This window comes from Oxyura jamaicensis, chromosome 10 (assembly GCF_011077185.1).
Source record: "Oxyura jamaicensis isolate SHBP4307 breed ruddy duck chromosome 10, BPBGC_Ojam_1.0, whole genome shotgun sequence".
Classification (NCBI taxonomy): domain Eukaryota; kingdom Metazoa; phylum Chordata; class Aves; order Anseriformes; family Anatidae; genus Oxyura; species Oxyura jamaicensis.
Window position 1 is genome coordinate 10877002 of NC_048902.1, and position 61107 is coordinate 10938108.

At 47.0% G+C, this 61107-nt stretch overlaps 3 protein-coding genes across 3 annotated transcripts in view; all 3 read right to left on the bottom strand.

Annotated features, from left to right (window-relative positions):
• The window catches only part of NMB (neuromedin B), a 4358-nt gene extending 4273 nt beyond the window's left edge, over positions 1-85 (bottom strand). Inside the window, exon 1 of the mRNA XM_035336228.1 lies at positions 1-85. This exon is cut by the window's left edge and continues 91 nt beyond it. Coding sequence (XP_035192119.1) covers positions 1-45 — 45 coding nt within the window. The 5' untranslated portion in view covers positions 46-85.
• An 11230-nt stretch (positions 86-11315) lies between these two features.
• SEC11A (SEC11 homolog A, signal peptidase complex subunit) lies at positions 11316-20136 on the bottom strand. The gene is made up of 6 exons (XM_035336150.1): positions 20003-20136; positions 19807-19916; positions 17277-17426; positions 13584-13703; positions 11947-12004; positions 11316-11787 (listed from the first exon to the last, which is right to left on the bottom strand). The coding sequence occupies exons 1-6, from the start codon at positions 20051-20053 to the stop codon at positions 11737-11739; spliced, it is 540 nt and encodes a 179-aa protein (XP_035192041.1). The 5' UTR covers positions 20054-20136; the 3' UTR covers positions 11316-11736.
• Positions 20137-20283: 147 nt separating this feature from the next.
• Positions 20284-60537, bottom strand: ZNF592 (zinc finger protein 592). Its single transcript, XM_035335875.1, has 9 exons — positions 60405-60537; positions 54126-56464; positions 38940-39118; positions 34436-34612; positions 33472-33631; positions 28839-29117; positions 27334-27446; positions 23463-23598; positions 20284-22189 (listed from the first exon to the last, which is right to left on the bottom strand). The coding sequence occupies exons 2-9, from the start codon at positions 56454-56456 to the stop codon at positions 21659-21661; spliced, it is 3906 nt and encodes a 1301-aa protein (XP_035191766.1). The 5' UTR covers positions 56457-56464; positions 60405-60537; the 3' UTR covers positions 20284-21658.
• Between the last annotated feature and the right edge of the window lie 570 nt (positions 60538-61107).

Below are 61107 nucleotides of genomic sequence, written 5' to 3' on the forward strand. Positions count from 1 at the left end.
CGCGGCGCCACACAGCAGCAGCAGGAGGCAGCGCAGCACCGCCATTGCCGCCTCGGCGGGACCCGCTCCCGCCTGGCGCCGCCGCTGCCGGCGCCCCGGTTTATATACCACGGGGGGCGGGGCCTCGCTGCGCCACGCCCCCAGCGCGTGGGCTTCCCGCCCTTCCCGCCACGCGCCCCCCACCCCCCAACCGTTGGGCTCCTCGCGCTTCCCGCCCGTGGCGCCGCGCGCGCGCCCCCTCAGCCGCCCGCTTCCCGACCTCGGCGTCCCCTCAGCGGGGCGGCCCCCGCAGAGCCCGCTGCGGGCCCGTTAACCGCAGCCCTGCGACTGACCGCCTGCCCCTGCGCACCCCTCTGGCGCCCACCCAACCCGAACCCCAACACAAACGCGGTGGGAGGTGGTGCTTTGCCATCTGCCCGCAAACGTGCTCCAGCAGGGCTTGCTCTGGGATTTTCTTCATTGTCTTAGCGGCCTCGCAAGGACGTCACTACCGTTATCCCTACATGTCTGCGCGTTTCCAAACCTGTCCCTGCTTCCACCCCATGCATATAGCCTGCTGACACGAGCTCAGTCACAAGCTCCCAGCTTGGCCGAGACATCCCCCAGTACATTTTGACCTGGGTATTGGGATGGCCTTGGAAGATTGTCCTTAAACCTACCAGCCCTCCTGAGCTCCCTTTTGGTCTGGGGCTTCCTGTGGGAAGCAGATCTGTTTCCCCAAGCAAAGGGTGGCTGCTTGCCTTTTTAAGTCCCTTCAGGATCTTGAAGACCTTACCCCTATAGCCACAGCTGCCGTAGATTATCACATTCCCCCCAAATTTGTCTTTTTTGCATTAATAGGATAGAGCCATGCATACCCAGCTGCAGCATGGATGAGATTGTGCACACCCTGCCGTGCCAGGAGCAGGAGTAAGGGCCTGAAGCAGTGGCTGCTGAGTACAGTGAAATCCACAAAAAACTTGATCAGAGAGGACCCTGGGACACAGATTGTACTGAGTTTCTTCTGCAGCCCACAGGGATTTTAAGGATCCTCCAGGTTCCTCAATCATACCAAGGTGTTCTCAGTGAATAGCAAGGTGCAAGGGAAACCTGTAAGCCCAAAGATAAGTTACAGTGCCCAGAAAACTCACCTGGTGTACTAGGCTCTGAATTATTCCCCTTTCATGCAGTACACACAGACCAGTGCCAGGGAGCAAAAGGTCTGAAGGGATGGGGCTGAGCAGGACAAGGCCCAGTCCCAGCAGGAGGGCAGCAATGCAGGCAGGCACCAGGTTCAGACGAGCTCTGATCATCAGGCAGGTTCACAGCGAAGAGGCAAGTCTCAGGTCAGCCTGCAGGTTAGGATGAGATCTGGTGAGGGTAAGCGTGGCCTGGCACAGCCCAGCAGTCACCACCAGTTCCAAAGCAATGAGGCGGGTCTCAGATCAAGCCAAGTCCAGAGATCAAGCCAAGTCTGAGATCAAGTCCACTGCCAGGCACCACTGAGCTGGAGAGCAGCACCCCCACTACATAGCTTAGGGAGAGAATGAAGACCCAGGGCTGAGCTTAAATCAGTTCCTGGGGCCGTGAGCCCAGGTGGGACCCATTAACATCTACCAGTGACCCCAGGGCCCTGACAGATGCTGCCAAATTTACAGCTCCACGACTTTGCAAGGAGGTGCTGGCTTGTGGGGGAGGAGATGCCTGAGATGACCCAGTTCTCCTGGGAGGTGGCACCGGGAAGGCTGATTAGCAATGCCCGTCTCTGGTTTTACTGCTGCTAAAGAGAAAAGGTCTTGGGGAGATTCATTCCTCTGCCACAGCAGGGGGTAGAGACAAAATTGCAAATGTAGCTTTAATGTTACAAGAAGAAAATGATAATAATAAAAAACCTCATATGAAATACTCCTGCACAAGGCATGCATACTTCTCAATTATGTGTGCGTGTCACTGGATGCCAGCTGGCTGGTCAGAAGGTGCAGACTTCCCCAGAGGCGGCTTTCCTGTCACTGTGGGCTCCCGTTCTGTCAGGGAGGTGTGCTGTGCCGATGGGCCAGCAGGCCAGCTAGGAGACATGCCCTTCTCGTGGGTCCCGTCGGGGAGGCAGCCGCCTCCGCCAGCCCCATGCCTGTGTGTGCGGGAGGCCCGGGGCTGCAGCAGGGAATCTCGTGCCTCCTTCTCCACGCACTCCTTCCCTGACTCTCTGCAGCCGGAGTTCTCCACTGGATGTTCTCCTCCACCAGGTGAGCTGAGGGAAGAGCCAACAAGCCCTCAGGCTGCTTTCCTGATGTAGCCAGCTGGCTGTGACCACAGCTTTGGCTCTGATGTCCCACGTCACTCCCCACAAGCCCTGTGGGAAGCTTTCACTAGCATTTGAGCTGCCTGGGGTGATGTGATCCCCGGGATCCCACCCTGGTCTGATTTTAACTAGATACAGTACCAGAACTGACACAGAACTTTCCTCTGTTTTAACTGGCAGCTGCAGGCTGCACACGTTATCTCAGTCAGGGTGCAAGAGGAGGAACAGGTATTTCTGATCCAAGGTTGTTCTGTACAACCCCGTCCAGCACTGCCTCCTTCAGAAGGCAGCAGGAGAAGGAAGGCAGGGCGGTTGCTGCTGCAGCCGGTGCTCCGGCTGCACACACAGGCTTCTTACCCCTTTCTTCTTGCAGCCTGTGTTCCTCCTCCGATACCCTGCGCTGCCACTAAAACATAGCTCAAAGCATGTCGTTTCAGTTTTAAAGTCACCCATGGATGCAAGTGCTGGAGATTTGCGGTGTTATCTGGGAAGCAGAGCTCCGCTCCTCTGCGAATGCTTTGGTGCTGCTGGCTCCATGCACGTGCAAATGATTCTTCTACTGCTTTCCCCCAGATACCGAGGCTTTACTGGGGCAGCTGGGGTGTGCTCAGCCCAGCGGTCTTGCGGAGGTGCTGCACCACAACGGTGCGTGGAAAATTCCCCCTGTGGCAGGGTCCAAACCCTGCAGGACTGGGTCTGGCACTTGTGTTAGCCGCTGTGTCACTGCACGCGAGCAGCAGCGGGTTAGAGTGAGACGACTCCTCCGTACCTGTAGGATTATGGAGGATGAAGCCGGGGATGAAGTGATGCCAATTACAGAGAGGGCAGAGAAACGAGTTGTGGGCAATTACAGCACCTACTGAAGCGTGACGGGGTTAAGTCCTGCTCCTGCAGGGCAGCGCAGTGCTCCTGGGAGATTAACTGGGAGGGGAAGGCAGCCTGAGGGACGGGGACTGTCACCTTCCAAGCAGCAGGAATCAGCACAGCATTTCAAACAGGGTGAAGGCTTTTGTTCTGATCTGAGTTTAACTAGGTACACAACCAAACTGACACAGGTCTTTCCTCTTTTTCAGCTGGCATCTGCAGGTGTTATCTCAGCCAGGGTGTGAGAGGAGGAATGGATATTTCTGATCCCCACTCTACCGATGAGGGACTGCAAGGCACAACATTTCAAGGCAGGCTTGGGAAAGGCTGGGAAAAGGAAAGTGGGGAGCTTTCCTGTCAGAGCATCGTAACAAATGCTCAGAAACTGAAGGTACACTGCGTTAACTGCCGAGTACTGAGGCTTGGCCGGATGGGGTGTGGGGAGGTTTGAGTGACACGGGCCCATAACCCTGCTTTCAAGCTGGGGCTCAGGGGCTTGATGCAGGCTGGACGTGGGAGCACGATTCATGGCAGCTAGTGGGGTTTTATGGAAAACAGTTTGTGAAAGTGACCCGAGCTCACTGCTTGCTCCACTGGTGCTAAAGGAAGCTGTGCAGGCAGGGTTTGACAATACCGACTGCAGCCTCTGCAGTGGTCTTGTTAAAATCGAGCGTGGGGCTGGGGTGAGCTGGTCACACTGCAGCGAAGTTACTCCCTTCCTGAGCAGGGAAGAGGGCTGCTTCCTCCATTGTCACCATGAGACCCAAACAAATGCAGCTTGAGAGGTGGCTGCAACAAAAATGACCTTGTTTACAAATGGAGACCAGGTTTCCTCAGGGTTTTTTAATCCGCATCTTCTCTGCAAAGAGGTGATGTTGTTCCTAGTTTGGGAAAAATAACTGGCACCTACACTTGAGGGCACCTGCCTGGGGAGGCATGGCGACCCAGACTCCTGTCCCCAGCCACCAGCCTGGGGTGGTTTGTGATACATTTTCTGCCTCTGCCCTCCTTCAGCTTTGGCGTGCAGAGCTGGGCTCCCCAGTGGCTGCACACCCCTCTGCAGCGCAGCAGGGCAGCCACTGCTTGGTGGCATGGAGGCTGGAGCCTGCTGATGGGACAGCCTTCGTCTGGGCGCTGCTGGGACCTCCAGCACCTGGGACAGGAATTGTCACTCCAGTGCTCCTCCGTGGCTTGCTCTCTGCAACTCAGCAGTTCACCTTACCAACTGCTACCAGCCGCCAAAGAAATCTTCCCAGCTAATATATTAAAAAAAGGCAGTACAAATTCTATTTTAGAAATTGATTTTGCCAGCAAAGGTCACCACACTGGCTTCCGCAGGTGGTTGCCTGTCAGCCACCAGCTTCCTGCAAGTGCCTTGCAATGGAGCCGGGGAAGGACAGAGGTGACTCAGCATACACTGGACTTCTGATAGATGGCTTTGTCCGTGAGGCAGTGTGTCAGCAGAGAACTCACCATCCCCTTTCCCAGCAGGATTAACCCCTGGGGCTGGGCTAGAGCAGCCTGCAGGCACCTCTCTGCAGCCCTACATGGATCCACACCCTCCAGGAGCTGTTCCATCTCACCCAAAGTAGCCTGAAGGCTCTAAAGATCCTTCAGCTTGCACCGTTGGCTCCCCCGGATGCCTCCAGTTGGAGGAAACAAAGATGGTCTGTTTTGCTCTCTATTTTTCCCTAATGATTCTCACTTGTGATTTATTTTCTCAATGGCTACTGACCACTGAAATGACATTTTCATAGCACAGTCTGTTACAACCCCAGCGTTCCAGATGGTAACACTTAACTCAGAACCCGTTGTTTTATAAATAGAGTTTAAATTGTTTTTTCCCCCTGTGCACCATTTTGTATGTATGTACATTTGAATTTCATCTTTTTTATTGCCCAGTCTCTTTGCACAGTTGGCCTTCATCCATACAACCCTGAAAAATTTTGTATCAGCACCAAACTTCAGCATTTGCCTTCTTTTGCAGATCATTTTTGAATATGCTGAGCGCAGTCCCTGCACAGCTCCCTGGTGTTTTCTGCTACAGAAACAGATTGTTTCCTCCTACCTTTTGTTCCTTAACTTTTAGCAAACGATTTCTCCCTCTAAAGACCTCCCCTCCTATTCCAGGTCTGCTTCCTTTCTTTAGGAGCCTTTGCTGATGAACCTTGCCAAACACCTTTGAGAAATGCAGGTGGATGCAGTGGGCTCACTTGCCCACAGACCTCCTGAATCCTTCAATGAGCTCCAAGCTTACTCTGAAAAGAAGTCCTACTTCCTTTCAGCCCACAGATCTGGTTTATAGCCTGCAGATCCCCATGTCCCCAGCCATCTCTCTGTCCCCTGGTGCCATGGTGGGTTTTACAGGACAGGCATTTGCCACAGCTAATAGCTTGACACTTTCAGGTTTGTGTCCCGTCTGAGCCCACAAGCAGCTCCGTCCAGGCCTGGGTCTTTGTTGTTATTCTCTCAATCACTGATTTCTTCTGCAGGTTCTTCTACTGCTGGTGTCCAGAAGCTGATGGCAGCACAGTACACCCAGGGTGTCCCCTTCCTTATCAAAGAGCAACGTTTGTCCGTGTAGGACTGATGTGAGTACTAACAGACCTGTGAAACAGACACTAGTAAAAAATCCTCCAGATGCACCACAGACAAAGCAAGTTTTCACCAGTGAAAGCATAGCTACCTTCCCATAGCTATGCAAAACAAACATATCCAAAAACTGCACAGCTAAGAAGGCCTTGCTAACACTGAGCTAAGAGCGGGCAAACTTAATAGACCAATCTGGAAATGCCATGGTTCATGGGGTTTAAAGCAAGGTCCATTCTGTGTCTTCGCGATTGAATTACACTTTGATACTTTGGCATTGACTAATGCATCTCCCAGCAAGGTGGCCAGTCTGGCCTGGGAGGGACTCTGAGCTGGAGAGCTCCGGAAACGCAGCACAGATGCTCCCAGGCCCTGCAAATATCTGCTGGGCAGGCAAATACATACTCAAAAACAATGGCTCTAATAAAAAACAAAGAGCAGAGGCTTCAAATCCCCCTATATGTCTCTCTCAGAGCTCCTGGTGCCAATAAAACTCTTAGCAGCAGCTACATTCTTTCAGCTTCCTCTTCACTGCTTCTCCAAAGCCAGGTCAAATTTAAAATCGTGTCATATGCCCGAGGGTCTGTTTTGATGCATTTGTCTCTTATTTACAAAAGATTAAATCCCTCTGTTACATTCATTCTTCCACAGGCAACAACTGTTGTTTATAAAAGATAAATCTTGAAATCTCGCACATCTTGTTTTCAACTCTTTTTCAATTTTCATTTAAGCAGTAAATGAGTTGTGGTTTTCCCTGAGGTTTCCCACTCACCCCACACCCACTGGACATGGTACAAATAACGGCTTTGCAAGAAGACTTAGAAGAAAATCTTGTTTTCTTGCAGGCAAATCCAGGCCTAGCTCAGAAGTGTCCCAACCAGAATTACGTGGCAGAAGTCTGACATCCCTGTTTGAGTGAAGTGAGGCTTAGAGAAATTAAATTGAAGTTCATTTTCTCTACATTATTTTTACTTTTGTCTCTCTGGAAACTAAAGCCCTGCAAGGCTGGTTTCTATAGGAGAATGAGAGATTGGAGAGGAAAAGGGATAGCAAGATACTCAGCAGAAAGTGCTCCAGGAAGTGCTTTTAAATTATTAAAGAGAACGTGCAGAAAAGTCAAGACATGAAGAGCTTGGCACAGAGAGCAAGAGCTAGCGAGTGTGTCTGCGCAGTCCTGGATCACAGGGGGTACATTTCTAATCTGTCCCTAATTAGGCAGCTCTCTATGCAGAGATTTGGTTTCCCCCAAGGTTTAGGGAGCTCTGCTAGATCAAGCATTCACAAGACCTGCTGGAATTGAACATGTGCATGATCTGCCCTGTGAGCAGGACAGCTTCCACTCCTAACACACCATGTGCTCAGCCAGCAGGACCCACGGGCAGGCTGTGCACCGCGGTGAGGTGGGGCTGTGCATGAAGGAGCATTTGTTACAGGACCTGAGAGGCAAGTGGGGCCAAGGACACAGCACCAGCAAAGCCACACCAGGGGCTCCTCATGGCTGGGCAGGCTACCAATAGTGGTGGAGCCACCTGGCTATGGCTAAGGAGATCCAACAAAATCCACCTTGCTCCTTCCCACACGCTGACTCCAGATCTGCTGTTTTCTGGTGGATGAGCAAGTGGAGTGGCTGGGTGCCAAGGGCAGAAAGGGATGAAAGTATTGCAAGGGAGGGCAGAAGGTAAAGGAGGCAGGAAGCTATTAAATTGGTCCAAGATGCAATGTAGGTGTTGTTTCTCTTTTCCCAGCAGCTGAGACATGCGGACCAGTCATCTACTACACATCAGCCAGCACCAGGATCTGCTGACACGGATGGGAACTGAAGGCTGTGCCTGTCTGGTGCACCTGGCAGTTGGAGGACTGGAACCAGGACATTTCTCATCTGATTCAGCCACTGAGTCACCCACACCGTGTGGGTCTTCAGCTGGGGAGATGGACGCATCTGCTCTGCGTCGGCACAGGAGCTACCTCTGAGTAACGAGCTCTGCCTAAGCCACCTCTCCTCGCTTGGCACCTCTGCTTAGCCTGCCCCAGGAGCTGCATGGTGGGTTTGTGGTCACGCATTTCTCTAGCAGGAAGCTAGCTGTCTTCTAACCATACGCAAACAAGGCATTGCTTTGCAGAGTCTTCTCTGAAGAAATAAGGTTGACCTCTTCTGGTTATAAAGGCAGTAAGTAAAACCACCATGAGATCACCAGGTCTTTTTAAAGAAAGCATGCAACCAATCACTTTACAAATCCAACCTCTAGAACCGTCCTGCTAAGCAATACACAGAGGCAGATCTAGATTAAAACAGGGTAAAGCTTATCACTGCTTAACCAACAACCATGCATTCAAGCATCATAAACCTACAAAGACAGCCTTTGTCTCGAGGAGCTTCAGTTTTCAGCATGTTACCCCTTACAGCTCGCTTCCCATCCATCGTGCTTTCACTTAAGCATTCAGCCTTGATTTGAAAAAAGAGTTCACCAACAGAATTCTAGCAGTGATCAGAAACACCCCAGCACTGCTTTGTTCTGATGAGGCAGCTCCTGCCCATGAAGGAATCTGTACATTGCAGAACTGTGCCCTGAGCTGCGGATGTGAAGGAGCAGTAATTAGGCAATGACATTGTCTACCAGAAAACCTTCTCTGTTTGGCTGTAACCACAACAGAGCCTGTGGCAGTCTTAGACCTGGTGGATTTTTTCTTTTTTTTTTTTTTTTATTTGGTCTTTTTTATAAACCAGACCTTGCAACACCCACATACTTATACTTTACAAACAAATCCCAGTCCTGCTGTGACACAAAGGTCTCCATGTTTCCTAAGCCACCCTGAGATCTGTAAGTCTCAAAGGCTTTGCTGCAACCAGCCAGGCAGCTTCACCTTTAAAAGAAGAATAAAACTGAAATAAGACACAAAGACACAGCATGTCCTAGCAGCAAAACCCCTGGCTCTGCAGGAGCACAACAGCACTCACCAGACATTTCAGCATTAGCACCCAGCTGAACCAGAGATCCTGCACGCTCCGTAGCTTTTCTGCTCAGCAAAGCAGAATAAGAGATGGGGACAGAGCCAGCAGCAAGTCTTTGTCATCCTGCCCCCACGTTCCCAGTTTCCAGCCTGTGCAGGCTCATCCGGGGCACCTTCCCTTCTCACAGCGGCAGAAGCATTACACGGATGCGGGACGTGATGTGGGAGGCAGTGCGGGAGCTGGTGGGTGTTCGAGCTGTGTGTGGGTTAACTGCTTATTTATCCTCGCTCTAATTAGAGTCAACACTTCATTTCATGACCGCAGATAACACAGAACCACATTGTCAGCTACACTGAGCTAAAAATAGGCAGAACACAGGCCATAGAAGTAATTTCCCAAATGGCCCCCGACAAGCACTGAAGCTGGGGGTGCAGTGGGAAATACTCCACCCTTTACCCCAGCCACCCTGCGTGTTTGAAACTCCTCCTGCTCAATTACACCGTGTGGCACCATGCAAGAGCAAGGCTGGGAAAGGCACACCTTCCTGCGAGAGCCCGAGCGTGGCCTTGCACCCACGTTTGCAAGGAGCCTGTCCTCAGCCGCACTGACTGCTGACACCTGCTGCCAGCAGCCCGCAACGCCAGTGGGGTGACCATGCCACAAGCAGGACAGGTGTATTCTTATTTCCAAACAACTAAAATGACCGCTTCTCATCTCTCGGAGCTGGGGTTCTGCAGATGCTCTTTCAGAACTAATCCTTACATCCCCTACAATCAGAATTCCCGTGCATTTTAGCTTTTTGTGTTGTTAAATTCTCAGTGACAGTAACACAACTGCTTCTGTGTGTTCAGGTTCTTGCAAAAGGTGTGAAAGCGAGAGGACTCAGAGAACAGCACCTGCAGCACTTTCAGCAGGCTTTCACTGAGAGGTGTTGATTAGCAGACTTCAGAAAAGCTTGACTCCGTCCTTTATATGATACCAAGTTAAAACAATTTCTGCACAAAGCAATTCAAGCCAAAGGCAAAGTGGGGAACAGAGCCTCAGCTTCAACACGACCTGCAGATGCAGAAACATTGCTCCAAGTCCTCAGAAAGGTGCTCAGCAGCCCTCAAATGAAGATTTTATGTTCCCTCACTACTGCCTGGGTTTGTCTTTGTCAAAACATCCCCTCCCTCACTCCCGCATTTTGGACAAACTGTGTCCAAATTGTCTTCCCAAGGACTCCAAGTGCCAGATACAGATTTTTATTACTGACTAACATAAGTTAGAAAAAACAAAGAGCCACAACGCCCAGGGCTCAGTGCTAGTGGCTGGACCTTTTTGTAGACTCTTAGCACTGTCCTAGATATAAGATACTTCCTTGCTGCAGCCTACCCAGGGAACAAACCACGTGGTTAAGCTGTCTCTACTCATTTTGAGGTACCACAGGTCAGCACAGCTACCGAGTGTTAAACAAACAGCCCCATGGTCATGGCTAACAGCACAATCCACCTCTATAGGTGGCACAAGCCTAGCAAGGTACGTATGAAAGAATCTGAAAATAGACCATAAATGCCGTGTTGGGTTTTGTCCTTACCCTTCCTGACTGCTTTTCTCCTACACAAGCTGTGTGTGTGACAGCAGTAATCACCGTCAGTGATCCCTGTTGCTGTGCAATCCTAGAGCAGTCATGAAGAAGAGGAAATAGTGGATGCGGTGAAATGCACCTGAATTAAAACCTGCTTTGAACTCTCAGCAGGTTTTGTAAAATCGAGAAGAGAGCTGTTGATCCAGGGAGAGCATAAGTGGGGAGGAGACAGGCTCCTGCTGCCAGGGGAAGCTGTCCAGCGAGGCAACCGGTAAGTAAACTGCACAAGGGGTCAGACAGCTTGAGCTGGAGGCAGCAATTGCAGCGCGATCCCAGTGGCTGTTCTCATAAAGATCTGCCCTAACAAAGGGCAAGTAAAGTATTTCCATAAGTCAGTATAGGTAGCAGAGGTAACTTATAATGGTCACACACTGCAAGTAGCACAAATTTGCTTAGAAGCAGATAACTACCGAGCCTCTGCTTTATACCTTCTCCTCAGACTCTCGTCTGGCACCACATCTACACAAGCAGCATCACTAATGAGACTGGGAAGCTTAGGAAACAAGCACTTGCATGTGGCAATGAGTGTTTTCTTCTGTAAAACCTCTGTGCAGTTGGGGTTCAGCCAGAAAGTAGCTTCCAGATGAGCTGTAAGACATGACCAGCTGTGGAGACCCAAATCCCATTTCCAAAGTGTAAAAAAAAAAAAAAAAAAAAAGCCTATTCCATCCTACTAAATCATCCCTGCTAAACTATGGATATTTCCCATCACAATTCTTCTGTTACTTAGTGCCACGCTGGAAGCTTATACACCAAGTAATCTTTTGTCATCTTCTGCCCAAAAGACACTGCAGTCCTTAAGCAAATTATTTCAGTGTGATTTACAGGAACAGAGAAAAGTTGAATGCATCTACAGCTCAGGACTGCTTATTCTCCAAAAATACATGAGAGGAGCAGCTGCCGATCTGTAAAGAGAAGACCAGTCAATTCACTGGGCTCTAGGAGTCAGGCAAAGCCCACCCCCCTCAGAAGGAAGCTGGGCAATAATGAAGAACATGGCAGGCTCATACTGGGCGAGATGCAAAACCTTTATTCCAGTTCTGAATTGGAAAAAGTCACCTCCACGCATCACCATTTGACAGTTCAGTCAGCATGGGGAGAGGTCTTGCCCAGTGGAGGCACAGACTTAGAGGACACAGTCCTGTAGGCACTTGGAGAGGAAGCTCAGCTTCAAAGTACAAACACTGAACAGTTTGGCTTAAACTTTTAATATAAAAACTCACTAAAAATGCTAAAATGTGACAAACCATTGGAAATACTGTGACAAACATTTGCCCTTACGCAGTATAAAACAAAACAAACCCAAACTTGCAAGAAGCTTTGAAATGTATGTTTTCTTCTTCCTCCCGGCACACTGGACCATCACCTACTTAAAATGTTCCTCTACAAAATCCATGGCATCTTCGCTGCGTACGTCACTGGAAAAGGCTACTCTCGATGGACCAGCACAAATAGACCCAGTAGAAAGAGGACTGCATACTGCAAGAGAAGACAGAAGAGACAAGAGTGTGCACTCACGTCTAAAGATACAGAAAGAGCAGCAAACACACAGGGCAAACAGCACTCTGCATATAAAGTTCTCATGAGGTAATTTTAGCTGGGGTGGGAGAAGTAGGGAAAAGATGAAAGAACTCTTACCTTAAATTTTGGATAATCATTCATTAAGATGGTCACTATTCCAATATAGGGCACAAATCTACAAAGATAGAAATAAAAATTAAAAATAAAGTATTAAAGATTGCACACGGAATAGGCTCTGCCCTGTACAAAGGAAGTGCTTGCTGTACAGGCATGCTTTGTATAGCTGGCTGCTATGGTTAAACATCTTGGGACTCTTACTACCAAGCAGGGAAGCCACAGCAGCAGGCACTGAGTGGGCATGCAACCCCAGGGTGTGTTTTAGCCTCTGCCTTCTTTGGCAGGGGTGCAGAAGCAGGCTGCCTTCATTCCTGCCTGATGGGCTTCTTTACCTCTACTAACGTAACTGGTGATTTTTTCCTATCAACCCTTTAGTTCTTGGCCCTCAAGAGCTCAATGGCACCTTGGAGCAATCAGACCTAATGAGGTACTGCTGGGAAAAAGCTCATCCATTTCACCAGTGCTCCCTCGCTTGCATCTTCCAACAGGCTAGCTTTCCTGAGGGCCACTGTAAAAGGAGCAGAGGCCTGGCCAAAAGGCAGGTTCCCTTGGATCAAACAAGGCAGAGTCAATCAAGTTGCTCATTATGCATGGTGTGCTGCAAGGCAATTCAACCGAGTTCAGCAGTCACCCCCTGCAGCTTGTCACTGGTCCTATTTCCCCAGCTCCTTTCAGCACAGTAAATCCACATCCAGGTGCCAGCAGGCTCCTAACACCAACCACTGGAAATAAAACATAGGTGTAATAGCAGCTTTTTTCTGAAGAGGGAGGGAGGGGTAATCAGTATCAGGTTTGCAAAGAATCAATTTAAAATAAATGAACAGTGGACCTGCCTTGGGATAGATGAATTTGGCACAAAAAGTTTAGCTTGTAGAAACCTTAGTGACTGCTATAGCGAAAAGCAAGATCTAAACGGCCCCGAGCCAGCTATCTAATCCCAATTATTCTAATACTCTTGATGGTTAACTAAAGTGACATGCTTATGCATGATCTGGAATATGAAAAAAAGCTTAATGGTGACAGGAGGGTTTTTTTTGTTTTGTTTTGTTTTTGTTTTGTTTTAATTTTAGTGCAATTATCAAGAAGACCAAGTTCTGTCAATATTGTGAGCACTGGAGCTCTTTCGTCTAACTGAAGGAAGGTGGAAGAAGGACAACTCTTAGAAGAAAAGGACAAACAAGCCATGGAGATTAGAAACAGGTGGTTGTTTCCTCCTATGAGGAGGAAAGAAATACTGAGCAAGCAGGCTCTGGGCTCTCATCAACTGATGATAACCTGTACCACTTGAGAACCTTATCTTGCACACGGGATTCCACGTTAACAATTCAGATCCCGCTTCCCTGGTAAGACTTTGACTTGCAAAATAACTTTGATAAAAATTCTCATCGTGCCTTAATGCCTGAGCATGCACTGCCTTTGCACTGGTGTCCATTCAATGTCAAAATCTCAGGATGCAGCTCACAGCCTGATGCCTTTACCCAAACAAGCTCAGAACTGAATTACCTTTTAACTCTCAGTGGTACCTTGTGAAATGTCCACAAAAACCCTGCAGGGTGTGTTCAATGAGAGAGGGGGATAAACAGCTGACGTTGGGGAAGAGCAATGCAAAAAGCTGCAACTTCCTCAATCTCACTTACCCTCTTGCTCTTCCTACTACGTCCTTTTTCTCCAGCCAATGTTGCCCTCGTTTGTACAGCCCTCTGTCATCAACAGCATTATTGTCTCCCTTTGTCAAAAATTTGATGTCACCATTTTGCCTAGCAAAGATGGACAGAAAAGTCAGAGAAAAAGAATTTTCCAAGAACTGTTTTAGAACAAGCATGTTGACACTAACACAAAGATACTAAAGAAACTGTGTTTTCGATGTTTGAGCAGGATGAAAGAGTGCAGAGGAAAGAAGACTGTTTGAGGGAAAAAAATGCAAATAGAAGAATGAATTCTGGCCCCAGCCAAGCTTTCCTGCAGAGTTTAAGAACAGAGTCAGCAGGATGAGCCATTTCTAGTGAAGGTGCAGCTATTGTCTCTTTGCTTTTGACCTCTCTCATGTTGATGCTTCTCATGCTTTATATACATATGTTGGACTCTGGGCTCTGCACTACCATCCAGAATGCGATTCTGGGGTCCAAGGATGTAGCTCTACTCAGCAGCAGTCAGAAGCAAGCTGAAGCTTAGAAATTATTAAGAAAGGAGGGGGACAGAACAAAACAAACAATACCATTATGATACTGTATGAACTCATGATGCGCCTGCATCTTAAATGCTCTGTGTAGTTCTGAACCCCCTACATCCTTTTCTGAAATGGAGAGGAAAACTGGCAAAGGTTCAGAAATAGTTAACGAGGTCTGGAACCATTTCCAAAAGCAACAAACCAGGACTCTTCAGCCTGGAACAGACAGGACTGATGAGAGATATGATGGTAGTCCAATTTAAATGAGCAACTATCAAGCAGCTTTTCACTGCCTCTTCTGATACAACACCTAGAGGACATCAAACAAAGCTCAGAGGTAACAAGTTAAAACAGGTGAGAGAAGGTACAACACATAACTCATGCAGTGCAAACTAAACCATGTCTCTCTGTGGCAGAATAGTTTGGATGGCAAAAAATTACATCAGTTCAAAAAGTGACTAGGTATCCCACGTAAAGGAGTAAATGGGGCCATTAATGCAGATCTATCACTTCTTGCTTGAAACTGTAATTTGCGGAAAGCAGGGAATTTTCACTGCACGCTCTCCAGTTTTTAGTTCGTCCTTAGGTGAATTAGTTAGCTTGTCAGGAAGAGGATCCTGTGGTAGACAAACCTCTGCCCTGACCTGGAAACAGCTGCTGTTATGCTCTAGCTTTACACACCATGCTTTGCACACTTCCCCAGGCATTTCCATCCTGCTTGCTGGACACCTGGCAATGCTTGGTTCGAAGCAGCAGCTTGTGCCACCGCTCAGGGATCAGCTGGCCCCTGTCATCTCCCTGTGTCACCCAAAGGCAGATGCTGAGCGGCAGCGTTCCTGTTGCTCAATTCTGTCGGCTTCCTCACAGAAACAACAGATCAAATACAGCACGGGAAAGCAGGCAGACCTTCAGAGCTCCTACCATTTTCATCACGTCCGAATACCAATCTGTGTTACTTGACATGAGAAGCTTGGAAGGGAAAAAGAGGAGGGGAAAAAAAAGGACAGGTCTCTCTTCAAAGTATACCTGGCTCACAGTGTGGGAACAGCAAAAACCCTAGGAGTTTACAGATACTGTCTGGAAAAAGATGAAGATACCCAAATGTGCAGATAATGTAGTTTCAATTCTGAAAACTAATGGCGTAGGACTGGCTTTCCGGCACCAAAACCACTAAGTACGTAACTTCGCAGACTCTGTGCTTAGTGATAAAGAATGAACCCCATTTCACTCTGAACATGAAGAAAAGGCTAGCACGTAAAAAACATTTTTGCACTGAAACAATACTGATGTGAACTGGAACCCAAGTTGCCGCAAAATCACAGGCAACAGGGTTGTCCTGTTTTCCTTCATTTTGACACTCCCCTTAGGTTTCACAGAGACTTTTCACAGTTTTCATACTGTCCATGACTACAGAAGAAAACTGGACTCTGCCTACTCGGAGGACACTTGAATTCCAAATTCTCACCAGAAAAATATTCTTCAATTAGTGAGAGAAGCAACTGATACCTCAGAGTATGAGCTGCTTTCGATGCCTAGCTTCAGGTCACAGGTCTCGTATTTCAGTTTTACCTTTACTAACCCAAGGCCTAGTTTGGGGTTTGTCTTATTTTAAAATGAAAGGAAAAATACAGGAGAATGGCTTGACTTCACAAAATCTAGGACTGGTACTATGGTCCTGTGACACTTTAATAATAATAATAATAAAAAAAAGGCGCTGGATACCTGAAGACCTAGTGCTTAGAAGCCAGGCAAAAAAGAAAGGTGGTGATTATCTGGAGACAAACTGTCACACCGCCTGTAGATTTCTGCTCCTCCTTCCCATATGCTGAGAGCAGAGAGAGGACCCTGACTTTTCTCGCCTCTTCAATCATCAGTCCAAGCAGCAGCACTGGAGCCCAGATGAGGCTTTTGTATGTAATAGGGGAGAAGGAGAGTGGTGTTTCACTTAAAAGCATTCCCAAGACATCTCAAAAAGTGTGTTTGTAGCACCAGATACCAGATTTACCACATATAATGACCTTATTTTGATTTTTGTATTAATGGTATCAAAACCGGTACTTTGAAAACTGACTAAACCATTGTTACAAGTTTTGGGTGCAGAACAACTCGGTACAGCAAACAATCTGTTCTGTCAACTAGGGGAGATGTCACCCTCTCTTAGCCAAGATTTAAGCTGAACTATTTACATGTATGAAGCTGTTTGAGCTTGAAACTGGGTCAGACAAGTGGTCTGCACATCCCAGTAGCTGAGACTGCTACAAATACTTGAGGGAAGGGAACCTTCCCATCCCATCAACCAATTTGTCTGCAGCAACCCTCAAATGCCACCTTTACATATGATTCAGGTGATTCACTAAATCTATGAACAGATCTCTGAGCCCTGGGACAGCTCCATTCCATTCATAATGCAGCAGGCATTCACTCAGCAGAAGCAGGTGCTGGGACGCCATCCAATTGTTGCCCTCTTCTCAGAGCTTGCTTGAAGAAAGAGGGATTCAGTTCACGGCTTAGTTTTCACCCAAATCCCTCACGGGGCTGGCTCATATCCCCCTGGACTGCCCTTGAAGGCTCACAACTGCAGAGAAAGCCTTGCTTGGAAAACCAAACTGGAATGACACTGTTTCAGTCCTTCAGACGTGCACCCTGATAAACATTTCAAGGATGAAGAGTACACAGATAGTGCAGTGCACCTCGGAGCCCTGAGCATAGCAATGCAAAAATTCCTATAGGAACACCCTGCCCCTGTATGAGAGCAGGAACCTGGACCAAAAAAACAAGCTTTGAAATAGTAGCGTATGCTACACACAAAATGCCCTTCTTCCATAAAGTTCTACCTCTACAAATGAGAGTCACTTCACACATACAAACCCAGCCATACCTAGAGGAGACAACACAACAATCTGGGGTGGAAACCATGGCACGGGAGACATTAAGTGACACAGGGAGCTTGCGATACTAGAACAGAGTCCCCAGCTTGTGAACTCTGCCAGCTGACCTTCATAAGGAAACCAAAGAGGCCAGATTTGGTCTGTCTGAAACTTTGATGTCACTTCCTACAGCAGGACATCCGTCACTGAACTTTCACCGTTCGTTTAGCCAAGGAGGTGAGGAAAAATACAATTAATTAGATAACTGCAATAAAAGCCACCAATTTTTGACATACTTCTCATGAATTTTCAGGACACGATGGACTATAGGAATTTCCCTTCCTTCTATCCTGAAGACCACGATTTCTCCCACTCTGATTGGGTCTTCAATTCGGTTTGTTAGGAACAGCAGATCTCCTCTGTGAAACGCAGGCTCCATGCTTCCACTGCAAAAGAGAAGAGGCGCAATTAAGCAATATTTAAACACTCAGAATCAGGCTTTGGAGTTTATAGTCTTTCAATAAAGCTCTTGCAATGCCCTTAACTTGGACTCGTGAGGGAAAGAGCACTGCCAGCAGTCAGTGTTAAGAACATACCAAACAGGAAAAGCCTTCTGCTCTCTTCATAATAACTGGGCTGACGACAAGCAGCAGCAACTCTGCCTCTGAGCTCTCAGCTCGTACTGTTACACTGGCAGTACTACAGTGGTGGGTAGCATTTAAAATTGTATTTTTTTTTACAGGTAGATACATGATCTTTGTGAGCAAAGCGCTGAAAACATACAGGCATTTATATTCCCATCTGGAACAAACAGACGGGTGTGCTAAAAAATTGTTTTTGTGATTCATCACTTCACTTAACTGTCTCATCCCAGGCACTGCTATTCCAGTTATTTTTCTCCTGTCTTGTAAATGGCAATTGTTACAAAATACTTAACCTTCTTAATTCCAAATAAATAATGCAGCACAAAAGGAAACGATGAACTTTAAGTACCGCGTGTATTTCTGTTTTATCACAAGACAGTGCAGAAGCTGCTCTTCAGAAGATAAGATCGCATCGCCGAAGAAGGGATGTGACCTAACGGCCCCCATCTCACTCACTGGGAGGTGCAGGGCGGAACGTCTCCCCTGAACTTCACAGATCCATCAGGAGTGCCACTTCCTTTAATTTGTACGAGTCTTGCTAAATGGCACGCCGCAATTAACGCTGATGTAGAAGTGCACCAAAAGGCCAAGGCAGCTACAGAACGTGACCTGTGCAATATGCACGCAGCGCCTGACAGTGCCAGCACCCAACGGCTGCCTGAGAACTTCAGCAACGGGAATTTGTCCCAGTAAGCAGCAGGACACGAATAACAGTGGCCGTACCCACAGCTTTTGTGAGGCAACGTGCAACATCCGAAACACGTCCACTGATGGTGATATCCCTTATTTTCAGCCACACGTATATGAGGGCATGGCTACAGCTCCCCTTTTCCTGGCACTGCTACAGCTCACTAGAAAGCCAGGGAAAAAAATAAGCAGCCGTGAAAGGACAGTTAGTGGATTCTTGTGAGGATGCAACATAACACTAATAACGCTCACTGGGTATTTTAGCAGCAAGCCCGTTCTCATTCAAAGATAAACTCCTCCTCACTGTAAGAGTTTATTTCCTGGCATCTCAAAGATTTCAACCTCTTTTTACATTAATCCAGACTCATAACATACTTCAACTATTCATGTAGCAGCAACAAGAGAGGCAGGCAGGAGGTGACTGCGCTGCGATGTCCTGCTGCTACGGCCTGTACCAGTGGGACTGTCAGCCATCAGCCTCGCTGAGAGGTGAGCTCTGCCACAAACTCCGCTTTCATACAGCGGTGATGCCCCAGGCAGCGGCTCTGTCACTGGTGCCAGGCCCCTGCTCCAAGGCCTTCCTTCCCCATGTCTGCCTTCACCCACACTGCTGAGTGTTTTTCCCCAAGATTTGGCAGAAGCGGCTGGGTAGATCTCCTGTCATATTTCTTTGAAGTCCTCCGGTTTCTTCTGCGTCCCCTTCCTCAGGATTACCCCCGTAACACACACATCTGCCAGCTGACAGAAGTAGAAAAGTAAGATGTTATTCTTACATCAGGTAACACATTCTGCCTACCTACTCCACAAAACCACAGAATGGCTGAGGTTGGAAGGGACTTCTGGAGGCCGTCTGGTCCAAACCCTGCTCAAGCAGGGGCACCAAGAGCAGGTTGCCCAGGTCCACGTCCAGGTGGGTTTAAAGATCCAAGGAGAGAGACTCCACAGCCTCTCTGGCCAACTGTGCCAATGCTCAGTCACTCACACAGCACAGGAGTGCTTCCCGATGTTGAGAGGTCCTGACACTGGGCTCAACCAAGAAGATCCTGGCTCCAACCTCTCGGCGGCCTCCCTTCAGGTGTTACTTCTTCCCTCTTAGAGAGGCTCTTGCCCAGGCAGGGCCCGGCAGCTGGGCCGCAGACAGGGTCTGCTGCTGCCCTGTGTCTCTAAATAACGTCCTCCAGGGGGGCTGGAGAGCCTGGAGCACCACTACCACAACCATGTCCATGCCCATGACCACCCTGAGCAGGACCATGACCGTGCCCATGCCCATGCCCACCACCATGGCCGTGACCGTGAGTGTGCCCATGACCATAACCACGAATGACCATGACTGTGACCACGGCCAGGCCCATGCCCACCACCACGACTGTGCCCACGACCACAACCACGAATGACCATGACCATCTCCATAGCCACGACCATCACCCCCGCCACGACCACCACCACGCCGACCCCCCCGCCCAGGCCGCCGCCCGCTGCCGGCCCGCGGCTGTACCTGAGCACCACCACGATGGGGCTCTCGCTGCCCGTCACCACCATCAGCCCCTTCCAGATCATGAGCGCGGACGAGACGATCATGCCGAAGTTCAGCACCTGGTAGTAGAGCTGGGGAGGGGGGACACGAGAAGGGGCGGCGCGGTCAGCCCGGGCCCTGCCCGCGCCCCCCCGCCCGGCCCCGCCGCGCCCCGCACCTGCCGCCGGTTCATGCGCCGCACATCGTCCAGAAAGTCCAGCGACAGCATCGCCGCACCGCGCCGGGCCCCGCGCCCCTTCCGCTTCCCCCCGCTTCTGCCCGCCGCTTCCGATCCCGCCCCGCCGGGGGGAGGAGAGAGGGGCGGCCCCGGGGCCGCACCGGAGGAGGCGGGGACGGAGCAGGGGGCGGCCGCCGCCCGCCCCTCGGCGCCCCTCGGTTCCCCTCATCTCCCCCGCTCCCTCCCCCGCCGCCAGCAAGCAAGCACGGAGCGCGGGCGGGCACTGTTGGATGCTTTTATTTGAAATACTTTGAAGTAAACATCGTAGCAAGGCACAAACGCCGCTGCGGATTAAATAGATTATGTGATGGCTTGGGAGTGCCCCCCGCTATCGTTACTCTACGTAGGCTACCTCGTAAAACATTCCCTAGGCTAATGTACACAGTATCAAAAAATACAAAGAGTCCAAACTGTTCGTATCAAAACACATTGAGACAAGAAAGTGAGCAATTCGAATGCAATAAGATAAATAGTTCTTAAATTATTTAAACATTGTCATAGTAAACAATAACGAGCAGGATTCTGGCTCAACATAAAAAATGGTACAGGAGATAATTATATTACACGAAGCATGTGTGTGCCAGGGGGATGAGCGAGGGAACAGCAGGGACAGAGTCAATATGACCATGGGGAAATAAACGCCTCCGAAGAAATGGATGACAGCGAGCCGGGGGGAGAAGGGCTATGGAAGGGGCACGAGCCCAAGGGTGAGGTGGCAGCGGGGGCAGCCCGGCTCTGCCAGCACCCCTCCGGGGACCTCTCCCCACCAAACCCACCAGGACGTGGGCACCTTGGATGCCCAGAGACACCATGGTCATGGGCAGCCCTGGGGGGGGAACATTTTCTGCTCCAGGGACAACAAAACCCCATCCCCATTTTGCCTCCCTGGCGCGGAGAGGCAAAGTGCCATACCCACCCACTCTCGCACAGGATGACAATGACTGTGAAACTCTCCTTCAGGGCGAGTTAGATTTGTGACATTTCATTAAATTACCTTTTGGAAAATAAGATTGTTATTAGGGCAGTAAAATAAACGGAAGCTGGAGTACAGCTTGAGCCTGTCCCGCAGAACACACACACAATCTCAGATCAGCCAGTGTGGCCCTGATGAGTGTGTTCTGCTGAGACAGCAGTATGAATTAAGTAAAACAAAGGCAGGATGGGAAGAAAAAAAAAAAAAGTCATAAATAGGAGAAGAAAGAAAGCAAGACAAGGAAGGCAAGGCAGGGGCTCCGGGCAGAGGCTGAGGCAGTGCACACTCAAAGGAGAAGAGCTCATCTTTAGGAAACTGCAGCTGCAGAAAGTGCTCCTTGATCCTCAGGAGTTGGACAAGCTCCAGCGAGGATTCTCGCCCTGCTTTCCCTTTTCACCTCTCTGATCTGGCAGAGAGTTAGTGCTTAGGATGAAATGGCAGGGTTTTTTTCTTTTTTAAATTTCCCTTACAAATGGAAGTTAACGGAAAGCAATGTCCATCCCAAGAAATCAACAGAATATTTCAAAGATTTGCCCCATCCCCACCCAGTATTTTAAGTAAAAACCCCCGAACAAAAAACCCCAACAGACCAAAAGGGTTTTTGTTTCATTTTGTTTTTGTTTTTAAGTCTTAAGAGACTTTGAATGATTGTTCTGAGAGGTGCTATTAGGACCCTCCACACCACACGTCTGCCTGTGTTCACAAAGAGCTGAGTCAATTTTGCACTCTTTGCATTTCAGGTTTTCTTCTTCCACTGTAGTGTTCATCTCGCCATTATACCCCTCATGTCCGTTCTCATTCATCTCTGCTTGTAACTTCTCCCTTTCCTCTTCTTCCTCCTCCTGCTCCTCATCCTCCTCTTCCTCCTCCTCCTCCTCTTCCTCCTCATCTTTTACTTTGTGAACGATGAAGAGGTGTCTGTTCAGAGAGATGTGAGACGTGTAACACAAGCCGCAGAACAAGCACTGATACGTGGAGCTGTCTGTCTTGTGCTGAGGTATGTGTTCCTGAAACTCAGTACTGATGTCTGTTGCAAATCCACATTTAGCACATTTCCAATGCGCTTTCAGTTTTTTGGCTGACGGCGCGTCTGAACCTGCAGTGGTCTCCGCCTGACCCAGCTCATCCGTTGCCATCCTCTTTGGAGATCTTGCCTTAAAAAGTAAGACGAAAAAAAATTACATTATTGTTCAAAACCATGTAAGAATAAGTGTTTTAGGTTGCTAAATTCCACACATGCATCTGAAGACATCTGAGGGCAAATGTATGTATGTATGTTATGAACTAAATAACGGCATGCCTATGGGCTCTTCTTGCATTGTCTTCCCTAACAACACCAGAACACCTCAGGGTTACTGCAATGCCTAGTCCATCCTTCATCCCAACACACAGGATCTCAGCCACTGTCCTGCGAAGTGAGATGGGAGCTCTGGGAGGGACTGGCTGGGCAGAAACATGATGGGAATGTGAATTTGAACATTTCCCCCTCTACTCAGTCTTTTTCTTTGTACCATCTCTCATTAACTCATCCCCTCTGTCTTATAATCCCGCAGCGTGCTTTTCCTCCCACAAGGATGGCTCACTCGCATATGTCCCTTCGTGTGATTTTGTCATCTCCTTATCCAGCAGGATTGTGCAGTCGTTGTTTTGCACACACTTCGGCTTGTATTTGCAGACACAGCTAGAGCTGTATGAAGCAAACTGCCCTAGACACATCAGCTCTGCTTGGAGGAAGCAGCCACCAGCTCACAGAAGTGAATTCCAGGTTTCCCTTTCACTATGCCTGTGACCACAATACAAATACAGCATAAATACAGAGGGGACTCAGTCTCGGTTGCAGTCCCTCTGTGCTACGGTACTGATGAATGACAAACAGCAGTCATAAGGAAAACCTACTTCTATTTTTAAAGTAAATGGAACAAGGAAACCCAGCCAGGCAATCCTCCACTCCAAATCAACCCAAAATAAAATCAGTTGAACATCTGCTGAAAAAAAAAAAAAAGCCTAGTCCTGTTTAGGAGGAACACCATTCTCATATGTAACATACAGAAAAAAGTACCATGCTCATATACCTAAATGAAACAACACCATGGCAAGGGAAAATGAGGGTAAAAACAGACCTAAACTAGTTCTGGTTACAAAGCAGCCTGGAAAAAGGCCAGTTAGAGACAGGGCCACATATTCAAAAATAATCGAAAAATGCAAAATACATTGCCCTGGTGCTGCCACAGCTCAGCTGCGCTTTCAGTTCAGATCACAACACTTCTGGATAGCAACAAACTGTACGGAGTTTACAGAAGAGGAGGGCAATCTGCCTAGTAGGTGTGAGAGGGCTTTACTGCCGCAAGCCTGCGGCTCGACACAACACCCCGAGTGGACAGCTGCTCGCCAGGTACACTTTTTTTTTTAAACAAAAATATCAGTTACTTCTGCTGCGTCTCTCTCTGGAGCTTTTGCTTTGGCCATCTGGGATAAGTCTGGGTTTTTGATGCCATGCATGAGGCTGATGTGATTCTCCAGCATGAATGGCTGAGGAAATGTCTGATTTTCATCTGTGCAGTACCTTGGAAACAAAAAAGGAAGAAAATTTATTAAGGGAGATGCCCAACTGTTCATTTCATCCTAACAGCTCTTCGTTATGTGCCAAACCAAGAGGTGTCGTTGAAGACAGAAGCTGGTGAGTAACGTACTATTAGATTACCCAAAGAGGCAGCAAATCACCATTTTAATAAAATGTTATCCCTGACAGAAATCTAGAACAGTTTAGAGTTTACCACAGTAAGTATGAATGAGAACGAAAGTAGAACACACATTATTTACAGTACAGTACTTAATAAATACAGGGATGAGTGGAGATCAGGCCCACTGTGATACATGCCACACAAGCACAGGGTAAATAATTAAGATGGAAAAAGAATGGGAGAAAAACAGCTCTCAGCTGAGAGACCTCAGGACTTGTGGAACACTGAGGAGCCCTGCAGCAGAACCAGGTCCTGCACCCAGAACTCCCACGCACCAGTGCAGCATCACGTCCACAAGACCATATTTATCACAGCACGCTTAAAATTCTTACAAAACCTCTGCACTTCCAGCCTTGATATCAGGAATCTAGTCAGAAACACTCACAAATGCATCATTTATGCGTTATCGCACCTTAAAACTTGGAAGGCTTCAAGAGGTGCCAGAAACCACGGCGACATTTCAAAAGGAGATGTGGAAGGGTTGAGCCAGCTATCCACCGGCCCTCCTGGGTGACCAAGGTCTCCTGCAAGTAAGTGCCAGGTCTCGCAGGCACATAAAGCACCCCTCTGCAGCACGGTCAAGCACGCAGAGTAAAACTCCGTTAGCAACTGGGACACCCAAGATGGACTTGGTGCTCTTCTGCAGACTGCCAGCACGACATAGGGAAGGTCCATACGTTATGCATTGACCGAGCAATGAGGCAAGTACTATCAGACTTCTCTGAAATGCACAAATTGCAGCTGAAACGTAGGCAGCAGGGGATGAAAAGCAGCACATCGGAGATTAAGTGTCTCTGGGCAACAAAGACATTTTAAACAGCAGACAAGATGATTCCTACTGATCTTCCAGCTTCTCTACTGGATGGAAATTAAACAACTGTCAGTAACAATATGAAAATACAGAAGTGCTCGCTGAATATTTCTGTTTTTTTAAACAGGAACTGTTTGGATGATAAATCAATATTTAATAATGATGGAATTTTTCTCCCTCATGAAGGCAAGACGAGAGGTTATTAAGTGGCATTTATCAAAACCAAACAAGTTGAAAATCAAGCGTTCCAGACAGTTTGTACTTAAGACTTGGAAAATAAGAGCAAGTTCCGATAACAATAACCAAGTGCATTATGAAAGAAAATACATAAAACATCAGAATATCTTGCAATTTGTTTTAATTTGGAATTCTTTTCATGGGAAGAGATGCTAAAAAATGGGAAAAGTTGCTAAAAGATGCTTTCCTAAGTATTCCAGTGACAAACTCGGCATGAGGGTGTTTAATCAAATCCTCCAGCACTGATTTCTCCCTACAAGCTAACAGAAGGCAGAGGCCTAAGCATGGCCAAGGGAGAAGGAGAAATCACAGCTTGAAGTGTTTGAAATGAGAGGGCAACTACAAGACAGCACACTGAAGTCTCAGAAATACTTGACTAACAGATTCAATAACAAATTTCACTCATATTTCTGGCCTTTATGTGGAACTCAGGAGTAGAGGGTGATGTGAAGTTAAGGCACCAGGACTGATACAAAGTGCCTGGTGGGAAAAAGAAAAACAACAGCACCCAAGCAAAAAGGAAAGCAGCAGCAGAGACGTGATGCCTTACAGAGCGCAGAAAGGAGCCAAAGAGGAATTCAAAGAGATGAAGGAATCACAAGTGGTAGTAATGAAGGTGATTTTTATAACAGCACTCTGCACAACCTAAAAGGGCTTGAACCAGTTCAGAAACAGGTTTTGGAAAAGACCCAAGGGACGGAGAGTCTTCCGCATCTCCTGGTGTAGAGGCTGTTCTTGGGTCTAAGGCACAGAGGCATGAAGGCAGCTGGAGGAGACACCAAGGGCAGACAAAGGGTAAGTAGATAGGGAGGAACATGGCCACAGAGGCTCGGTAATGAGATGCACTGAGGTCAACTAGCTGACAAAGGGAAGACCATCCAGAAGACCTTGGATCCAAATAACGAGCAGCTGTTGGAGACTGGCATAAGATTTTCAAGGAAGAGACTTAATGTGAAGGGTGCTATGATTTCAGTAAGTCTTCTGCTAGAAGGATTGAAGAGGGCACCACCGTCCAATTACGACTTCATCAGCAGCACTTGAGAAGGAGCAACTACAAACTGGAGAATTAAATACAACCACAGTTCACTTGAATTTGTAGCTGTGTCTGTTGCAAATATGGCATGACCACAAACCCTTGGGTAAACTATGGATCCACAACTGCATGCTGAAAAGTAAGAGAAAAACTGGACTCTACGGTCTGTACAAGCTAACACATCCAGTAGGTTGGCACACCCCAGGTTATTTGCACACAAATCCTTCCCAGCTAGGCCTTATATTCATTTTGATTCTGATATACCCCCTTTTGAAAACAACCAATCCAGAGAGAATAGATCTATACAAACCAAGTGCACAAAAAGACCATCTCCAAAGACTCCAAAGACCATTGTCCACAAACTTAAAGCAGAATGAATACGGGGAATACTGGGAGCCAATGTTTCATCCCCTCCAGAGGTTGCAAGTCACAGAGCAGTTACAAGAAATGGAAAATATAGAAGTCCTGGCCGGAAAATGGGTTGGTAATTCACTCCTATCAGGCCCTGTGGTGATGCCAATACTTCATCCATTTTTAAAAAGCTACTGTGGCTCACTATGCAGTCCACAGACATGGAATACCTGAGAGATGTACTCTTCAGAATAGGCTTTCAGGAATTTAAGTGCAGTAAAGCTATAGCACACTCTTCAGAAACACTTGCATTAAGCCAAAATTTTAGTTTAACAAAAAAAATCCCCTACCCTACATCACTGCAAACTTCCTTTCCTACACAAAAGTGCTTTAATTCTGTGTTTTTTTTAGAAGGGTATCTGAGAACCCGAGACAGGAATCAAGTCTGCATGATTGCTCACTGTATGACTTATTCTGCAACAGTAGATAAGAACAGTTGCAGAGGCAGTTTTGTAAGCACTGGGCTCTGTCCTTAACTGACATTGTATTCACAGTTAAAGTATGTTCACCGGCAATGACTTTCATTCACTGCTGATTCACATCATTCATCTGAAGTCTCCAAATCCATTTTCCAGTTTTGAGGTGCATCTTCTGAAATGAACCCAGGAAGCTTAATTCTCCACGGCCCTGCAGTTTGTGCAGTCAGTTCTGCCTGTGCGAAGTGGTTGCAAGACCTAGTGCCCCGATTCATTAGCAGTTTACACACCTTTTTTCCAAGGGGAAGGCACATGAGTGATGCACAATTACACAAGCCACGAAGCAGCAAAGGATTGGCCCCAGATTTTATCAGCTGTTCCACAAGGGCATGCAACATAATTCTCACTTTGCACCTGCAGATCTCAAATCAAACCTTACCCTAAGTTTCCAAAAGGTATTATGCAGTCCAAACCAAGGACTTATTTTAGCCACCAAGTCTCTCATGTTTAAAATAGTCTTCTCACTCTTTCTCAGTAATTTCTATCCTGGAGTAGATAGGAGCAGACACGATCTATTACAAATGGCTCTGAACTTGAAAAATTAGCCTGCCATTGAGTAGAAATTTGAAACTTGGTATTCAGTACATACCAGCAAGTGTAAACTTTCTTTGCTGTGTCGTGATTATTGCGGATGTGTCTACGCAGACTGTTGGAGGCATTAAACGAGCGTTCACACTGTCGACAGGGATACCTCTTCACAGACTAGCAGAAGAACAGAAATATCTTTTAGTAACAGGGAGACAAAAGGTGCTGACCAGATTCTAACATTCCCATGCTGTACATCTGGACCTTACCTCTCAGGTGCAAATTATTCCTCTTCCACTGATAAAGATCATTGATATTTTGGGGTTTCACTTATACTCAGCCCTACAGTTGGTTAATTATAAAAACCAGGACTAGTTAAAGCATACGCTTGATTTTTTTTATCATCATTATTTTTAAATGGGAATTGCATTAGATGTTTCTGCTGTGGGCTCATTTCACTACAGGGCCCTCTGCAGAATTAATTCAGGGGAAGGTCCCTTCTCACCCAGAATGAGTCAAGACCCCAGTGCGAAGTACCAATCTGCCAAGTCTACCCTTCCCTCTCCTCCTAACTCAGAAAAACAAAAGGGCAGGATGTTTGAGAGCATCACACAATATTGCTTGTTATCCATTTATGATACCCATGTTTGCCTACAGAACTTTGCCTTGTAGCTAGCCTCCTCCTCCTTTTCCTGCAGTCCTTCATATAACCTGTGTGCATTCCATTTAAAATCTCCTTAGACTTTTTAAATAAATACATATATTTATTGAACTGAAATATTTGGCAAATCTCCTACACCTATAGAATTCAAATGGCACTCTCACCCTGCCCTACTCTTCTTCTCTTGGTATTTGTCAAGTGGACAACCTAGCATTCCCCCAGTCAAGCTAGAAGGATTCAAAGACAATGATCCAGATTTTGACAGCCTCTGCTCATGGGAATCAAAACAGGGTGACTCAGTACATCAAACTGCATCAAACAAGAAGTCCTGATGCCAAAGTACTACGAAATCTGGCGCACATGACATCTTGGCCTGTGTTCTGCAAGCAAGTTAAGAATTAACTTGACAGAACTAGGTCAAGGCAACACAAGGCCTGAGCTGGATAAAACCAACAAAATTGAGATTTACTGTTTCTATAATGATAGCTCTGCGCACTGCATGTATCTGTTACAGGAGTCATTCCCAATTAGACGTACTGTGATATCTACCAAATAACATGGTGTCACTAGAGAGGAACTGTATGTCCTTCTGCAGCTTTGTTTAGACCAGACTGTTGAACCAACAACTGGAGAAGGCACAACTTTCCATCCACTTAGCCAAACAATGAAGCCTGGTGTTAGATGTAGAGGGAGAAGGAATAAAAAAAGCCAATAAGGTACACAGGTTGTAGAGTATATGATCAAGGACAGAAAGTGTGCTTACAACAGGCTACATTGTTCTTCTCTTCTGGCTCTGCTCTTATTCCTCAATGAGCTGGCAAACAGATTATCAGTTTCTTTTTTGCCTCAAATATTAATGGTAAAAAAATTTGTGATACCTAGCTGAAGTGTTCCATATGAGTCCTTACCCTTCCATGACTTCTCTTCATGTGGGACACGTAGGTTTCCCGATCAGGAATCCACTGTGAACACTCCTTGCAAGTCCAACCAGTTCTTCTTAGTCTGGACTTGGATTCGGGGTTGTGTCCTTCCATCCTCACGTCCTTCCTCGACAGAGACGAGTGGGAAGTCCCGTTGGCTACTGACAGCTCCTTTGGTAGGTTATGAACCTGGTTCCTTGATGACTTCTCAGACTTCTGGCGAAAGTTTAAAAGCTCCTCAGGATTTTGGGGGACTCCATGAACACCCTGGATAACAAAAATAAATCAAACATAACATTAATATATAATTTGTATTATACACCTTTATCTATAAATAACTGCCACCTATTATCTAACTAAATAATTTAAGCCCCCCTCCAAATGCTATGTTAATGTCTTACTCTTGTATATTGTCCCATTTCCCCTTGAAGCTGGCTGCAGCGCTTTCCCCAACAAGAAATTTTCCCAGGAAACATGAAGCTTCTATTTATGTTTCCTGCGTGACAACAGCAGCTCATTGCTGCTGTCTGTTTAACATTTTGGATGAGCTCTGAGAACTCTGGTTAAAAAGGGAAGATGTAATGAGAGAGAAATGCTAATTGTCATTATTTCAAGAGCCTAATATTTCAAGAGCCTAAGCTCTAAAAACACATTGCTTTGGTAAATGCTGAGTGAAATGTTTGCTGTTTTCTTGGGGGCTCCAAAGCTGCTTGCTCTTTGCTCAAGGGAAGGGAAGAGACAACCTCTCAGTTTCTCCAACCCTATTTTCTTTAATTCCGCAGTGCCTACTGCTATTTACATTTTCACAGTTCAAAACTTTGCTCTTGACAAATAAAAGCACGCACAAAGCCAGAAACCGGCCTTATATGGAATATGTTTTCAGGCTCTTTGGTTGTTCAACAGGCCAAAATCCCTGTCCCCCAAAAAAGTTATTTTAACAAAGAAAATTGAACATAAAGAAAATAATCCAGAATTGAAGAGCTGTGGGAAAGCAAAAGGAAATAAAATAGCAACATACCAAAGAAACCTCAAGAAATTCCCCTAGGAACAACAACAGTTCATCCACACAAAAGGATAATTTAGAGGTTTAATTGTGCACAGTAATTAATAACGGGTAAGGTTTCAACACACCAAGGCCCCAGGCCTTTGGAAGTCTTTCCTTGGATTAGACACCAAACACAAACTTCAAAACACAAAATCTCATCTGAGAAGGCTGTGCTTTGCACCTGATCCAGCTGCTGTCCGCAGAAGCTCCTTCACACAATCGCAGGGCAATGGCAGCTGCTCTGCAGCATGGCCAGCTATTTCTGGTAACATGAACACTTCACCTTTATCCCCATCTGGAACTCTCAGGAGAGAGTTATGAGCAAGGAGTACGTTAGCACCCTTTACTCCATTCCTCCTGTTATTACACCACTGGAGGAAAAAGAAAGGAGCACAGAAAAGTGAACTGACTTCACTGCAGAATCCATAACAGGACCCAGACCTTCCAACTCCTCTCTTATGCTTTAACAAGAGAAAGTCAGGAAAGATGAAAAGGCACATAGTTTTTTTGTTTTTCATGTGTGCACAAATCAGAGAACTCCTACAAACACTACGCTGCATCAAGGATTGGGATCAAATAGGAGAAGTGATGGGTTAATGCAATTACTACCCTGCCACAGCCAAAAAGCCTTTTTCAATTAAAATCTCAAAGACATGTTGATGGCCAAATACAGCCCGGTGGTTAAAGTGTTTTACAAGTTTTGTACTGCCGATGTCAGGGTGCTGGTGCACAAACTGCTGCAGGCAGGTCCCTGGGCCTGGCATCTGCAAATGAGCTGCAACAAGCTGAGTACTTCAGCTCAAGCCCAGCCATCAGCACTGGGGCTGAATGCCTCTTTGAAGGTCCCAGCCTTAATCTCAACTCTGTTTCCCCAGCTATAATAAAGGAAGATTAGCAATCATCAACTTCACACGAGGGCTTCAAATTTTAATTCACTAACACATGCAAAGACTTTCCAGATTTGCACGTTAAAGGCAAAGGGGGAGAGAGCAAAGTAGTAGTTTTGAATGTTTTTCTCTTTTAGGAGCAAGCTAATGAATCTTCTGGCCTTTTTAAGCGTAAGTATAAACAAAGCCACCAATTAAAAAAAAAAGTCACTTTTTTCTAATCAAAGGGAAATAAGACTTTGCAAGCTCTTTCTTCAGAATGACACCAGCAAGTCTTCCAAGAGGATTTTCACTCCAGTGTTGTTAGATACTGCGCACAGAAATATACTGACTAAAACAGCAGGAAAATGTGGTGCTCACAGTCATGGAATAATCGAATCTGCAAACCCTTATATGCATCCTTCTAAAAATCACCACCAAATGGGCAAAAACATGCTTTTCATACACGTATCATAGACTCACACAATGGTTTGGGTTGGAAGGGACCCAAAGACCCCCTGGTTCCACCCCTCTTCCATGGGCAGGGACCCCTCCCAGCAGCCCAGGCTGCCCAAATCCCACCCAGCCTGGCCTTGGGCACTGCCAGGGAGGGGGCACCCACAGCCTCGGCCAGGGCCTCACCACCCTCTGAGTGAAAAATTTCTTCTTTGTATGTAATTTAAATCTACCCTCTTTCAGCTTAAAGCCATTACCCCTTGTCCTATCACCAGACCTTGACAAAAAGTCCCCCCCCCCCCCCCACCATCTCTCCTGCAGCCCCTTCAGGCACTGGCAGGACTCTCTGAGGTTCCCCCCAGGGCCTTCTTTTCTTCAGGCCAAACACTCCCAGCACCCTCAGCCTGGCTCCACAGCAGAATGGCTCCAGCCTCTGACCACCCTCATGGCCTCCTCTGACTTGCACCAGGAGGTCCATGCCCTTACGCTTGGGGTCCCAGAGCTGAACGCAGGACTCCAGGTGGGGTCTCATGAAAGCAGAGAAGATGGGGACCATCCCCTCCCTCACCCTGCTGGCCACACTGCTATTGTTGCGGCCCAGGATGTAGTTGGCTTTCTGGGCTGTAAGTGCACATTTCTGGCTCATGTTGAGCTTCCCATCAACCAGCACCCCCCAGGTCCTTCTCCTCAGGGCTACCCTTGATGAATGCTCTGCCCAGCCTGTGTTTGTGCTTGGGATTGTCCCAGTCCCCCTGCAGGACCTTGCACTTTGCCATGTTGAACCTCAAGAGGTTTACACAGGCCCATCTCTCAGGCCTGTTCAGGTCCCTCTGGATGGCATCCCTTCCCTCCAGCACGTCGACCGCACCATACAGCTTGGTGTCATCAGCAAACCTGCTGAGGGTGCACTGTCCATGTCACCAACAAAGATGTTAAACAGCAGTGGTCCCAATACCGATCCCTGAGGAACACCACTCGTTACTGGTCTCCACCTAGACACTGAGCTGTTGACCACAACTCTTTGAGTGCAACCATCCAGCCAGTTCCTTACCCACCAAATGGTCCATCCAGCAAATCCATGTCTCTCCAGTTTAGAGACAATGATATCATGGGGGACAGTGCCAAATGCTTTACACAAGTCCAGGTAGATGATGTCAGCTGCTCTTCCCTTATCCACCAATGCTGTAGCCCTGCTGTAGAAGGCCTCCAGATTTGTCAGGCACAATTTGCACTTACTGAAGCCATGCTGGCTGTCATGAATCACCCGTTTTCCATGTGCCTTAGCATGGTTTCCAAGAGGATCTGCTCCATGGTCTTGCTGGGCACAGAGGTGAGAATGACTGGCGTATAGTTCCTGGATCTTCCTTTTGTCCCGTTATAAAAATGGGGGTTATGTTTCCCTCTTTCAGCCACCTGGAACTTCACTGGACTGCCACAACTTGTCAAATATGATGGACAGTGGCGTAGCAACTTCACCCACCGGTATAACCGAACTAGTGAAATTATTGCAGTGGAATTATTGCATTGCTTATTGCAACGAGCTATTATTGTGGGAGTGCAGGTTTGGAGTGCTCTCTGGACCACCACTTCCACCAAGTTTTTGGGCTGACCCAGAACTATCAATCTTCAGACCATCTCCTTATGCAGCCCATGCTGTGCTGGGCCTGCCATGGAGCGGTGCCAGCAGGGGCACACAAGACAGGGGACCCTAATCCCAAAGGCTGGCAACTCCAGGGCAATTATTTCTGCCTTGGTCATTCCCATCTCATGATCTGCTGTGATTTTGCAGGCAAGTGGAGGAGCTTGGGAAGTGGCCGAAGAGCCAAAGCTCTTCTTTTTTTCTGTTTGAGTACCAGAAAGAGGAGATCAGGCTTCTCTTAGATAAATCCAGCAATACTGTGAACAGAGAACACTTCTCCCTGTCTCCCAAGCAAAGATAAAGCTTCCTACCAAGTTTAATCACTTCCTTGTGTTTAATATAGAATACTTTAACAATCAAAAAGATTTACATGTAGAAAGTAAGCCTTTGTCACAAAGCTAAATTAGATATAGATGAGAGTAACTGCCTGCAATATTACCAACTAATTGCTCAACTGATGTATCCAGATAATACTGTAAATTTTCGCAGTCTATTTTTCCACTATTGCTCAAGAACCTTCCACTTCTTCAACCAATTTCCTTTAACAGTTGACACAAACTCTCCGTGAACTCAAAAACTGGGACCTCGTATCAGTAAGTGGTGGGAGTTACCTACCTTAACGTGCTGCATTAACTGCTGTTTCTGCATATACACCAGCTGACACTGCGGACACTTAAACACGCCCACTAACAACTTGTTGGTATTCTGCTGAAAGTGCTCTTGGAGCAGCTTCTTCTTGTTAAAGACAGTCTCACAAGAACATTTGTAGATCACCCTGGAACAATTTAAGAAAGAAAACTCACTCTCTTCGTTAGTTATCTTGAGAAGACAGCGGAAGAAGTTATCTCAGCAAGTTAACTTCAAAAAAGGGATGGGCTTCTAATGAGGGCTGTGCTCTCAATGTGTTGTCAACATACACCCACGTGGACCACCAAACCATTAACTCAACTGGGAAGAATTACAAAATGCCCCAGGCACATACCACAGCTTGCTAAAAATAAGTTTACTTATATGCATATTTATAACTACCTACACGTTTGTGTCAGTAAGTGCAGACAGAGGGGAGCAGACTCAGAAGTATACTAGCTACACATTACTTTCAATCCTGCCTTTCCATGGTCCCTCCCTTACACATTTTTGGCACTAGCTCAGGGCTTGATACAGAGTGGAAAAAACAGGAGGTTTCTCTCCAGTGATTTTTTGGGGCAATGCTGCACAGCACAGCTTCTCTTCCCTCTGAGTGCCAGATTCAGCAGTTACCCCGGAGCCATCTACCACAAGGTGCCACTCTGACTCCTGCTGGACAAAGCGTAACAATTAAAATCCTTTTACAGATGTAAATAAAACCAGGAGCCGAAACTCCTCTCCTCCTACCCAAGCAGACTGCATTCGAGCAGACTGCATTTGTATCAAGGAGAGCACGCTGTTGTTAGGAACAAACCTCTGCCAGCAGACAAAGTGGCAGCTCTTCTTCTGGTATGAGGACAGAAACCAAAAACAATTAAAAAAATGGGATGGAAAAGGGGAGTTCTGGAACTACCCAGCAAAGGAAAAGAACAGATAATAACAAAATACTCACTGAGTCGTCTTGTGAGGCTCTCCTGGGTGCTGGCTGGTCATGTGAGCTGTGGTGCTCTCTGCTGACTTGAAGGCCATTGGGCAAAAAGAACACTTGTGGAAGACTTCGCAGTGTTTCTCATGAATGTGCACTTTCAGCAATGCGAGGGTCATGAAGACAACGCCACAATGGATGCACCTGGGGGACACACGAAGAAGAAATTGAGTTACAGCTGCAATATTACTTCCAAAAGCACACACCAAGGGAAAGCAGCACAGAGGGAGGCAAGCACCAGGCTATGGCAGGTCCTCGTTTAGTCTCTTCAGCAACAGTACAGAAGAATCAAGGAGGAATATGATACAGGAATTCACAAGCTGGGCAGATCTTACAAATTGGCAAGTGAACGCATCTGTAAGAGAAGCCTTCAGAGACTACAATAATGCAGAAAGAACAAAGGAAGATGTGGTACAGCACAATGCAGCCCTGTATCTCTGAAAGCCAATTCTTTTTCAGGTGCAAACAAAGAACTGAAGTAGAAGGATCTGATGAGGTCTCCAGGTAGTAACAATCATCATAAAGTTAATCCCCAGCGCACTCACACACAGGAAAAAGAACATTCAGATAAGAAATCTTCAGTAACCCTGTACAATTGCTTTTCTCATATTACACTAAGCAACAGCAAATGACGACAGCAACAGGAAAGATACTGAAAACAGCAACAGAAACTGATTAGGCTCATTAAAATCATTAAGACCCAGGTGCTGCCTGGATATTGCTTGTCTGGGAGCTGGGGGGACCCTCTGGGAGGACTGCGATGAAGAAGCAGAGGTTGCAGGTGGAGCCAGAGGATTCTTCTCAGCAGCCTAAAACAAAGCCCTGGGGCCAGGAGGAAGGCCAGGGTCACCCAGCACGCTCTTGTGACAGGCCTGCCCTGAGATAGCAACAACTGCCTGCAGCCACACTATATTTAGGCTTCAGTGCTCCTCCCGAGCACCCACCCTGCTGCTGGGAAGCCACATGCCGACACTGCAAGGGCACATGAGGATGCAGGCACCTGCCCTTGCCTGCACCAGCTGCAGGGGTCACCATCCCCATGGCAGCACCCGCTCTGGCCCGGGGCTATTCTAGCTGCTGCTAAGAAGATTCAGTCAAAACGAGCAGCAGCAGAGCTCTGCTTGAGCCAAACGCTGCATGTCCCAACCACAGCACTGAAGGAACTTTCCCATGAGGAGCCCGGCTGGGCACGTGTGGGGCCAACTCTTGCGCTGGTGGGATGCGAAAGGCACGTGAGGGGTAATTTCCTCCGGCGAGGCTGGAGTTAAGCTGCTTTATGAATGTTTTTCCCTTCGTTCTGAGGTTTGCCACTTGCCCGTGGTGCTGTTAGCGTTCCCGCGTTCAGCAGTGCCACGGCACGAACGCCGCACCAGCGGCACCGCCGCAGATGGACCCCAGCTATCTAGCAACTGGAAGAGCTCCAAGCCCGTATCAAAAACAAACAAGCTGCTAGATTATCCTTCCCTCCAAAGGAGCCTCCCGACAGCGCTTAGGAAACCAGTCTGCGCTTTGAAGTTGTACTTCAAAAGATCCTTAGGCAGAAGCCAGCCCAAAGGAGTCGAACCCTCTCCCCCCAAAATACACACAGAAACACTCTTTTCTGGAATTTAGAAAGGGAAGCGGTGACAACAGCTGGTATCGTCCTTGGAAAAACATGAGAATTCTCTGCTCGGGTAGTTCTGCCTTCGAGCCTGATCCTCAGTCATGTGAGCCAGGGAGAGAGACTTCTATTGTAGTAACACCAAGAACCCTGTTATTATGGAAGAATAAATTTCCAAGTATAAATGGGAGAAAAAGCACTAATCCTGCCAGTAAATTCTAGCTGGTACACCCAGGAATATTCAACAGGCTTCTTCCACAAACACTTCCCGAATCAACAAGAAATGGTTCTGCATTACGTTCGGTTTTGGCAAGCACTAAAGACTTCATAAAGAATTAGGGATGAAATAAGTTCTAACTTGGGGTCAAATGATCAGAAGTTAATTTAATTTACAGTAAATGGAAGTTTAAACAAAAGCCACTTTGTAATCAAGAATCCCAGTGCCAGAAGGACAAACTTTGATAAAGTAAACTAATTAGCAGAGCAAAGTGGATGGAGGATGTCAGAGGCTTGCCATGTAATTTCTGTAAATTACAGATTCTGCTATCATATCCCAAGCACGGGGAATAGCTTGCAAGAGAAGACTCCAGGATAGCCTCAGGGCAAGGAAGGGTGGCGTACAAGTCTTGGAAAGAATCCTGTGAGAGGATATAAGGCTACAAGATCTCGTTTTAACCTTCTGAATATTTCCTACGCTGTCATCATCCAGCCCCTGAACACTACCGGTGGCACCGAGAAGGAAAACGGGTGCTACATGGTGTCACATCTGTGGGGACAGCTGGACAGTGCCTGGAAAGGGGGGGAGGTGACACTTGGAGCCAAGTGAAAAGCAGCATTTAGGACAGTCTCGTTAATGTTAAACTGCAGAAGACCTCTCTCACCTTCAAGGTAATCCACACTTAAAACTCAAATTCAAACAACCCTACTCCAAACTTCACTGGATGCATTGGGATGTCAGCAGACAAGACGCCGGAACAAGGACTGATCAAAAAAACAAAGCCAAAGATATGTAGAAATTCAAGAAAAATAGACATAGATTGTGAAGCAGCAGAAGTTGAACTGACCCTGGAGAGGATTGAAAAGAAATCCTTGGCTTTGCAGTTCTGCAAGTAACGAAAACAAAAAGAAAGAATAAAAGTCCCTACGTGACCATAGGACAGATGCCACGGATTATCCAGGTATCGTTCTACAACTTGAATTTATTTCTTCTGTTTTCAACAACGGCAATGACATCAACCCTGCAGCAGACAGGAAGGGTAACAAGGGTGGCACAGCCAGATGTTCTCCTACTTCAGTGGATTCAGTTTTCAAAGATGAACTTCAGAAGATACAAAGCAGAGAAGTTAAATTGAACTTCTAGAGAAACAGGTTAAAGCTCAAACACACCAGAGCTCAAAACCTTGCGCTCTGTCTTGTTTTAGATCTTCATTACTGTCCCTAGCTCAGAAAGCAGATATTTGCTTATGACATCTGCAGATGCATGGAAGCTGGCATTGCTGACCTGCATTAAGGAGGCATCATAAAGATATTACTGCATACATCTGGAATGAATAATGTTTTTAAAAAATGCAAGGTCACACTTAAGAATCAGGAGCAACCTCTGCTGTTGGTTGCTGTTGAGCCTGCACTGGATCCTTGCTAAAAGAGCAAGCTCAGGCCAGAGTAACCCTGTGACCCATTACTGACCAGGGCATTTCCAGGGATGGGGATGCTATGCAAGCGGCTCAGCACACTGAAGCTACGCCTGAATTTGAGATTCTCAAGAGCCAGTGAAGTACAACAACTACACTAAAACCACGGCTAGTCTTCTGACATCTACTCCCATTCACATTTTTCCATCTCAGGAAAAAAGTTTGTTTGTTTCCAGCATTCTTCCTTCCCCCTTCTCACAAATTGATTCATTTTTCGAACAGCCTCAGTTATCAGAGCCATTTAGTTTGCAATGGAATTAATTCTTCATTGCGGGCTGTGCACCCTCAGATCAGATCCCACATAAAAAACTTATCTGTTTATAATTAAATTCAGAATCTGTTGGATGTGTCTCTTGTCTTCATGGTCTAAAGGGAATGCCCTCAAAAACTTAAGTGTGATTTTAGCAGAAGCCACACAGTGGAAGCTTCCTGAATTTGTAATTTTAAAAGAACAGCTCCAAGAGCAGAAGTTGCCCTATGCACTCTAAATTTCATAGTATTTAACAGTAATCAGAGAAAAAACAGGACTTTAAGGAATCTTGAAAGGTCACCTAATCCATCATTCATCACCTGAGCAAATCATCTGCATCTCAGCATGAGCTGTATTGCAGCTGAGGTGACCTACACATACAAAGCAGGAAAGGCTTGTAGGGAAAAGTAATGTCTTTTATTAAAGCAATCAATTTGGCTGGAGAAAAGACAGCACAAGCACACACATACACCACCTTGGGAGCCTCCATTTCTCTCAGCTCATAAGAAGCATTTGCAGAGTTTTAGGGACATACAATAAAATCTGTGCCTTTCCTGTGAAGGCACACATCCCTCAGTCCATTATAACTGACATATATATAAGTTCTACCCTTAAAGAGATTTAGAGGATTAAGTTCTGCAATCTTTTTGCTGTAAATATCAATCCTGAGAGGACCGTCTGCAACTTGAAGTTAATACAAGCATCTTTCAACTTAAAGCTGCCTCAATATCATTTCTGTGCTCAGAAACCTCCCCCTAAATTCTTTTAGTCATTTCCCGTTCCAAACGTGTTTCGCCCCATTGAGACCACGTGGTCCTGCGACACATCCCCATTTCTTTCTGCCACAAGCAAGACATTTCCAAAGACCTAAATCCAACTTCCCCCTCCCTCTTGCCGCCCCGGTGCAGACCTTCTGGAGCTTGCACAAACCTGAATCCGACTTTGCGGGAGTAATGCAGGCAGTTCTCTTTGACGTGAGTCTGGAAGTAGGCAGAGCGGCAGACGGCCCCGCACTCCGGGCAGCAGTACGGGGACTTGTGAGCGTGGATCCTCTGGTGAGCGCAGTAGCTGCACTGGTTGGGCAGCATCATCTGGCACACTTGGCAAGTCTGATGGAAGAAAGGTTATGTTATTTATGTATTTATTCCCTATTTGCTTTCCCCCTCCCCAGTTCATCCTAGAAATCTTTCAGGTTTAGGGGAAGCCCCAGCACGTTCCCCTACCTACCTGGCATTAGCTCTACGACACACCTTGGCCTGCCTTTGTCATCTTTTTCCACAACAAACCTAACAACTGCTCTAATTAGCCATTTCAAGTGAGTGTATCCATTCTAAAACCACACCCCCTGTGATTTATTTCCCTTTTTTCTTCTGTAAAAAGAAAACAACAACTTTCAGCTCTTAGCTCTGACAACCTACGCAGTCACTGCCCTCGTTTCAGCATTAAGACGTTTGAGAAGGAAAGCGCTTTCCTCAACACGCCCACGTCCTGCACCAAAATCACCAAAAACGCAAACTCCCCTATACACTGCCTCAGAATGCTTACCACCAAACACAGTGCAGTGCCTTCCCTACCAAAACCACATCTGTCTCCTGCAAAACTTCTTCTAACTGGACCAAATCTGAACTTTTAAAGAACACGAGCCACGTGTGCTGTGAATCCTTGCAGGTGCTGCCTGATAACCTTGTATTGGAAACGATGCAGACGCTTTTTCTCCCTGTTTCTGTGCCTCTTATGAAATCCCATTTTTGATTCCTGCTGTTAGAAGGGCCACACTTAACAGCAATACCGATCTGCAGAACAAGCATCATTTACATGAGACAGCGTTCAGTTCCACAACAGTACGTACGTATGAACGGCCAAAGTAGATACCTACCTTCCATTTGCGCCCTCTAGGAGCTTAAACTCTCTTCTGTCATTAATAAACACATGCAAAATTATTCCTCTGCTCCTAACTCCAGCTTAAGAATGAGCTACAGCAAGCAGCTAATTATGGATTATCAAATTGGATAATTTAACTGCATCATGTCTTCCACCCCAGTTAAAGAAGGCTCTGAAGAAGGGAGTATGTCTTCGTGGCCAAGTGAAGCTTTTAATGTAGCATGTGCACACACAGGTGGTCCAGCCTAAGTCCTTCAGACTTCACTGCTGGCAACCAGGGTAGAAACCTGGGAGAGAACCCCCTGAATCTGACAAAAAGTAAAATAAATCCAAATGCCGCGAGGGTCAGCTCCATTTTCTACACCGTTGCTACTTCAGGGAACATCTCTGATGCTCCAGCATGCAGTGCCTCTTAGGGAATTGTCACAAGTACTGCAGGTATCAGAAAACATCAGTTGTAATAAAATGCAAAGCTACAACAAATCCAAAAAGATTTTTTTGGAGGGGGAATAAAAAATTAGGCCCTCAAGGAAGGAAGAAATTTCAGAAATTGCCAAACTATCCAAAAGACATGATTTGAGATGTTACAAAATAATTTTAAAGCAGAAAAGATTCCCACAGGAAAGAGAAGAATGGGTGGAATATACGATACCATAGAAGCCCCATGCAGACACCCAAACCTAAACCACATTCGAGGGTATTTTAGCCCGTCCCAAAATCCCCTCATTTCAGCAAGGAACAACAGCACTACTCAGCCATGGTCTGAACCCATGAAATATAAACGGCAATGGGAAAATGGGAAATTAAAATACCCCCAGGACCTCTAGGCAAGGAGTATTTTAACTGCTGAGCTCAACCTTCATTTCTTCAAAGCGCTCTCAAATCACCGAAGAAGAGCTACAAGTAGAAACCGATGTTCAGGGCAGTCTCAGCTTTCTTTGTCTTTTACAGATTTTTTTCTAACCGGGTTTCAATTTGCAGTGGGAAATGTCACTTTTTGGTGTTGTTAGAAGAGGACTCTTCAACTTTGATCCCACCTAGTATTTAAAGCAGACTCGGCACAAACACAAGTAGAAGTCACCTTTGCCCTCATGTTGTAGTGAGAAAGACCTCCACAAACCCAAAAAACTGCCTTGACAAGGCTGATTAAATTTTGATTTTAAGGCAGCAAAGAGACAGTTTGGGGCTCACCTCTTGCACCCCAACATGCCTTATCTGGCACCCCCAAAGGCTCCCTTGGTCCCTGGGCAACCAACACACAGAAAAACCTGGATGTTCACTGCCTAGAGTGCTTGTGCTTGATCTGAAACGTGCCCAAATCACCCTTCTGCCTGCAGCATTTAATGGGCTTTGTGTCCGGGCAGGGCTGCCTGGGGATGCGCAGGCTACACACAGCAGCAGTGAGCTTCCCCACGACATGAAAGGCTCGTCAGCGACCCAAAACATGCTGTCATAGGGTACAAATGTTTGGGGGCCAGCTAGCAAGAGGCATCAACGCTAATGGTTATCTTCTTCAGACCATGCAAGAGGCAGGAAGGCTGCCAGAGAGTGCGCATGCATGATAGGGGAGGAAAAAGCAAGAGTCTGGTGAGGATAAGGAGAAACGAATTTATTGCGTCTACGGATGCCGTGGCAGAAGCTGGAAGGATTCCCACGCTGACACCATGCTGCAGAGTGGGGACAAAACAACAAAAAAAAACCCACAAGCCTCCGAGTTCAGATTGTCTCATGGAAGAGACGAGAATTTACAGAGCAAACAGACAAAATGAAGAGCGATGAGTCACGGATAAATTAGTAAGAATAATGAAAGCTGTCATCTTTAACCAGCATTACTTGTACGGTACTTGGGAAAAGTCAACACAACTTCTCCCTCCCTGCTTCATCCAAGTTCTCCAAAGGACTCCAAAACCACGAGGACAAGGAAGATGTGACCTCCAGATGGGTCAATCTACCTGGATTTCCAAAACGTTCTGCAACGCCCTTCTCCAAAGGCTTTCAAGGGAACTAGCCGCTAGGACGTACAGGAAGAAGACTTAGGCATGGATAAATCACTGGTCAGAAGGCAGAAATAAACAGCTCCTTCATGGAGGAAGGGCTCTAGGAAAGGTCTGCTGGAATCTGGGCTCTTCAAAATATTCACAAAATATCCGGGAAAGGGAACAAAAAGTAAAATGGCAAGGAACGCTGATGATATCCTGGTTAACAGCGTATTACAAATAAGAACTGACCACAAAGAACTGCAAAAAGCCCACACAGGACTAAGCGTCCAGGTATGCACATGGCAGGTTATATTTGGCTATCGAATCAAAGCGACGTACACGGGAAGAAGCAGTCTTAGCTTTACACACGCAGTGACAGGCTGCAAGCTGAGCACTGCCACTACAGGAAGGAGACACTTCTGAGAAAACATCACCACAGTGTTCTGCAGCAATCAAAAAAAAATAGATGCCAGGAATGAATAAAAAAAATGCAAAACCCAGCACGGGATGAGACAGAAAACATCTCCCCCCTGTCCGTAATTCCCACAGGTCACTCCTGTATGAATCGCGGTCACGTCCTTCACTCCAGGGTATACAGTACAGCTGAAAAAGGTTCAGTGGAGGAAAATAAAACCAACAGCTAATACCTTTAAGCTTATTCTCATCCTTTCCTTAAGGCCTGCAAAAGACTTGAGGCCAGAAATCCTGGCATTTAGCTGCCCAGAGGCAGTGCAGGAGCATGCACCCAGCTGGTTCCGACCAGGAGCTGCTGCATTTCTCAGGAGCAAAGGGGCCGCCCCATCTCTGCTCCCCACATCCCCAAGGCTTCATCTCGGAGCCCAAGTGCCTTTTTCTTTTGCAACGCTTCTGCTTTGTATGAGAAATTTTAACTTGGTTCCAGATGTCACATTATCTCTCTCCTAGTTTTCCATGACTTTTCAAAGAAGCCTGGCAGCAATTTGAGACATTCATTAGTCAGTTATTTCTAAAGCGTGTTACCAGGATATGATTTTGAGTTGTGTAATGTCTGCGTTTCTCATATACTCCCATAACCTACACTTTAATCAAGAGTTATTTATTACAAGTTTTATTCAATTCTGGTTCGCCTGCCACACAGCATTCGGGCTTTTCTTTCAGAAGTCACGATCACACACACCGAAAAACGCTCAGAAGCTCAGACACCCCAGAATACTTAATTTTATTCCCATTTCCATTTATTAACATCCTCAGAAGGGGAAAAAAATACTCAAATACTCACTGAAGTAGAGTTAAGGTTGAAAAAACAACATACTAGACCAACTTGTTCAGAGTGCAAACTGCAATCCTGAAGCCACAGAGGCATTTGTGAATCAGGAAATTAGAAGATAAAGCCCAGTTTTGCTGCGGGAAGCACCTGCACAGAGACAGCATCATCGACCCTTCTGCTTCATTAGAACAATTGACTAAGTGACTCTGCCTCACATTTGATCCGTTTACAAGCATGTTTTCTTCCAGCCCAGCCGCGCACAGCACACGGGATCAGAAAGGCAGAGCGATCTCCCTTCTCACACACAGGCACCGCCGCAAAATCCCGGCGGGCAATTTTCCCGGTGGCTACAGATGAAGCCTGTAACCGGGCACGATCCCATTAACACCCCACTGGAGGCTGAACCCGGGGCACAAAACCCTTCACTTTCACTACTCCTGACACAAACCGAAAGGGAACCAGCTTCAGTGCAAGCAAAGACACTTCGCATTGGGTTCAGACCCTCTTTGCTGCTATAGAGAGCTAAGGGATGCTGACAAAATTCACATCTATTTAATGAGAAGCCCCCAGCCTCCTTGACATGACCATTGCGTAGCTTCAGCTGAAAGCATGGGGTCATGCTGACTGTAAGGCACGGAACTTAGGCTACAAAAGAGGAAAAATTTCATAAGGCTAACAACAACCTCTACGTTAAAAAAAATATCATTAAGGACTCAGAGTGAAACAGTTAGAGGGGAAGAGAACTGATATTTTTGGAACACAAGTGTTCTAAAGAGCACTTGTCCTTTACATATTCATACCAAAAATCCCCCACCAGAGGTGCCCCAAAGCCCCCCTCCTTCCCAAATCCAGCCTGTCAATAGCTTTTATTTTTCTGCTTTAGCAGAACCAAAGGGACAACCAATACTTCTGGCAGCCAAGGGACCGCAGGCAGTTCAAGCAGTGCAATGTAGAGCAGCAGGATGTTTCTGCTATTAAAAAAATTAGAAGGGAATTACCACTTAGAGTTAACCGTTAACTTTGCATTAGCTTTCACTTACTGCCTCACTGGGCTGAATGCCAGCAGGCTGCATCCTTCAGCAGGGCCGTGCGGTGCTGTGTGGCACGCTGGCTCCGGCAGCCTGCCGCTCCAGCCCTCACCTCCAGCTCCACACCTCCCGCAGGCACAGCTTTTTGCCAGCCCGCCCTGCAGTCAACGTCTCTGAGCAAACCAGATGCCTGGAGGATGATTTTTCACTTGGATGGTTTCACGTTTATAATGTTGCTACACAGAATTTTACCTATGCGAGCAGAACTGTATCCTTCCCCCAGGCTTTCTTTGAATAGGTATTGTTTCATTAACACATTCAACTTAAAGATCTGAGAAGCTACAAGAGAAACCTAAAGTCATTAATTAAAAGAAAATTCTGGAACCAAACTGATATCCTGAGACCAATGCATTCAAGTTTTGGTGAAGGAACATGCAAGTCCAGCCCTAACGTGGACATTTTTAACCTAATTAACTCCGTACTCTCACGGAGTACAAAGACACTTCTGTTTCCTCGGTTATAGCTGCCTGTTTTAACGTGTTAGCCTAGAGGGCCAATGCCACCACGGGAACCTGCTTGGCCGGCAGCCTAAAGGACTTAATTACAATTCAATGCAGAACTTTTCCATCTCTCCCCTCTTCTGCTCACTCTGGCTCACTCCCCCTCTCCACCACGTCTGCTCTTTGTTGCATCCCACCTCCCCTGGTCGCTCTCATCAGTGCTCCTGCACCTCGTCCACCACCCGACGTTCCCAAACCCAGCGTTCTCCTCACACCCCCGGTGACCCCCCCCCCCCACACACCCCTAAATATTCCCAAGACACCGGGGTGGTTAGGCCCCAGTCAACTAAGGCATTCAAGTAAAACCTGACTCCCTGGAAGTTAAGGCTCTTCGATAACCACAAAACACGTTTTTGCATTTGCAGAAAAATGTGTACATCTAGGACTTGACAGCTGTAGGAAACAGTGGAATTTCAATGCAAAATGAAACTTCACACCGGTATCCCACGTACGGACAATGCTGCATCAAATAAACTTAATTCTGAACGTTCTTGATCTGCAGAACTTTTCTCCTGATGTCAGCGATAATTTTAAGAATTTCAGTTTCCACATCTTTTCTTCTGAGCCACCGAGCAACCACCCTGCTTCTCGCATTGCGACTCGAAACCTGAACACCCAGTTGCTAAAATAATCCCTTACTGGATGACACTGGGCTTTCACATCCCCGCTTTCAAGTCACCAGTACATCCCCTAAGACTACATGGCACTTTTCCTTCTCCTTTCTGATGACGGTAACGTTAAAGCCCTCTGCTTGCCCTCCACCCTGCAGGGCAGGTTGATGCCAATCTAGTCTCTCAGCTCTGCTTCTTCCTTCTCACCCTGCATTTCCTTGTGCTTTGTGTCCTCTCAAAGACAGAAGATAGCAGTTCACACACCATTTTTGCTGTGATTTTCTCCACGTTGCTTTTTCACTGACTCCCTTCCTACTTCACCAGCCAAGTACTTGCTAAACCCAACTACAAGATCCCAGCCCTTGCCACAGAAGGAAGGTACGCAGGATCCCCTCCCTCCACCTGCAGTGCTTTGCCTGACACAGCCCAGGACACCATTTTACTCCTTGGGCACGTTGCGGGTTCACAGTCACCTTGGTGTCCCTCAGGACTCCCCCAGGGCCTTCTCTGCTGGGCTGCTTCCCAGCTGGGTGCCGCAGCATGTCCTGGGGCTGGGTTTTGGTGGTGCTCCCCAGGGCAGGACTTTGCACTTCTCCTTGGTGAACCTCATCAGGCTCCTGCCAGCCCGCATCTCCAGCCTGCCCAGGTCCCTCTGGATGGCAGCACAACCCTCTGGTGCACCAGCCATTCCTCCCAGTTTGGTGGCACCTGCAAAGATGCTGAGGGTACAACGCACCCCGTCACCCAGACCATTAACGAAGCTGTTCGACAGGCCTGGACCCAGCCCTGACCCTTACACACTGCTAGTAACTGGCCTCCAACTGGACTTTGTACTTGCACACCACCCCTCCAGGCCTGGCTACGCAACCAGCTTTCAACCCGCCGCACCGTTTGCTCATCCAGCCCATCCTTCACGGCTTTTCTAGGAGGTTCCTAAAGAGGACAGCAACAACAGCTGCACTGAAGTCAAGTTGGACAGCATACAGTGCTCCCCCCTCATCTCCCATGAGGGAAGGCCACCAGCTTGGCCAAGCACAAGCCAGCAGCTCACCCTTGCCAGGAAGGCGGCGAGCAGCAGTCTGGGCTGGAGGGAGGGGACGGATCCTGCCCTGCTCAGCTCTGGGGAGGCCATGCCGGGAGTGCTGGGCTCCTCAACACAAGGGAGACCTGGATAGACTGGAGAGAGTCCAGCAAAGGGCCATGGAGACAACAAAGGGACTGGGCACCTCTCCAGTGAGGAGAGGCTGGGACTGCTCGGCCTGGAGAAGTGGGGGTCAGGGGGAGCTCACCCAGGTCTGTACATAGCTGAAGGGAGGGTGTAAAGAGGACTGAGGCAGGCTCTTCTCAGCGGTGCCCAGCGCCAGGACAAGAGGCACTTGGCACAAACTGGAACACAGAAGCTTACGTCTGAACATCAGGATGTGCTTTTTTACTGTGTGGGTGACAGAGCACTGGCACGGGCTGCCCACAGAGGTTGTAGAGTCTCCCTCCCTGGAGATCTTCAAAAGCCATCTGGACGTGGTCCTGGGCAACTTGTTCCAGGTATCCTCGCTTGAGCACGGGTTGGAGCAGATGGACCCCGAGGTGCCTCCAACCCAAACAATTTTGTGACTCTTTCAAGCAGATCCTTGAGGAGGCCTAAGTCTGCTCCCCTGAAGTCCAGATTTGTAAGCTGCTTCTTCACACTTCTCCCTGCCCTCCACAATCTCATGGACACCACAGCCAAGGCTGCTTTTGACCTTCACGCTTCCAACAAGCCCCTCATTATCAGTGAATACAAGATGCAGCAGAGCACTGGCACCCCTTTCACTTGGGTCAGGAGGTTGTCACTGACATGCCCAGGGGTCTCCTGGATTGCTCGGTCATTAACTGTTCGGTGGCTGCAGTCCCCCACAAGGACCTGGTCCTGCAAGCGCCAGGCTGCTGCTAGCTGCCTGTACAGGGCCTCATCTGCCTGTTCTCCCCATTCAGCCAACCTGTGGCAGATACCCATTACCGTGTCATCCGTACTCATCTTCTCCTTCACCCTAAGCCAGAAGCTCTCAGTAACCCATCACCAAGAAGAGCTCCATGTGTTCCAGCTGCTCTCTCACACAAAGGAGAACTCTTTCCCTTCACAGCCTGTTCTTCCTACAGCACCTGCCTCCCTCTGATGCAGCAATCCCGTCACGCAGGCCACCCTACCGAACCTCCACGACCCCCCGGGATCACAGCGACTGCACACACACCACGCTGGTTCCCCTGCGTGCCCCTTCCTCTGTGCGGACCTCCATCCCCTGGGGGCTGTGGGACCAAACGAGGGTGGGATTGTCACCCTGTGTGGCAGCAGCCCACACGCTGATTTAAGCGGACCATAGAGCTGCGCCCTAACCTCCTTCCTCCCCAGCCTCTCCTCCTCATCTCAACGCGCTGTTCTGGCCTCAGGGTACAGGCTCTGGCTCCTATCCTGCCACTCATCTCTTTGTCTGCGCTCCCAGCAATCCCAGCCTGCAGCCTCATTCCCTCCATGTGCTCTCACCATAACATCCTCCAACCCTTTGCTTCAATAAAATTCAGAGGGAAAACCTCCATTTAAAAAAAAAAAAAAAAAAAAAATCAGTCTTTGCTGGTATCTAGGAATTGCATTAATTGCAGTTGGTTTGGAAGAGGAAGAAAGCAGTACTCTGCAGGGCCAGGAGAATTTCTATTGATTTTCAATCCTCTTGTTTTCCAAATTAAAACATGAACATGCAGGGAAAAAAAAGAAAAAAGAAAAAAGGAAAAAAAACAGCAGAGATATAGCTGCTTTCTTACTTGCTACTTTACTGCTGGGGGATTACCAGTGCAGCATGTGGTCCTACTAGCTTCTGGCAAGTTTTAGCCAATAAATTATAAAACATTGATTTAAGAGGGGGAAGGAAGAAGAAACAGAGAAAGCAGCCATAAAATTGCTTTTAAGTAACTCTAGTGTAGGTGGTGCATAAACAGGATACGTCATGTCTCACTGAAAAAATCTTATTGGACAAATAAAGAACAACAGAAGAAGAAAGAGAGGGGGAAGAACAAAAGCACAGAGGTGGAGGAAAATTCAGAGGTCCTTAGTTTACATGTTGTACTTCAAGTCTTAGCTACCTCTGTGGATTTGGGATGGTAACATCAAAAAAGACAAAAAAAAAAAAAAAGTAGGAAACATCTCTGGCTACTGGTAGATGGACAATTATGCCCAAAAGGGTCAGAAAGTACTTTGAATTCTTGCACATTATTGTGTGCTGTTCTGTCCTTGCCAGAAAAACAGATAAGCTGTGTCTCAAAACCAGTTTGTATCCCTTGTTTGTTACTTCTATGGGAAACCTTTTCCAGAATTCATTCCTCTGATGATGACAAACCATCTCCCAGTTTTCCATGTAAATCTGAGTCTGTTCTCGCATCAACGCTGCCCATAGGTTTAAAAAGCTCCACTCTATAAACATCACAGCGAACACAGAGCAGCCTCACACACTCTCACTTTGTGAGAAAAAGCAGACCTATAATGAAAGCATGAGGATCTGCATGGTTTTTGTTCATCTGGAATTTGAGCTCAGTTCCGAAAAGGCTACAAGAACTGCCTGATGCTGACAAACTACAGAGGGTGATCCCTGAAGGGAAACACTTCATTTTTGAAGATTTGATTTCTGGAAGAAAGTGCCACAACCCTCACCTTAATATTGTGACTTGTGTGGTACTGAAGGAGACCCATTGTAATGTTTCAGTTCTTTGCCAAGCTAAACTCATAAAGGTCTTTTAATTTCCCCTCATAACATCATCTTTCCATTTCCCCAGTCGTTCAGTCTTCATTTATTCCAGTTTCTCTCCGATACGCATGGAACAATACATGTTTCTCCTGGTAAGTAATTGCTAGCAGCGACAGGGAGCATTAACAAGACCCTGGCTGGTACTGCAAGTTAACTCAAATCCCTTGCACAGACCGGTTGTTCAGAGCCTTCCTGCGACCAAACACACATCCTCATTTTCAATTGCTTCATCCCATTCCTATGTAGTCTTCATGACCACCTAGGTCCTCCTGTAAAACATCCAGTTTTTCCCCCGATGACTTATTACTCTGTTGGTTCCACAAATTTTATCAACACATTCAGCCTCCAAGGTCCTTCATACTAACATCAACTAGGATGTTTGATAAAGCCACCCCTAGGGGAGTCCTACGGGCAACCTGGCCCCAGTTGCAGTTCCCTCCTTTTTTACCTGATTCTGCTCCAACCTCTTAACTTTACTCCTTCGGTACAGCCCTTCCCCACACAGCACTCCTGCCAGCCATTTCACTGAACATCTGGACCATTAGGATCTACCTATTTCTCCAATCCAAAAATAAACTGTAGAACATGCACATCAGATTAATTTGGCATAATCCAGCAAGTTTTTAATCAGACTTCCCCCCCTCCAAAAAAAGTTACCTACTCTAGAACATAACACTGCTGTAGTCAGACCAAACAGACCTGAAGCTACAAGAAACATCTGCTTCCACCTTTTGAACATCTGGATAAACATAATACCTGCATGCAGCACGGCCTCCCGTGTGATCAAAATCCAACCTACCAGATAGTCAAGTTCACATACTGTTTTCTTCTTGTGATTCTGCAACAGATGAGGAGTAATTAAATCCTATCAAGTGACGATTGCAAAAATGGCCTCACAAGTCTCCAAAAAAAAGGTAAAAATAACTGAGATCCATTAATATGATCCACTTAAAACACACATCCAGTAAGTCCTGTTTTCTATTTCTGAAATGGATTAACTCGTAACTCGCAATCCCATATCCTCACTAAAAGCCAGAGAGCCCGCTTTGGTATTTAGCTGCCTTCATCTTACGCATATTCTATATGAAACTAAGTCCAGTAGGATTTCCCTGCTGTACTTTGAGTAACTGCAATCATGTAGCCACTGAAAGCCCAAAATGTAATATTACAGTCAAGCTCTCAATCATTCCTCTAAAGGTCTTTCCGCTCCACCTTCTCAATGCCAGCATCATCGCCTTCTCATCCTCCTAGTTGCTCCCAATCTCCTCCTTTCTCCACTGTCCGGACCACATCCACGTTGCTCTTCCCTTCTCCAAAACAACCAGGATCCACCTATGGTATTCACATTTTGGCCTCACCTAGGAAACTCATTTACCTGTTATCAGCCCCGTTAATACGGACTTTACCCAAGGCCATTCAGAAAGATAAGACACAGTATTTTCCAAACCACTGTCAGGAACAAACACACAATTTGCCTTACTTCCCTTTTGAACAGATACAAGAAACATGAAGATGTCTAAGTAATTCAAAAAGTCACGGTAAAAAATTCCAAGTAGAGTGAGAAGTCTTAAGCATCAATACCGGGTAAGTTTTCTCATGGAGCGAAGCCAGCTTAAGCCATGTCCCCTCTGCAATCCAATCATTCCTGCCTCTCGCCGCAGCTCACTTGTCCTTCGGTTATTTCACTGCAGCCTGGAACTGGGTAACTGGAAAGTGTCATACTGAAAAAATTAGCCTTCTACTTCCTTTCTTGAACAACCCTGTTGGTAAGACATCTTCCCTGCCTTCTTAACAAGGTGACATTCTTGTTCCACACCAAGCTGGAAAGCTTTTTCTTTTCTTGTTTCTCAGGTTATGCACACATTAGATGTGCATGCGTCACAGTTAATAATCCAAATTTAGCGTCATTTAACACCAATCAAAAATCAACCCAGCTTACTTTCCATTTGTCAGGGGTCGCCATCTTTTAGTACAGCCCTGGGAACAGCAAACATGCCACTGCCACCCTTTGTCTTCAGCCACTGACCTTTCCCAAGAATTCCCTTTCATGGGGTAATCTGGAACCAGGTACCTGAATAATCACTAATGATAACCTTTAGGCAATAATGGGGACCTGCTCTGCTACAACCCAAGTTAAAGGGATTTTTTTTCTGTTTCTTGAAGCTCTTTAGAATATGTAAGCCAAGCCACAGCTTTACTTTGAAAATAACAAGATACTCATTCCCAGAATTCAGACACAAGCTCTTCTCCACGCATCCTGAGGAAGGCACAGAGCAAGATACTGAAAAACACCCAAAAAATCCAAAATATTATAGTGTGATTTCTGCTAGCTTTAAGAAACGATGACAATGCTTCCCCATCCCAAAGACAGCTGTTTCTAAATCAACGTCTCAATACACCAAGAAGAACGTCAGGGACAAAAGCACTACACAGGAGTTTTTGCTCAAATGCCTAAAATTACAACAAATACTAAATAATTAGTCTCTTGAGACATGGGGACATGATTCATGTCTGAGGTTGTCCACAGCTGTTCATACCACCTCTGCGTGTTGGCATTGTCCTGCAACAGGAGCAACACTCCAGATCAAGCACGGGCACACAATTATGTGCTGAATTCACTGGAGCACACAATATGGAAATTATGTCAGATTTAGGCTTCTACATTATCTGCAAGAGGGGAGAAAATACTTCAGGAGTATTTTGTGGCTTCTTCTACCACCTAAGAAAGTGCTTGTGAAACTAGTTGTTAGGTCATCTCCTGCTCCTACCAACGTTCCTCTTTTTTTTCTTTTTCTGATCTATGTAAGAGTAGCAACCTCAGAAATAAATGCAATTCCTGCCCACGGGGGCTGGAATTAGATGACCTCTAGGGTCCCTTCCAACCCAAACCATTCTATGATACGTAAAACCTTCAGCTCCTTCCTGCCCCAAGCACACCATGTCAGCACCTTTTGGCCGTGATGACTCAGAGAAGTCAAGTGTGGCAGCCATCTCCTGCACGGACCCCCTCCAAGACCAGCTAATTTCACTAACGCTTTCAGCTCTCAGTCCGGTAACACAAAATACCTTGGGTACTGCTACAAGGCAGAGGGACATCTTCCCTGCACTACTGCTAGATCTGGACACAAACAGTAACAGGCATACGGGCTCAAGTTGTTTTTTCCTTTAGAAATGTAACAGTTTTGCTGAAATGGATGTTCTGTTGGATAGGTTGGTTTAGGTTGGATTTTAGGAGAAACGTCTTTACTGAAAGGGCCGTGCAGCTCTGGAACACGCTGCCCAGGAAAGTGGCTGAGTCACCACCCGTTGAGGTCTTCAAGAAACACGTAGAACTTCACAGCATGTTGTTGTATTGGTGGACTTGTCATTACTAGGCTCATGGTTGAACTTGGTGATTTTCCAACCTGAATGGTTCTGTGACGCTGGGAGGGCACAGAGTACCAGGGGGTAATGGGGATGGGGGACAGGAGATGCACTGAAAAGGGACTCCCAACATAACACTGTGGACAGGGTGAATGCATGCCTTCCAGTATAAGCAGGGGAAGACCAAATAGGGAGTAGAGGGCTTTGCAAGCTCTACTGTCCCCTTTTTCTAGTTTTTCAATGGTTATATTCAGAAAAGCACTTTAAAAAAGGTCTCACATCTAGCAAACCTAACTCAAAGTGAGAGGCATAAACTTTTCTTGGTTAAGTTACAGAATAAATTATTTGATTACAGTCTAAAAATACTATCAGACATTTGTCCTCTCTTTAAGGAGCTCTTGAATTGATAATCCCACAACAAAAATAGGAAATACATTTTTAATGCCACTGATTAACATTTTAGCTCACTTAGGAGCACTCACTGTATCCCCTCACCTGAAGGCTTTTCGTTCCAGACTGCTGACATTTCCTAGAAATGTATTATAGTTCAAAACCAAGTTATGGTGTTGATAAGAGTGCAGCGCTTACTGGTCTGCCTCAGGTAAGAAATGCGATTATGTGGCCACGTCAATCCCTTCTGGCCTCGCTATTTTTCATGACAAAACCATTCAGCCATAATCTACTTTTTGCTGCTGATGAATTTAAGAGAAAGATAACAAAGCATCTACACGGGGCCACTGCATGCCCATGCTAGTAACCTCAATGCTCCCGGTGGACATTTAACAAGTAAAGGGAGGCTCTGGAGCATGCAGACACCGCAACGGCCACGGCAGAAAATGGCGGTCAGACCCCAGAAGGTCACTTGGTGGCACGGCGTCCTCATGCAGGGAGCTCACGGAGGGGAGCACTGGGAGTGGAGATGGCAGCCAGATGGCCGTGGAAAGCTTTCATTTCACGCAAAGAAATAAGCAAAAAGGATTCCTCCTCCTGTTCAACTTTAGGGTGGTTTATACTTAAGTGGGACTGACCATATCCTCTAAAATAAATTAGAGACAAACAGCAACCACAACAAAAAAAACCTACACACACACACCAAAGTGTATCGTCGTGGTATGTAACGAGGAGCATTCCCTTCCTATTCATCAGTAGAGGCTGCTAGCCTCTCAGCTAGTTCCATCCCAATATACACTTTACCAGTCTAAAAGTAAAAAACCAGCACCAAAAGTTCAAAGTATAACGCAAAGATTTTGGCACCAGTTCTAGGAAAGGTAAAATTAAGCTCTGTCAGATGTCCTGTACCCAAGCCTAGAGCACAAAAGCCTGTTCAAGGCACTGCTCAGCGCTTGATGTGCTAGCTGGCGATCTCTGATCTCCAACACCATCTTTCTTTGATGCTCGAAGATCTCCATAGTCTCCCTCCAGCTCTTTTCTTGTCATCCCCATAATTAAAGACACTACCCACTTTTAACTGGCAAAGGGTAAAAAGAAGGTAAGCAAGCATCGCTAAGTCATCTCTTCAGATGCTCACATCCGGGCCAACACATACCCCAAACATTCCCTGCAAGCACTTCTTTTTTAAACAAAGCAACTCATCTGCCACTATGACACCTACTTTTTTCCCTAGAGGACAATGTCTTTAAACTCAGATTTAACTAATAACATTGAAATGATGGCTTACCAGTCTCTCATTATCTTCTGAGGTTCTCTGGTAATGAGCCGCTAAAGCAACGTAATCCTGCGCCTGCTTGTTACATTCTAAACACTTGAGTCCTTGACGGATTAGTCGCAATGGGTCCGTGTAGAGAGGCAAAGCGGGCTGAGTGTTTGTAGAAATTCCCACCCCGTTTCCTGAAGTTGCATTGGGTTTTCGTGAAGGAGAGGGCGAGTGCAAAGTCTGAGGAGCCAAAGATGCTGAAGAGCTTGTAGAAGGTGAAAACATTTGGTCTACGGAAATTGGTTTCATCAACAGCTGAGAACACTGCATGATAAATCCTTTGCTCTTATGATCTCTTGCATGTTTAAGCAAGCTACACTTATTAAAAAAAAGTAGCATAGTTGAACACTGAGTGCACATGACTTCAATGTGAACGCTTCGCCTACTATAGTGTTGAGTCAGGCTTTTCTCTAAGGCAAACGAATCCCCACATTCCAGGCAACAGTACCCAGAGGCAGGTAAATTAATACTGGTGTCAGGTGGAGGGCTAAGGTTTGGAGTATATATTGGCACCGGATTGGCACTGTGCAGTACTTTGTTAAATGCCTCCACAATGACAGGAGCAGCTTTCTTTACTTGATGCACCAGCGGCACAGACATTTGAGTCACCTGAGGCTGATTCCGCCTCTGCGCTGATGACTTCGCCGTAACAGAAGCAGCAACACTGTGAGGAACTAAGTTGAGATTTGCCAAGTGCACAGCTTTGGGAAGAAGGCTGGAGGTGGTCACGCTGGATGGCTGCACCACGATACTCTGCTGCTGCCTCTTGCTCAGCTGCTGCCCAGTGATACCTACTTTTATGGCACCGCCACTGCAGTTTGGCAGTGGAGATAAAGACACGGCAGATGTGCTGTTTGCAGCAAGATCTGTTTTCATACTATCTGTGTAAGGACTCGCTATGTTTGACAGCTGGATAGCCACAGCAGCCCCATTTTTGGTTGAGTTCTTGCTAGCCTCACTTTCCATAACCGCGCTAGTGTCAGGGGAAGGGAAGGATTTGATAAACTCTTCAGCAGATGAGGTTTCTGCAGGTGACTCTTCTAACGATTTACCCAGCTCATCGTTTTCTGGCAAAATTCTAGTTACAGTTCTTTTGATTTCACCAGAGGATGTCTTGATAGTCTTTATTCTAACTTTGGGAATAGCTGGTGGAGAACCGGCTGCCATGGAAGGCGAGCCTTTCCCACTGCTGTCGCTGCACACGCTTCGAGGACTCTCGGGCTGCTTGCTGGCCTTCCTCACCACCTCTAAGGGGCTTCGCGGACTCTTTGGCGACTTGGGCATTTTTGGACTTCCCTTTGTCCCATCTTTAAAAGGACCAGGTTCCTTTGTAAGGTTCGGCTGATCGCCTTTCGGAATACAGGCGACCTTTTTGGCCTGAAGAGCTACTAATGCAGCCACGCAGGACGACAACTTTGAATGAGTTGGCTTTAACCTCTGGCGAGGTGGTACTGACGAAGACATGTTAAGATCGGGCACAGACCCTTTATCTTCTCCTAAGTTATTGTGAGGGAGATCTCCAAACACCAAGCCTTCTCCAAGGAAGCTATTAGTATCTACCAAGTCCTTGCCTGACTCCACAAACCTCTCCGCGGCTTTGTCTTGGTCTCTCCTGCTCATTTCCAGCCTACTATCTGGCTGGAAGTGGATCTCCATCTTTTGATCCTTTTTACAGTATTGATCAAACATGCTTAATTCAGGCTCTGGTACCTTCCTAAAATGATCTAGTACTGAAGCTCCTGTTGGTATATACATCGAAGGTGGTGGAAAATATGGAGTTTGGGCATGTTTCAGTTTATCACCAATACTGTTCTCTTTGAACGCATCCTCTGGTTCAGGGCTGGAGATCGGGCTAAACTGACTAAATGTTGGCAAAGGCTCCGATTTGGACTGGTCCAATTTTTCAGAGTAACTTCTTGAGCTATCACCATTAATAAAAGTCGACTCAAACTTCCCATAATTATGCACTAAAGCATGAGCCTCTGATGGTAGATCAGACCCACGAAACCCGTTGTGTAGCAGACCAGTCCCCAGGTGATTTCCCTCCTTTTCTGCTTCAAAGGACTCCTGGCGACTTGTGTTCTTCACTATTACACTCACGACAGGAGCATCAGAGGGAGGCAAAGAGTGGGACAAGGACACATTTTCATCTATACAGATTCCCGATGACTTCAGGTGATTCTCGTTCTCCTCCCCAGCTGATGGGATGGTCTCCTTGGCATCAAGGCTTGTCGGATCAGGGATGTCAAAAGCAGCCAAGAGGTCATCAAAGTCTGGGGTTTTCATGTCCCCCATGATGAAAGCTGCAATTAAAAGCAAAATACGTTGTCAGTTGTTATGGAATAATTGCCAGAGGTGACTTAGAAATTAAACTTATATTCACATTTTAAAGAAAAGGTACAGCACTGAAGAAGCCTCCAGGGTGGAGTGCAGCTGCACTGCATGGAAGTTCCCCAGGCCTCTAACCTTAGGTGTTGACCACACCAGAGGGACCTGGTGTGCTGACTCTAAGAGGAAATGTACAGAGGGTGGAGCAGAGTGGAGACACCGTAGCCAGGCTCAGTGATAAGATGGCAACTTGAAGGCACATCGGAACCAATAAGCTGCATATTTGCTACCCTGGGCAAACAGCCTGCCCTGTTTTTGACAAAATGCTGTCCTTTTGATGAACTTTGTCCATTATAACACCAAAAGACACCTCCATCCCAGAAGCTACCTGCCTCCAAGGTGTAACCACGCCTCCCTGGGAAACTTAGAAATCTCTACAGAGTCATTTTATATCTTTTCATGCATTTGTAGCCAGGCAGTGTTACTCATATTCTTGGTATTTGCACGTGCTTTGCAGACAGCGAATTTATCACCAGCAATCCAAAGACCCTGTGCATCTGCTGCTTTAATAAATTGCACCACTCGTTAATCTAGCCACGGTAGATCTCACTGAACATGACCAAACTCTTCAAGCGTGGCCATGGTAGTTCATGGAACACAACTAGATTAGGGGTGTACTGCATTATTTGTGCGTCTGTAATCGCGATGGTTCAGCACTCTGAATGCAACCAGACTTAGAACGACGAATTGAGCATCGCTCCCAATAAATTTAACCTTTAATGCAATAGGTATATTTCTCTCAAGGACAAACTTTGTAAGATGTTGATGCGAATGAGTCTTATGCGACAAAAAACAACTACCAAAAACACTAACGCAGCATGGTACAAAGGCTAGAAACATCTGCTGCAGACACTTCAACTTCCATTTCAACTACTCAAAGATTGACTGTTTGCACACACAGATATTCGCTCTGCGGGACCTGTTTTTAAACACGGCTTGCCTGGCACAAAGGTATTCAGGCCAAGCAAGCTCTCTAGGGAGAGGGAACACCACTCGGGCTCCTCCAGGCCCATCAGCAACCAGTATCAGTTCAAACTGTGGCCACCAAGCAATTTTCACCACACCGAGCGTCTCCCACTAGCGTCAGTTCTCAGTTTGTGTCATCTTCACCCCTCCTGCCGTGCTGCTTTGGAGGGCATCATGGGGAAGGAACCTCTTCTACCTGAACTGCTCCTGGACAATCAGCAAAAGCTCAGTTCCCATCCTGCTCAAGCTGTGGGGCAGATGACAAATGACAGGAGCAGTTCATCTACAGCCCTGCAACACCACCTCTCCTCTCCAGGTTGTCTGCAGAGCTGCTCCCGGCGTTGCAAGCAAAGCAGTGGGAGATGGCATTCCCTTCACCTCTGGTCCAAACGCAACCTTTTAAATGTCACCGAGCCCACGCGGAAGATGTTCTCAACCTGATACCTCACTGCTCCAAGAACAACTGTCATCATGTACTTCTGAATCTTTTTGGTTGAAGTTAATTACTGCCTTTTTTTTGTAGAGCTAATACTCTGAAGAATTCAGTCCTCCTTCAAGGCAAAAAAGCTAAACAGGTAGGCCAAGAGAAATAGGCCTGAAAACTGAGATGATTCCCTATGCAGGGCAATTTAAATAATACAAGTCTTCAGTAAATATTTCAGTACAGCAGCTCAAAGCACTGCAAACCAAGCGGGGGTTATTTGAAACAGGGGGCAATCCTTAATTAGGTAATGATACCACCAGGCCCAAACTGCCCAAAGACAAAGTAAAGGATCGCATCCGAATCGTAACAAGAAGTGACGTTCCCAGCCAGCTCTCTTCACAAGCCCTCCAGAAGGGAGCGGGGCTTAGACACTAGCCACAGAGGCCTACGACAGCAATAATAAAGCTCTGATGAGATGCATGATGAAAACTGACAGCACAGAATTGCTTGAACATTTATGCTCACTGCTGTACGGAATACCGGGTTTGCCCCCACATTTAACCAAAATGTTGGTGCAATAAATGCACTTCCCAAACATTTAATGAGCCATCATTTAACACATTTTATTTGAAAGCCACATTGATGTATGCAGGGAGGAAAAGGCCCAAAGAACTCCAAGTAAAAGCGCAGAGCACCAGTTCCTGCTTGGCAAGGAGCACCCACAGGCAAAGTCAGTCCCGCCACGCTCACTTGACTTGGGCTGCATCCGCGCTGCCAAAGCCAGCAGCAAGTGAGAGAGGCGGAAGGAGTGGCAAGAGCCCAAAAGAAGGGGGAAGAGCTGAGAGCAGAGGTGCAGGCAGGGAGGAGTAAGGACCCTGGGACAGGCAGAGGGAGAGAAAGCAGCTGTTTGACACCTCCCCCAACAGGCTGGGAGCTGCTAATTGAAGGCTGTTTTCATTATTTGTGACTGGGTTAAAAAAGTTCAAACACCACATTTAAAGGCAAACAAAACACAACTCTTCCTTCCAGACTGCTGGTACAGGGAACCAGCATTTCTGTTTCTAGAGCTGGGCCAGGAGAAGTCACTGCAGCACAGAACAACAGGGTGTGCTGGTCTTTGAGCGTTAGTTCAGTCGTGCCTACAGACAAGCCCCGGAGGTGTTGCTTTGGTTAATCTACTCCAACACACTTCTGTGGAGATTTACTCGGCTTAAAAGTGGCTCGCTGTGGTTTAGCTTAAACTTGTTCCCATTCTTAAATTAAACCACAAATATGAATGTCCAGACAGGGCTCTGCAGTAATTTACAAGTCCCATCCCTCAGCAAGGCAGGGCAACGGTGCTTTGAGTTAAGACGCCAAAGCCCAGAGGATTACCCATATGCTTCAAATCACCAGCACTTGATAATGAGTTTAGAAACATCACAGATTATTGCAGTTGGCAAGGAGCGCAGACCTGAAACCTCCCTTTCCTTTGGGTGGGAAGACTTGTGCCAGTTGGGCAGGAGCGAGGCATCGTTCAGCTGCTGAGATTTCTGGCACACAAATCCCTAGGCAAGGAAGACATTTCGTTCTGTAACCTGGAACGCCCAAGTTTTATATACAGAAAAAATCAGCTTGCCAATAACTCGACCCTTCTCTTCTCGCCCCCAAACACCTATCCACATCTATGGATGTGTCGGTATTTTAAAACACAAGGCAGAATAAATCCAAGGTATCTGCAGCATTACCAAATAAGCTTTTCTTGGAAGAAACCTGCATTTTCAGATTTCGTGTATGTCTTCAGGCCTAGAAAAGACCAGCTTATGCTCTTTGCTATTATGAGAAGTCGTCTCTATTCAAGCGTTTCCACACAAAACCGCATCTTAAACTTGTCAAATACACAATTCCTTAAGAAAAGCAAAGTTGGACACAAATACTAGAGAAGACTGCACATGCATCTTGCCAATGGAAGAGATTTTAAATGACATAAATTTAAAACTCTGATTAAACACCAGTTATTTCTTAGATAACAAACAGGACAAGTATATTGAAGAAATTCTGCCCAAACTTTCCACAAACTGACTTATGAGGAAAGCAGAAAATAAGGACTTCCATCCTTACTCCATCCTTCCATTGCTGAAGACTTGCCTTAAAAACAAAGCTCATAAGCCAAGTTTCTCTCTCTACTTGCCTATAAAAGACATGGAGGTTGAGACTTGCAAAGCAACGGGTTAGATCAGTAACATACGGAGAGAACAAGGACTCATGGAGTAAAACACATATATTTCACTGTGCGAAGCCAACCGCAGAACAGTGTGTTTCTGCGGGAGGCAGGGAACCTAGATGTCTCCATGCCATCCCCAAAACCCATGAGCTTGCTGCAGGCGCTATGGCAAAGCCTAGGGCCTTCTGCTCTGGCTTAGGCTTCCCAGCTCCGCAGAGGTACCTCAGTACTGGCGTCTCGCACACACGCGTTATATACAAACCTTTCACCAGCAGCGTTATTCCTGCGGACTTTGGGAGATCCACAGCGGCTCCTCTGCAGACTTCAAACCAGCGTGTAACATGCTGCTCAAGGAGGAAGTTCAAGATTGCCACCTAAAATGAGAGAATGAAAATGCAATTACACGAGGCTGGGCGTCTTCAAACAATAAATATTCATAAATCTGCAAGACAACAGTTAGGTACAACGGAAAACATCTGCCAACGGCAGCTCCCGCTGCCACTCCGGGCCCAGAAAAAGCAGGCTTTTCCTGGAGGGGGTGCGGAGGCAGGCCGGGACCGCTTGCCAGGGGAGCGCCTGGGGAAGGCTGGGATGTCAGGAGCGCAGAGCGGGGAAGCGTGGGGCGCACACGCCAGCTGGCAGCGGCGGAGGCAGCCCCAGCCCGCCGAGGAGCGCGGCCGGCCAGCGGCTGTCAGGAGGGAGCGCGTCTGGGGAGGCTGGAGCGCGGCAAACTCCGCCAGCCGGCGGAGGCTCCGGCCAGGGGCAGCAACACGCAGCCGGCAGCGGGGGCAGCGCCTTCACACGCACCGAACTTTGAGCGGCCCCGCGAGGGGACGCGGGGCCGAGGCCGCGGGGGGCAGCGCTCAGGCTCAGGCCCCGGCCCCGCCGCCCCCCGGCAGCGCCCGCTCCCCGCGCGGCCCGCCCGACACAAAGGGCAGGCGGCGGCCGCCCGCCCGCTCGCCCCC

What these genes read in the sequence shown, in the direction of transcription:
- SEC11A (XM_035336150.1), bottom strand. Translation starts at nt 20,053, where the DNA reads ATGCTGTCGCTGGACTTTCTGGACGATGTGCGGCGCATGAACCGGCGG. An exon ending in GGCGCATGAACCGGCGGCAG is followed by an intron (nt 19,917 to 20,002) that starts GTGCGGGGCGCG and finishes CCCCCTCCCCAG; the next exon opens with CTCTACTACCAGGTGCTGAA. An exon ending in GTAGTAGGAAGAGCAAGAGG is followed by an intron (nt 12,005 to 13,583) that starts GTAAGTGAGATT and finishes CTATCTTTGTAG; the next exon opens with ATTTGTGCCCTATATTGGAA.
- ZNF592 (XM_035335875.1), bottom strand. Translation starts at nt 56,456, where the DNA reads ATGGGGGACATGAAAACCCCAGACTTTGATGACCTCTTGGCTGCTTTT. An exon ending in AAGAAAGTTTACACTTGCTG is followed by an intron (nt 23,599 to 27,333) that starts GTATGTACTGAA and finishes TTTGTTTCCAAG; the next exon opens with GTACTGCACAGATGAAAATC. An exon ending in CAGAGAGAGACGCAGCAGAA is followed by an intron (nt 22,190 to 23,462) that starts GTAACTGATATT and finishes TTACTTTTTAAG; the next exon opens with GCAAGATCTCCAAAGAGGAT.